The 72,089-nt window shown below is 36.5% G+C and overlaps 1 protein-coding gene and 1 long non-coding RNA gene across 7 annotated transcripts in view; both read left to right on the top strand.

Moving 5' to 3' along the window:
* The window catches only part of LOC5563620 (GTPase-activating protein), a 187,287-nt gene extending 162,127 nt beyond the window's left edge, over nucleotides 1-25,160 (top strand). For all 6 annotated transcript variants that reach the window (XM_021853714.1, XM_021853711.1, XM_021853713.1 and 3 more), the window contains 2 exons: nucleotides 8,557-8,708; nucleotides 22,857-25,160. In XM_021853714.1, coding sequence (XP_021709406.1) covers nucleotides 8,557-8,708; nucleotides 22,857-23,370 — 666 coding nt within the window. In that variant the 3' untranslated portion in view covers nucleotides 23,371-25,160. The remainder of the gene's footprint in view (nucleotides 1-8,556; nucleotides 8,709-22,856) is intronic.
* A 15,452-nt stretch (nucleotides 25,161-40,612) lies between these two features.
* LOC5563629 lies at nucleotides 40,613-67,021 on the top strand. Its single transcript, XR_002501617.1, has 3 exons — nucleotides 40,613-41,386; nucleotides 51,372-51,704; nucleotides 66,262-67,021. It is a non-coding gene; the product is annotated as an uncharacterized LOC5563629 (long non-coding RNA).
* The last annotated feature ends 5,068 nt before the right edge of the window (nucleotides 67,022-72,089 follow it).

Genomic DNA, 72,089 nt, shown 5'->3' with positions numbered 1-72,089 from the left:
ATCCATGAAATTTGGTCGCAACCAATTCAATATAGAGTTCCCAGTTCGTTGAGCGGGGATTCTTAAAACGCAAAGTCTGCGCAGTTACATTTGAATGTTCAAAGAAGATGTAGCGATGATCAGATAATGATTCCTTATCTGATACATGCCAATTCGTCAACTCGTGACTGATTCTATTCGAGCAAAGCGTCATGTCTAACACTTCTTCTCTATTAGAAACCATGAAGGTTGGGCGATTGCCTATGTTAAGTAATCCAAGGTCTGTACTACTTAAGTATTCCATCAGACTGGAGCCTCTCAAATTGATATCTGAGCTGCCCCAGATGATGTGATGAGCATTGGCATCACTGCCCACAATCAGCGGAAGGCCTTTTGTTACGCAGTGTACGACAACTCGTTTGAAGTCATCCGTTGGGGATGGTTCATCATGTGGTAAATATACCGAACAATAGACGTATTTCCTGTTGAGGTCACCAACAGAAACATCGATTGTGACAGCACATACATCTGCGGTAGTTAACTCAGAAATGAGTGTAGCAACGATTGCTTTATTAACGAATACGCATGCGCGGGGCATGGAGCGTGAGTTTACCATTTCAAGTTTGCTGAAAGTAGCAAAAACTGGGTCCACAAGGTTACCTAGATAGAAGTTTCCTCTACGAAAGTAGGGTTCTTGAACTAGCGCCACTTGGGCTGCATCATTTTGCATGAGTCTGCAAAGATTTATCGTTGCTGTTCTTTTATGCTGAAGATTGATCTGAGCTAACCTAACCGTAGCCACTACCCAAACTAGGCAGGATTAAGCTTTTTGCAATCTCAGCACGAAAAAGACTAGCAACAAAAAAACCAGATCGGTATCTATTTAAAGTCACCAAAGGCGTAAGAGCACAGAATACACTGTGTAAAATGCATTATTCGAATCCATATAGGTGATAATTTAAATTAAATGTCAACATATTCATAATCCCACCCTTCTTAAGCCTCACGATAGAGACTGAAGAAGGGCAGCCGATTATCTCGGAAAAACACAAGGTCACCTGCACCACTGTGGAGGGCGCCCTGGTACCCCACAGGCTCCGTTAGCGGTTAGGTTTTATTTAGACCCCCTAACCATTCATTCCTAGGCACGGTACGCATCACACCATAAATTAGGGGTCACCTGTGAGGTGGACTTTTACCACCGGAACAGGCAGTCCGTAGTGTTAATTCTTGGCCAGTTGAAACAACCGCTACCGACACTACGCGGCTATCTAGGCTGCTCGGGAAAAGGAGGTTAATATTGATGATTAACTCCTGACGTGCCCAAGCAGCCGATGATTAAATCCTCTACTCCATTCTGTATAACATGTGACTGCAATGGTATTGCTTATTTGACAATCATTATGTAAAAAATGAAATGATTGAAACCTCAAAAGTATAAAATATTTTAAACGGTGAAAAAATCTTTTGAATTTGAAATCGAATATTTTGAAAGTCAAATCAAATATCAGCACTTAATAACAAAGGTCTAGAAAATATCAAGTCTAAGGATCTTGATGTAGTCCGGTTTGAAATTTACAGACATCCGGGAATTGGAAAACTGATTTTGAATGGACACCCTGCTTTTCGAACTTTGTTTGGTAGGACACCCATGGGCATGTAAAGTCTAAAGCCTGTGATCCATGGATTCTTTGGAGGAACAAGAACATTGGTACAAATCAATAAAACACTTCGTTCGCTCATATGAATGGGTGAGGATCAGTGCCATCTTAAACGAAAACTTTGAAAGTTTACTGACTATGGCAGTAGATAAGAAGGAATTTACGCCAGAAAGTTGAGGTATGAATCAAAGCACCTGTTGCACTCAACAAATCTTGAAGTAACAAATGGTTTTTCTAATGATAACAATCTTCTAAATCACGTAACTCTGCGTGATATTCTTGAAGCTATAAATTGTGAGTAGATCTCCAATAGACAAAATATCGTTTGACGAACCAATTCAATTTAGGTTCCAGGTATCTAAATTGCACAAATCTCATGAATCACCCTCAGAAACCTTTTCCGATGAAGACAATCGTCATTCTTCACACAAATGAAAAAATAGCTTCCATTCATATCTTTTCCCCCAAACAATTTCACCCGATTAGAGAGTTGCGTGTGAGCCGGGGCGATGCGTGGGATACCATCCCACAAGACGGCAGAGTACGGCGCCCACTAAAGGGCAAACAACTCATTTGCTGTCATCTTCGAGGAGGCTTTTGCCAGTAGCAAAGCAGTCGTCAGATAATAACGCCCCAAGTGATTATCGGAGAAGCGTATGCGCTCAATGCTCCAGCCATTGTGTCTTATGACGAAAGCAATCTAAATTGTTGCACACCTCAAAGCCTGTCGTCGTCTACCCCGGGCGTTGAAGGTGGCAATGTTGGGCTGCATCATATGCTGTGTGAAAGTGATGCGCCCTGAAGAATGGTATTGTTTCCAAGTCCCACCAAGCGAACGACGACTTAACTATCTACGCACTTCTGCCAGAGGTACCTCTGGCATAACGATATGTGGAAATTAATGCTAATTAGACGTGGCACGCGTCATCGAGGCCAACACTGCAATACCTAGTTGCATTTTATGCTGCAGCTGCGCACTGAGGGAACTGGCCTACATTCGCCGTCCTTTGACCCAAATTTATCGCCCATGCCTATCGCTACCGCGGTCAACAACCTTGTGCCATTTCTGTACGGAGCTCCTTTTACGTGTGTGCACATAGCTATGACCAGGCGCACGTAGACACAGGATGTGATTGGAATTTTATAGCCGTGCGACCATCATCGAGCATGACAACCATGTTACCGATTCGACGGAACTGTCTTTCCCCGGACGACCGTAGATGAATCATCCCGCAGACGATACGGGGGCGACCGACGACGACGGTCCTTTCTCGGACGACTCGTCTGGGACGAGTGATGGTGAGGTGTGAACTTGGTTGGTTTCTTTGTTGTTTCAGAACTTGCGGTTTAGTTAGGCAAGATTGCCCAAGCGTGCGATTCCGTCCCGTTCCGGTGTATGGATGATTATTAATTTGTCTGGCCGAGTAGCGCAGCCAAACCTGGCGCGCTTCTGAGTCATAGGAGTCTGCTGAAGCGTTGAGGAATGGATAAAAAATGCAAACAATGAAACTGTTCATCATAAGTTTAATATAAGTAGCTTTCGGTAGGGTTTTCAATATTTGATTAGTAATTGTGCTATTATATTGGTTCATTAAATATTTTGAATATCGAAGATTTAAATTACGTTATTTTTCTTATTGACAATACCTCCACACTTGGACAAAATTTGCTTTAAAATGCATTTCCATTGTTATTATCTGAGAGCTATGTTTATGCATATTTTTGCATTCGTACATCGTTTGGCAGACACTATGACAATTTCACAGATCTTGACCTCTACCGAAAATCTAACTCAGGTTTGCGTTACATCCGCGGATGTTAACACAAGGCTAAGCTTCTACGTAGCTTGCATTCATATTGAAAACCTCAATCCCTTTTAACTCGTTTATGACACACTCTAGAATAAGTCTCGACTGACGTACTCATTGGCTTAATCTCAATTTATCCCAGTCTCAATTTCAAGTCATTTCACCTCACTCTTGATTCACTCCCAACGTCTTACCGAATTTTGACTTTCGACTCATTCTCAATTCAATGTCGACTTAGTATTTTTCTTAGAATCCTTCCTGGATTCTTCTTAGCTTTCTCAGGATTCTTTTCAGATTGCTTTTTAAAATCCTCTCACGTTTGTTTACATAATCCTCTCAAAATTTATCTAAATATCATTTCAGGATAATTCTCAGAATTCTCTCAGGATGCTCCTCAAAATCCTCTCAGGTTTCTTTTCCAAATTCCTCTCAGGATTCACCTCATAATCCTCTCAGGATTCACTTCAGAATTCTCTCAGGATTCTCCTCAGAGTCCTCTTACGATTCTCCTCAGAATCCTCTCAGGATTTTCCTTAGAATCCTCGTAGAATTCATATCATAATCCTCTCAAGATTCACATCATAATCCTCACAGGATTTTCCTCAGAATCCACTCAGCATTCTCCTCAGAATCCTCTCAATACTCCTCTCAGAATCCTCTCATCATTCTCCCTAAAATGCTTCCAGTATTCCAATCATAATCCCCTCAGGATTCTCGTCAGAATCCTCTTAGAATTCTTTTCAGAATTCTCTCAGGATTTTCCTCAGAATCGTCTCATGATTCTCCTCTGAATCCTCTCAAGATTTTCCTCAGAATCCTTTCAGGATTTTCCCCAGAATCCTCTCAGGATTTTCCTTAGAATCCTGTCAGGATGCTTCTCACAATCCTCTCAGAATTCTCTCAGGATTCTACTCAGAATCCCCTTCGGATTTTCTTCAGAATCCTCTCTGGATTCTCCTCTGAATCCTCTCTGGATTTTCCTCAGAACGATCTCAGAATTCTCCACAGAATCCTCTCAGGATTCTCCTTAGAATCGTCTAAGGATTCTCCACAGAATACTCTCAGGATTCTCCTTAGAGCCCTCTCAGGATTCTCCTCAAAATCTTCTCATGATTCTCCACAAAATCATTATCCTCTAAGGATTCTCCACACAATTCTCCCACGATACTCCACAGAATCCTAACAGAGTTATCAACAGAATACTCACAGGATTCTCCACAGCATCCTCTCAAGGTTCTCCTCAAAATCCTCTCAGAATGTTCCTCACAGTCATCTCAGGATGCTCCTCAGAATCCTCTCAAGATGCTACTCAGAATCCTCTCTGGATTTTTCTTACAAACCTCTCAGGATTCTTCTCAGAAAACTCTCATGATTTTCGTCTCAGAATTTTCGTTAGAATCCTTTCAGGATTGTCCTCAGAATTTTCCTTAGAACTCTCTCATGATTCTCCTCTGAATCCTTTCAGAATTTTCGTCAGAATCCCTTCAGGATTTTCTTCAGAATCCTCTCAGAATTTTCCTTAGAATCCTTTCTGGATTCTCCCCAGTACTCTGCTCAGAATTCTCTCAAGATTCTCCAGAGAATCCTCCCAGTATTCTCCTCAGAACCTTCTCAGGGTTCTCCTAAGAATCCTCTTAGGATTCTCCTCAGGTTCCTCTCATGATTTTCCTCTGATTACTCTCAGGATTTTCCTCAGAACCCTCTCAGGATTTTCCTCAGAATCCTCTCAGGTTTCTCACTCAAGATTCTCCTCAGAATGCTCCCAGTATTCTCTTCAGAACCCTTTCAGGGTTCTCCTCGGATTCCTCTTAGGATTATCCTCAGAATCCTCTCAGGATTCTCCTCAGAATCCTCTCAGGATTCTCCTCAGAATTCTCTCAGAATTTTCTTCAAAACGGTCTCAGAATTCTCCACAGAATCCTATCAGGATTATCAACAGAATACTCTCAGAATTGTCCACAGAATCCTCTCAAGATTCTCTTCAGAATCCTCTCAGGATGCTCCTCACAGTCTTCTCAGAATGCTTTTCAGAATCCTCTCAAGATGCTCCTCAGAATCCTCTAAGGATGCTCCCCAAAATTTTCTAGGGATGCTCCTCACAATCCTCTCAGGATGCTCCTCAAAATCTTCTAGGGAAGCTCCTCACAATCCTCTCAGGATGCTCCTCAGAATCCTCTCAGGATTCTCTTCAGAATCCTCTCAGGATTCTCTTCAGAATCCTCTCAGGATTCTCTTCAGAATCTTCTCAGGATTCTCCTCAGAATCCTCTCAGGATTCTTCTCACAATCTTCTCAGGATTCTCCTCAAAATCCTCTCAGGATTCTCTTCAGAATCGTCTAAGGATTTTTCTCAGAATCCGCTCAGGATTGTTCTGAAAATCCTGTCAGGATTTTCTTCAGAATCCTCTCAAGATTCTCCTCCGAATCCTCTCAGGATTTTCCTCAGAATCATCTCAGAATTCTCCTCAAAATCTTCTCAGGATTCTCCTCAGAAGCCACTCAGGATTCTCCTCAGAATCCTCTCGGGATTCTCCTCAGAATCTTCTCAGGATTCTCGAAATCCTCTCAGGATTCTCCTCAGAATTCTCTCAGGATTTTCCTCAGAATCCTTTCAGGATTCTCCTCGGAATCCTCTCAGGATTCTCCTCAGAATCCTCTCACGATTTTCCTCAGAATCCCTTCAGGATTTTCCTCAGAATTCTCTCCTTAGAATCCTCTCAGGATTCTTCTCAGAATTCTTTCAGGATTCTCCTTAGAATCCTCTCAGGATTTTCCTAAGAATCCTCTTTGAATTCCCCTCAGAATCCTCTCAGGATTCTCATCAGAATCCTCTCAGGATTTTCCTCAGAATCCTTTAAGGATTCTCCTTAGAATCACCTCAGGATTCTCCTCAGAATCCTCTCGGGATTCTCCTCAGAATACTCTCAGGTTTCTCCTCATAATCTTTTCGAGATTCTCATCTGAATCTTCACAGGATTCTTCTCAGAATTCTCTCAGGATTTTTTTCAGAACCCTCCCAGCATTCTTTTCCAAATTCTTTCCAGGATTCTCCACAGAATCCTCCCAGAATTCTCCTCACAATTCTCTCAAGATTCTTCTCAGAATCCTCTTAGTAATCTCTTAAAAATTATCTCTGGATTCTCCTCAGAATTTTCTCAGGATTCTCCTCAGAATCCTTTTAATATTTTCCTTAAAATTCCTTCAGGATTCTCAACAGAAACCTCGCAGGATTTTCCTCAGTATGCTCTCAGAGTTTCCGTCATAATCGTTTAAGGATTATTTCCAAAATTTTCTCAGGATTATCCTCAGGATCCTCTTCAGAATCCTCTCATGGTTCTTCTCAGAATCCTTTAAGAATTCTCATCAGAATCCTCTCAAGATTCTCCTCAGAATCATCTCAGGATTATTTTCAGAATCCTTTCAGAATTCACCTCAGAATTCTTTTCGGAAACCTTCCTGTATTTTTTTAGAATTCAAAATTGATTATTTTATGGATTTTTTTTTTCAAATTCATTTTGATTATTTTATTAGCGGATTTTATTAGAAAAATGCTGTTATCTCGTCGAAGATGGCTGCTCTGCATCTGCTCTGCATCTGCTCTGCTTAGCACTTAGTGCATTTCTATCCAATAATGGATATTATCTCCATTTTGTCTGTACCTAGATTTGTGAATTGATTCATAAATCTACTTCCAGTATTCTCACATTTTTCATTGCTTGAAATAAATAGTTCAGAAAGTTCTCTGAAATTGCCTGAAAAAATCAAACCACATTAAAGGAAAATCACACACGACTTCCCTCCTTTCAGCACGTACAGCTGGTATTGCACACGTTCAACCCCCATCCAACGCAACGTCTGTCTGTATTGAAGAAATGCGTGGGAAAACAGCTTTTCGTTCAAAGATATCGACATCCCACTCCCCACACACCACCACTATTCCTCCTGCAAAACGTAAAACTACTCAAGGCTGTGCGCGGCGGTTCGGGACGGCGGGGACAGAAGGGACACGGAGTGCTCTAGCACTCTTCACCACTTCCTCGATTGTCACGCTTCGCAACACACCGAGCTAGAGCATCGCTTGTTTTTTTTTTCATTCATAAAGATAGCTAACGCTCAGAAGCAGCTGGAGAGGTCGAGCGCAGACGCAGAAGCAGCCGTGCTGTTGTTCATTCGGTCTTCGGGGGATGCAATTTCATTCATTCGGCATTTAGCACAGCACATGCTCACTAGGTTGGTCACGTTCATTCATTGGGATCGTTAAGAGATGGTGCTTTCGATCCCATGTGTATGATGCGTCAGTATAATGTAATTTACGAATTCATTGACATTACTATGTTCAAATAGCAGCCTAACAAACGACTTAAGGACAATATAAGTATGCATTGGCTGCTCAATGCATTGAAAAGGCAATTAGGCAACTATGAAAGTATATTTACCAAGCTGTGTTTCCACTGAAAGTTACAGAAACTTTGGTTTCAAATGACGAAAAAAGTTTGTTTTATACGGCTATGTATGATAATAGCAACTCCACCACATGCTCCATCCAATAGATCATTACGATAACTAAAAAAGTTTGGATCCAGGTCTCAAATAAGTTTCCGTAAATACTGCTATACGTATGCGCCACTGTGCATTGGTCAGTTTTATTTGTTCTTCAAATGATACAATCATTAATCCCAGAAGCCGTCGTTGTGGTAATGGTGATACATGAATGCATAATTAAGGTCATTTCAAACGCGGTTGTTCTCGACTCGATGTAGCATAGAGCACGACTTATGCTGGAGCTTTGGTCGAATGTTTCCGAACAATGGAACAATTGCGTGCGTCCATTATACCTGCATAGAGTAATTTCCTATGAGCAATAAAAGTAACACAACATAGTTAACGGCAATTTGCGTGCGTTGTTTCTGTGAAATCCACTGACTGGAACGTTCGCGTTTCCGGCTGCGCTGGGAGGGGCAAATGCGGGTCAAATAGTTTTGTTGCAGCATTGTTTCAATGGCTGGTTTGAGGGGCCCCTTCTTTATCGACATCCGTTCCCTGTTCGATCTCTTTTGGATAAGTTTTATCAACATTTTCAGTTTCACTAACGAAACGTTTCTATTTTAGATTGTCCGCAAGGAACGACCGCTATACGTCCAGACGGCCAACTGTGTCGAGGAGAAGGAATGGGTCGACCTGCTGAGTAAGATCTGCCAGAGCAATAAAGCACGGTTGGAGCATTTTCATCCCTGCGCCTACATCAACGGCATGTGGACCTGGTAAGTTTCAAAAATCCATAGCTGGGTGTGGTAGCTTACACATGATTCATTCATTCGAAAGAAATCTTTGATTCAATGGCTAACTCCGAAAAGATTCATTTGGAGCTGTAGAGTGAAACTTTTGACAAAATTGTGTTCTGCAAAATTGTTCGTATTGCAGATCGTCTATCTATTCGGAAATGGCGGGAAAAACTCGGGTACCTTAAAACAGGGTTACTTTGATATTTTTTTTTTCGAAGAAAACTTGAATATTTATGCTTGCTGTTTCAAATAATTATGATTTATATTTTTAAAACAAGTACTGGCATCCTAGCGATCGATTGCAGTTGATAGATTGCCAAAAGATTTATTTTGAATGGATATATAATTTTTAAAATAATCGAAATCCGGTTTTCTGTTTTGGGTTTACTTTGATAATGGAGCATAAATCGAACAAAATTGATTGAATTACGAACATTTATTGGGCATTGCATACCTCTAGGCGTTTATCGTTATATGGAAATTTCTGAATTAGATTACAAAAAAGAGAACCTTGTGAGATGCTCGATAGATCTGGCAGATTCTTGGAGAGATCTTTGCAGAAATTTTAACGAAAATTCAGGGGATTATTGAACATTTACCTGAAAGTTCTTTGAAACATCAATGAAAATTTATTCCATTCTCTTTGATGGAGAAGAAGCTTTTTTTGAATTTATGTAAAATAATTGAACCGGTATAGAAAAAAAAACGATTTTTTTGACAGTATATCGCTTTTATCATAAATTTCTCTTCTTAGATTCAGAAAAAGTTTATCCAGAAATTGCCCATGAGTCATGCCTAACCAAGGCATTCTTATTGTTCATGTTATTAAACGTCACCTTTTTGTGGAACTGTGGTCTAAATTTATTTAACACATACATTTAAATTCAATGCACAGCAGTTCTGTAGTTTCGGCTTCTCGATTGACAATAAGTACTGGAAGGTTATTTTTACCATGCAAAACATTTTCTTCGTTGAATCCGAAAGTTACAAGTGGTGTTTTGACGAAAACTTAAATGATATATTAAAAAAACCTAAAGACCTGATCTTAAATTAACTTAAAAATACTTTCAGTTTAGAACATTCATCAAAGTTTGCTAAAAAAAATATCGTTTAGATATTTCAAATAATTGGTCATGTTTGTATGTTCAAAACTCTTTCGAAATTAAAACTGTTGTAAACCCACAATGTTTGACAAACTTATTAATAATTAACAAGTCCTTCACATTTGACTATTTTATATTGAGGAACGAAAAAAGTTATGCATGGTTGATTCTGTATTATACCTTCTATTAAACGTCTGGAAAATATCAAGCCGCAGAACCATTTTGTTTGTCATCCATTTTCTTTTTTTTTTCATTCGGGAAAATGCGGGAATCGGAATGAACACCCTAATTTTAGTTAAGCCTTCTAATTGGTGTTGTTAGAAATTTGGGTGGTTTACACTTTCATAGAACGAAAATAGTTTACTTTCCTATTTGTAAAAAAATGGCATGCGTTCTTCGGCAAAGTTGTAATTTATTCAACTTCATCAACTCAATCGAAAACAACCTGTTACATTTAAACTTATCGATTTAGAGTTTTTTACTATGTTTACATAGGGTGGTCCATAGAAAACTAATTTCTGGTTCCAGCTGGCTAATAAGCCTATAGAAGGCTAATAGAAGAAGCCTTGTGCTGCTGTTTGGATCTCCAATGTTAGTCATAATCTTAGCTATAGTATTAACTACCTTCTTCGGCTCCTCGCTGGCATAGTTGACGTGACTGTTGAAGTTCAACGGGACATAGACGATCACGCCTTGCTTCAGTGAAGTTGGTTCAGAAAACGCTGATGTGATTGCGTGTAACCTCGAATCGCTGATCCGCTTTACAATTACAATTTACTGTAGTCCTGAACAGAAATCGATTTTTAAACTTCAATTCAAAACTTGGGCCCATAAATGAACCTTGACAATTTTGATCATGTTTGACGTTCGCTTTGTCGACGAAAACACCACAGGGATTATAGTTTTATCACTGGGGTTGTTCCTTTCGGACATTTCGAAAGGGACACGGAAAACAAAATACACCCAAAATTTGAGTTTAAGCCAAGGGATGGGACAAAATCTAAAATAACATAAACAATGTGTTTGTTTTTGGCTCAAACAAACGAAAAACATTAAAAAATTTGAGTTACATGTATTTTTGGCCTAAACTTAAGCGTTTGGCACTATAATTGGAACAGGGCTTTAGGACCCTATTGAAACTTTTTTTAGCGCCTTCGAAAGGCGATGAGTTAATCTTACTTCGTGGGTATTTTGAGTGTTTGTTCCGTTGAATCTGTTGCATGCTCCTTTGAGGGCGAGCGGTGGAATCCGGATCAATTGTGTCCAATTCGCGTTTTTCGGAAGAAAAAAACGAAAACAATGTGTGCGAGTGGAAAAAAAAATCGGCGCGTCAGTAGTGTTTGATCCGTTGAATCTGTTGCATGCTCCTTTGTGGGTGAGCGACGGAATCCGGATCGTGTCCGGTTCGCATAGTAACCGCACTATCGGTATCGATCATTCGTGTATATATTCACGTATTCATTTAAAAATATATCTTTATCGTTTACCAAAACGAATCCTTTCCCATATCTGAACTCCCAGTGTTTTCTTGTGGAAGTACAGAGGACTCCTCGGCTTCCATAAAGCAAGTAACACGTCAACATTTCCCTCCCATTCCCAAATTGACCTGCATTCGGACGCAGCCGGCGCCGGTATTGTTTGTTATAATAATGAGAGCACCAGTACTTACACATTGAAGATGCTACTGATCCTGAGTAGCATCTGTGGGTTCCCTGTGTAAGTACAGCTGTTCTTGCAATAACGGAGTAGCAACTGCGGGTGGTCAATCATGCTTATGCTCATGCTCGTGGGTATTTTCACAAATACATTATTTGAATTTTGTTAACTAAATTTTTACTCAAACTCCCGACATTTTTCGTTAAACACATTTAAAAAATAAGTCTAATTTTCCCAGCATTGGATCGACCAAAATTTCAAATTAGTACGTCATTAGAACCGTAAATCTTTTTTCTTTGAGTACCACTTGCAAAAGTTCGGCGGAAATATCTAAAAACTATTTTTTTATTATTAAAATAGTCATTCAAGTCATCGTGCAAAAGTTTGGGTTCACCCCTCAGTATGATGTATCGTGCAAAAGTGTGTTCACTTGAACATACTTAAAACACGAAAATTCTATGAAATCTCATACCGATCTTGTACTAACCATAATTTAAAGTAAAAAAGACACGGGCAACGTCTTCAGCCATTTAGCTGCACAGACTGTAACTCAACACTAGACAACGGACAAGCATGCTCCAGTGGTACAGCCGAGAAACATTCCTGACGAAAAGTTTCAATGGCTGAAGCGGGAATCGAACCCACACCCAATGACACTACACTCTTAAAAATAATCAATTTTACATGTGATGTAATCATTGTTTTACCTAAATATTTAATGACGTAAATACACTCTTCGAAAAAAACGTGTAAATTTAAGTCCTGTTGGATGCACATAAAAGAAGCGAGCAAATGGACAGAAATTTAAGTCCGTTCTTAAAATTACATGATGAAAAGGACGCAAAAAAAATACACGCCATGACGTAAAAATAAGCTCTTGATAGATTATTTTTACGGCATGACGTGTAATGATTTTTATGTTTTTGTTGTCCTGTATTTCTCGGATCAGACGCATCCAATGAACAATCTCAACCAAATAGTTACTTTCGTAGTAGAGGATGGCATGTACTTACATTGAGCGGAATTTACGGCGATAACATTTACTTAAAGCTTCTAACATCCGTGATCGCTCTTGAGGGGCGACAGTTCCAATCTCCGATTCGTCATCCCACCCATGCATTCTACCGTGTATTTTCTTACACCGATCGTCGCCTGAACTTATTTTGGTGGGTCTTCCTGCTTCACCCGATTTTAGCAATTAAAATTTAATTCCACTCTTGAAGTATAAGAACACGAAATGTTTTTCAGCACTTGATTATCCGAGTTTTCAATTCCTCGCTAATCCAATTGCACATATTCTTCCACTTTCTGCGTCAAGTCACTAGAACTGCATTCAAATTATTTCCCGTGTCCCAGGTTTTGCTCACTTACTCATAGGTCTGGTGGAGTTCAAATGCACCTTATCGATAATTTTCTTCGGTCGGAGACATAATGGCATTAACTTTGAAACTCAAAAGCAATATCCCAACGCCTTTTACGTGATTAACTAAAAAAATCGCGGACGAACATCTGACTGGTAAGCAAGAAACTAAAAACAGTGCATAATGGCTGACTGACACCACCATCGACATCGGCACAAGGGAAAAAACGTGTAAATTTACGTTTCCAAAAACACAAAATTGTTCAACGTCTACATTCTATGGCTTTTATCACCAAAAAAGACATTTATGTCCAATTTTTCATATGTAGTCGAGAAAACATCCAGTGAGATGTGATACTGAGTCTAATTTGTATTTACGTCATTAAATATTTAGGTAAAACAATGATTACATCACATGTAAAATTGATTATTTTTAAGAGTGTACAAATTAGACTCAGTATCACATCTCACTGGATGTTTTCTCGACTACATATGAAAAATTGGACATAAATGTATTTTTAGGTGATAAAAGCCATAGAATGTAGACGTTGAACAATTTTGTGTTTTTGGAAACGTAAATTTACACGTTTTTTCCCTTGTGCCGATGTCGATGGTGGTGTCAGTCAGCCATTATGCAATGTTTTTAGTTTCTTGCTTACCAGTCAGATGTTCGTCCGCTTTTTTTCGGAATATGATGAAGAATTTGATGTACAAGTGATCTAAACATAAGAAAAGTGAATAATTCTAAAATACCAGCCCTTTGCCTAGAAATCGGCCATGCTTCAATGTTGTTGAAATGTGTGTTTTGTTTTATATGTGTAGCTGCAGAAAAAGTTACATCGCACATAGTGTTCCGCTGCTGGCTGATGTAGCATCTGAATTTGGCTGTTTTTGTGTATTTGGTTTGGTGATGATACGTTTTGATGTGGAAATGTGTAGGGCAGCGTTCGCAGGAAAAATTGGTGTTGCGACGGCGGAAACCACTGCTGATCAAAGCTAAGTATTTTCTTTCTGTTTGTGTTTTTTTATTGTTTGTTTGGTCAATCATCAGCAAATGGACGGCGCACTCGATTCGCATTAGTAAAGTGAAAATTCGTAAACAAAAATAACTAACGTCACTAAATTACACCACCTCTGATGGGAGCTGAATTGCTTGGTATTGTGAAACATTTGCATGCACTGTACACGGATGTCACGCACACTTAATGTCTTCTGGTATATATTCCATATATTCTCATTGATAGGTACTGGCACCCTTGTTTTCAGCAGTCGAAAAGGAGAGAACGAGAGCGATTTACTGATGTGGTCACCTGGCAATGTGCAGAGTGGTACCTATTTTGTAGTGTTAGCGAAAGAACGTACATCGTTGTGTGCTCTATTTGAAGCTGAAATCTGAGTCGCACATGGATGTGTTGCTATCGAGCATGGTTTGCAACGGGGGAGCGGCATTTCCCCATCGTTTCTACTAGAAATCCTTTATAAGAGAGATTCGCGGAAGCTGACATTTCTGTCAAATTGTGAGCCAATCGAGCAGCGATAGCTGTCAAAGTGTGAGCCAAACGAACATGCGTTATGTTTGTTTTGAACTTTTCTTGAGGAGTAATGTAATCCGCTTGAAATTATTTCGGTAAAAGTAATTTTGCATGAAGCAAAAAAATGATATGTTTTACTTTTTTGAATTTTTGTCAATGCGATTTTTAGTTTTTGATTTTTTTGATTGTTTATTAGTTTTGATATGTAGCTCAAAGATCTATAACGAAACAAAATACACTTTTTAGCAATGAGGAAGTCATGTCCATGTTACAATATTATTCTCGACGCCGAGCAAAATCAGCACTGCTGGTCTGTTGCCAAATCATTCCATTTTACTTCCGCTTATTTCTCTATAAAGGATCAATAGTTTCTACTCATGTGAGTGTATGCTGGGCCATTTAAATGATTGTGTTATTGAGACTTTTTGACTATTTTAGCTTGAGTAACTAGTTGATAAATATATTTTAAGAATATTTTCAGGAAGAGGATTCCTACAATGCACAGCTCAATTAAATCACTTTCGATTTCAGCACAGTTTCTATTCTGGTTTGCTATGTCCTACTTCAGCGTGTTGTAAATACCAGAATGGTTCGTAACCTTATATAAATCTTTTTCAGCATACATTGTTTACTGAATGGAAAAGATAAAATTTTTTTGTGGCTTTGGTTTTGCTTTTTTGCAGGTATTGTGTTTTTCATGTTTATCATTCCGGTATTTTAATGCGTTGTTATTTAGCTTTTATATGTAATACAAAAGTATCCAGATAATACCTTTCTCCAATAAATTTACTTGAAAATTTTTATTCCTTATAGCTACCAGACCACCTGTGGCGCACATATATTTGGTTTATTGTCCCAATTAATTTGTTTAACTTCCAGAAGCATCATGGAGTCTGCATATCTGAGATACTAACTTAATAACTGCTCTTTATATTTCAGCATATCATTTTACTATATATATTATAATTCATCCTTAGTTTGGAGATTACTTAATGAGGTTGGATTCATTACATTTAAGAATCAAATTAAATTGAACATCTTCATCTATTTCATATACAGCTATCATTCCCATTTTTATGTTTGGGTATTGGGAGGGTACATCAAGGCATCATTGAAGTCGCAGCTGGACAATGGAGTGGACTGCCAGCCGGAGTCTAGGAAAAGAAGGAGCATCAGGGGAAGATTAAAGTTGCAAATTTACAATGAATTGGAATACCTGAATGAGACGCGAACTTCGTTTTTACAAGATTGTTATTTGGAATTATTACTATCAGCCCTATCCAGCGTACACATCTAGCTTTAGTCATTTTCAGGAAACTGGGTTGGCGTATTGTATAATATTATATTATGTTTTATTATAATACATTATGTTTTCTATATCACATTAAATTATTTAGTATTTTAATACTTTATGTCACTTACATATATACTATATTGACAATAACTGGAAAGCGGACGGAGCATCAAAGCATCATTGAAGTTATAACTGGACAATGAAGTGGAGTTACTGTACGTGACACAAATTTCGTTTATACAGGATTGTTATATGGAATTATCACTATTTCCGCATTCTCCGTTTTCAAGATACTTAGTCTGGAGATTATAAATACTATATTATATTACATTATATTATGATTCATTAAATTACATAACATTATATTATATTACATTTTATGCTATATATTATATTACATATTAAACTATATACCATTGACAATATACTGGGAAGGGAGGGAGCATCAGGGCATCATTGAAGTTACAACTGGACAATGAAGTGGAGTGCCAATCGGAGTCAGGAGGAAAAATGTTAATCGCTAGCGATTAATACTTTTCTCTCCAACAGTTGTAATCGATTTGACGCGCCCTTCTTCTAACAAACCATCCCGTGGAAAGCTCGACAAGTACTGCAAATTCCAATACACAATCTGCTGGATCATACTGTTGGAAGGAGATTCTCTACTTCCCGCGGGTTTCGCGTAAGTGTCTCTGCTTACGGGTCCGCCACCCCCCTTTTGGCCCTTCATACAGCAGTATGTTGAAATCAGGTTGGTAGTGAAATTGGACCTTACTGTTGAGTGGAACCGCAAGCAGAGCAAGACTCAAGCAAGGATGGTGGCTACCTACATACATACATACATACCAGTCAGATGTTCGTCCGCGATTTTTTTAGTTAATCACGTAAAAGGCGTTGGGATATTGCTTTTGAGTTTCAAAGTTAATGCCATTATGTCTCCGACCGAAGAAAATTATCGATAAGGTGCATTTGAACTCCACCAGACCTATGAGTAAGTGAGCAAAACCTGGGACACGGGAAATAATTTGAATGCAGTTCTAGTGACTTGACGCAGAAAGTGGAAGAATATGTGCAATTGGATTAGCGAGGAATTGAAAACTCGGATAATCAAGTGCTGAAAAACATTTCGTGTTCTTATACTTCAAGAGTGGAATTAAATTTTAATTGCTAAAATCGGGTGAAGCAGGAAGACCCACCAAAATAAGTTAAGGCGACGATCGGTGTAAGAAAATACACGGTAGAATGCATGGGTGGGATGACGAATCGGAGATTGGAACTGTCGCCCCTCAAGAGCGATCACGGATGTTAGAAGCTTTAAGTAAATGTTATCGCCGTAAATTCCGCTCAATGTAAGTACATGCCATCCTCTACTACGAAAGTAACTATTTGGTTGAGATTGTTCATTGGATGCGTCTGATCCGAGAAATACAGGACAACAAAAACATAAAAATCATTACACGTCATGCCGTAAAAATAATCTATCAAGAGCTTATTTTTACGTCATGGCGTGTATTTTTTTTGCGTCCTTTTCATCATGTAATTTTAAGAACGGACTTAAATTTCTGTCCATTTGCTCGCTTCTTTTATGTGCATCCAACAGGACTTAAATTTACACGTTTTTTTCGAAGAGTGTATGCACTTAAATGCCTGACGACACTAACCGCACGGCCATGAGGCCCACGAAATAAGCTATAAATTATTAAAATCGGTTGAAAAATGGCAGAATTATTGACACAAACGATTTACGTGCGGCTCAGGTGAACACAAACTTTTGCACGGTGATTTGAATTACTGTTTCATTGATTTTGAATAGTTTACAGATTTTTGCGCTATATTTTTGTAAGTGATCTCCAAAGAATATAAGATTACAGTTCTAACATGGTGTCTACTACCTGGAAAAACCTAGAAAACCTGGAATTATCAAGGAATTTGATTCAACCTGGAAAAAACCTGGAATTCTCAGGGAATTTTGATCACAATCAGGGAAATTATTTTGAGGCAGTTTTTCATGATATAATATGTTCACGCCAAAGGATTTGTACGTCATAACCCAGAGCTATCATTAATTGCCAGAAAACTCTTCCATTCGAAAAAAAATCGGCTGCGCCGCTCTCAAAATACTATATAAGTTGTTCAGTGAGGATCCATTCGAGTATGAAATTTCATGAGCTTATCAAAACATGATCTAAATTTATTCGATCAAGGATTAACATATCTAGGGCTGATAGCAGGTTTCTTTTTAGATACCGTAATTTCGGGTGAAATTGATCGATTTTCACGTTTCTTCTAGTCTGTTTTCTATTATGTTAACAAAGCAAAACAACTAAATGCAGTAATAAACATTCTTTAACGCACAAAACTTCACAACACACAATTCGGCAATAGTTACGACAAACAACGTTCACTTACTGCAGCTTACATTGATATTTGTGCTCCATTACGAATAAATAAAATCGTGTGATACGATGATCAATTTCACCCTTCTGATCATTTACACCCGATTTTACGGTACCATTTTTATACAAGTCTCGAAAAAAGTCTCTATTTTTTATAGAAGGTGTCTGAAGTCTCTATTTTAACCAAAATTGTCTCTAAAGTCTCTTTTTTCCTTATCTTGCATGCAGATAACTAAGATGCAAAATTTCTTCTCGTTTTTCTCGAGAACAGCTTCAGGAAATATCCTTGTGGTTTCTCCAGAGATTTTATCAGGAATTCTTCAAGAAATTCTTTCAGCATTTTTTTTTCTTAGGATTCTTACAGGGGATCCTTCATAATTTGCTTCAGGAAATCCTTGAACATTTCAACGTTTCAAATTGTGACATATTACGGGTCAGTGCGCAAAATCAAGAGATTTTCAACTAAATGCATTTGTATTGCATGATTTGGCGAATGTTAACAATGCGTCACATGTTACTGCCAAAAAATAACAGTGTTGGAGCTGGAAATAAGAGTAAAATGCCCTTTTAGGGACAGTAGAAAAAGGAATTAGGAATGGATCAATTAATAAAACCTAAAGGCGCTTTTCAGATAGTTAACACTTTCGAGACACCCTGCACCGATCATTCAACCATGATAATTATGCTGATTTGGAAGCATATTTCATCTCTAAATAAGTTGCTGCTCAAGTTTTATGGTTTTTGGAGTTTTTTTTTCTGATACTACATTGTAGTAACTGAGACATGATACGTTTTCGCTCCACACCAAGTTTTTCACCCATTTGTGTAGGCTAAAAACTGAAATTTACGAACCATGATGTTTCATGAATTTTATCCTTAGTGCTATTGCCTGAAAATGTCTAATCCAATGCTTAAAATGGCAGAAATCTACATTCTTTGGATGTGATCCATAACCGTGGTAAACTATCCTTTCCTGGCTCATATTATGGATCATTAGTTAGAACTGCTAATATACTAAATCTAAGCAAACGAGCATTTTCTATGCTATAACATTTGAATTTTACCACCTGTGGGAACTTATGAATGCTGACGGCATTTCTTACAGAAATCGACAATATACTGTTAAAGTATTAAAAATATTTTTAGAGAAATGTCTGGTCTGATCAAACGATTTTGTCCTGGCTCCTGTTAGGTTTCGTTTTTTAATTACTGTTTTGTCTCTTTTTGGTTATTTTTTAATCTCTTTTTTCCTAGAAAGAGGTTTCTAAATTTCATATTTTCAAGAAACTCATTCTCCATGCACATTTTTTTATATAAATAATGAAGTTATATGAATTAATTATTATAAGAAAAAAAAACGATTTTGGAAAGTAAACAGGAATTCAAACAACTTTAAATTTAAAATTTCGTAACTATCATGATTAATTTAGAATTTTTTCGAATGAAATGCAAACATTTATCATTTTTTTATATTACCACAGTTAAATGTTATACGGTTGAACGCGAGTACCCAGGGGCTAATCCGTGTTTCAACTATAAAAAAATGATCCGGGATCCAAAAGTTTTACGAATTGTTTGTGTTAATTTAGACGGGTATATATCTACTTTAGATGGGTATATATCTACTTAAATATGTTAAATAACACGATCGATTCAATTTGAGATATTTTTAAGAATTTGGCTTTTCCGCAGGTCAGAACTGTATGATAACTTGTTAATACATCGGTAAACTTAGTATTTATTGTAAAATATGCCCACATATCCAAATAAAGTTTAATTTTGCGCCCATGAAGCTGTCTTAGTTATCTGAACGATGGATGGAAATGAATGTTACATAATCTGTACTAAAAATACTTTCAATAAAACACATACTAATGCACTTGAAAGTTCCGTTCAAAAAAACACACAGAGCTTTTACATACGAAATAAAAGATATCATCATTGACAAATACGATTCATTTGAATAGCTTTGGTATTGTTGCCATATTCATATTGTAATACTTTCAGCATGCTTTACATAATGTTTAGAAGTGTATAAATAGCTATTAAATCAGGGTTTCTCAACCGGTGGTTCGCGGAACCCCTAGGGGGCCGTGATGGATTCTCAGGGGGCCGCTAAGACATTTCAAATGTATGAGTTTTTTTTTTCAGTATTGTTGTGTATATTTCTATTTTTACAAGGGGGAAACCTACAACCAGACCCCTGAAAAGGCTACTCTGGGAGTGTGGAGATATCGTATCAAGGAAGACCCACTAAAACCAACCAGAATTACATTACCCTAGGCCTCATACCTTTTTCTCACCGGAACCACCGTAATTATATTTCAATCCTCGAATATTTTTGTAAAATATAATTTTTTAGAGTCAAAATTTACAGAAACTGATAAAATATTTTCAATGTTTCTCTGTGAATTTGATATTTACGTTGTCTTTACTCAAAACATCAATTACTAGTTACATGACAAATGTGTATCTATAGATATACATAAATGTTTCTAGACATTTTAATGAAATTTTTGCAAATATGATTTTTGAGAAAATCTTGAACACGGATTCCTGTGAAAATGATGTAAGAATTGTTGGCAGAATAATATGAGTCTTCCCAAGAATTTCACCTCTAGACTTGTGTATAATTTGATCAAGATCCTCCTGGAATGTTCATTAGCAAAATACTTAGTAGACTCCTGTTTTCATTGTCATTTGATTTCTATAGAGGCAATGATCCTCTGTAGTGATTTCTATCCTGTCAAAGACTGGCTTTCGTAAGTATATTTTTAAAATTCTAGAGAGAACTTAAAACAAAATCTCTATTAATGATGTTTAATATCAAATCCATAAATTATCCATAGTCCCAAAAAGGTTAGGAACCACTGTATTAAATCGAAAACACTTTAAAATTAGTCATTAATTTGTTTTAGACATATAAAATTAGAGTATATCTTGAACCTGGAATAATTTTTATAAAACCTGGAAATATCAGGGAATTTCATTTCGGTAAACGAGTAGACACCCTGTCTAATGACGCATCAATTGTCAATTTTGGTCAATCCAATGCTAAGTAAATTGGCCTTGTTGAATTTGCTTATCGGCATATCGGTCTATTTTGCTCGAAGTAAGAGGGAGCATGGAGAAGAAAGCAATGAATACTAGATGGATAGGTACCGTAAGGGAACGGCGAGAGAAATTGGATTAGATGTTGAAGAGGGCATACCATATGAAACAGTATTACTTGAAACGTCACTTCCTTGTGGCTAACGTCCCCTATGGGAACGGCTTGGGTGTGTTTTGAGAATGACACTACCAAGACAGCCAAAAGGAAGGAGGTTTCAAGCGCCCTAATACTGTTTGGCGATCAAGCAGATTCTATCGATGGATGGCTTATATTATTGGGGAATCATTACACAATCATGGATGGTTTGTCCATATCATGTGTATTTCTCCCCGATAAGCCACACACATGATCATTATTTTAAGAACTGCGTTTTTTCTTTTTTTTTTAGCCGTTTGTTATTTTACATACAAAGGTATCGACCGTAATGATTATATTTTTGAATTTGTTTATCGGCATATCGGTCTATTTTTCTCGAAGTAAGAGGAAGCAAAATCATTACGAATCAAATGATGAAAAGAACACAATTTCCCGTTTCTTGTAAACAAGTTGGGATTGCTATCAAATTTAGAGTGGTTATTCAAATTGGTTTTGTGCAAGGTTTTTATTGTTTTATATCATTAAAACATTTCGTTTCTATAAGAATTAATCTTTGTCGGCTTTGGCCGCAGTGCTGTAAACATTCGGCATTTTTCGCGACGTTCTTTTCGTTTTCATGATCTGCAGTCAAAACATCCGCTACCTCTCACCTCTCACTCATGACATCGACACACGACAATCGAGAAGCACACAGTCTGTGAAATTAATGTCGTCTGACACGATGACATTTTCAGATATGTCCGATCACAAATAACAAGACCAGTTCAATCTTGCTTATGTTATGTTACGCCGAACATGACACACATACAATTAAAACAGCTCTTATTACGAAAAAGGATAGAGATAAACAAAACCGTGCCATTTCCTTGATGACGTAATCGTGGTCAGCTGCATTCAATTGACCTTTTTCTTTCGTATGTTAGTTCGACCGCGCGTTTTTCAAATGCTGAAGGCAAAAGCTGTCAACGAAAACGTGTCGACTATCGTGATTGCTAATAATACCGTTATTCCACGTAGTGGCCGACCTCTATCTGGTGTCCTTCTGGATATTATTTTCGTAATTCTTTCCTCCGACATTTTCCCTAAGTGACCAGCCTACTGAAGTCTGCCGTATTGTATACGCTTATTAATATTCGCATCATTATACACATGATATAACTTGTGACTCATGCGACTGCGCCACTCGCTAGTTTCCTACCGGGTAAATATTGTCCGCAGCATTAACACTCGTAAAAACTGAAGGCTTTCCGGTCTGACTCTCTCAACGTCTACACCTTGTGCCCGTAGGTAACCACCGGAAGAACCAATGTTTTATGCAGGGCGAATTTTGTTTCTGTTTGCAAGTTGCGGTTACGTAATCCGTAAAACGTCGTATTTACGTCGTCTTCGCTGTCTCCTTATTCAGAGCGTACGATGCACTGAATTGCGATCGATTCGATCGAATTCGTATATCATCACAAACGAGGTTGATTTCTCATCTGCAATCCGAATACTTGATTGCGATCCATACTGCGTTGCACGTATCAGTCAAATTAGTTTCGCTGGAAAATCTCACACTTTTTTCCCTCTTAATTGCAGCTGTGCGGAAAACGACCAATACGCAGCGGGCTGCACTGCCGTATCGCCGACACCATTCCAGATGGAGCTGGCAACTGCCCTCGACCCGGCTCGGGAACTCCAGCGGTTGCACTCGCTCATCATGGCCAACTTCCACGGGCTGGAGGAACTGGATTCCACGCTAACGGCCGCCTGTGAGGATCCCGGAGCCGCCCGGAAAACCATCAAGAAGCTGAACGAAATTGCCAACTCTCTCGAGCGGATCCATCGCAAGTACAAGACGATGTTGGCCCGGGAGATGCGCTACGGAAGCCGCCAGGCCCCAATCGGGGACGACAACTATCTGCACACGTCACGTATGATTGCGGCGGCTGCAGCCAGCAGCGGAAACGGAAATCTTGCCGCAACGGCAGCAGCCGCCGTGGCCGCTTCTTCCATGCTTCCGGCTTCGCAGCACTTTGACAAGTCCCCCGGTCTGTTCCACCGTAACCATCCGCTGCGGAGGTCCGACAATGAACGATTCTCTCAGTGTTAAGTTTGTTTTACACCCACCACTCCACCTCAACCCTTCCCTAACCCCCTTTTGTACGTTTCGCTGTATTTAGTAGGAAAAGTTAATTTATTTATGTTCTATAAATTCCCTTTCGTATATTTAACGACATTTTAAGTTTAGAAAATTTGACCGAGTTGCGAGTTGAGTAACAACCAGCGAAAATCCTCACAGCCTCCCATTGTGTATGTATAAGCTCTAACACCAACAAATAATTTTAGAAGGGAAATCCCGAAAATACGTGTAAAGCAACTGAAATATTTAAAGCGTTACGCACATTTAATTTTACGTTCGAACGTATGTGAACAAAGCTAATTGTACAGTAGATTCATATTAATCCCGACTAGCACACCAATCAGCACACAAACACCACCACATGAGCATTAAGTATATTATTTTCGCACCATCATTAATACATCAGCACTGTTTCATTGCGATTAACACTCGTGCACATAAGAATATATACATATATACCATGAATTCGGCAAGCTAGATAAAAACGATGTTTAGTCCATGTACCATACCGGCTAAGATTGCATATCAGGAGGAATGAAAACCTGTGCGGCTTGCTTTTCCGAATGTTCAGTGCAAAACAGACGAGATTTCAAAATGTCGAACTATCGTTTTCAGTTCACGACTTGATCCTTGTATCTATATGACGAAAAGCTATACCTAGTTGGCCACATTCGTAGAATGCAACTGTCTCAGAATACTTTCCTCGGTATGCAGTTGTAACGCCATTGCGCAATCTCAAAACATGATTTGATTCGGCAAGCGTTAAGAATGGAGAAATTCTTTGATATCCTTGATGAGAAGTGTTTCCGACCTGTCCACCCCCGGCTCTCGCTCTCTGTCTTCTGAAGCCAAGAGGTTGTTGTGCACACTTTGAGTTGAGGATGATGTTAGAATTCGTCACCCGGGCGGTTCAATATTTGAACCACGAGGCGAACGAGAGCTTTGACTTTAACGAAAACGGAAGTATGATTTATTTTGGTTTATAGGCCTAAGTTGCTACTATTACTACAGCTAATGCTCGATAACTGGGTGCTATTTAACTGGGCTGCTTTTTAACTGGGTGCTCGCTAACTGGGCTGTAGCCCAGTTAAAAAACAGTTAAACGTCAAAAACTTTCACCATCCCGTAACTGACGAGGGGCGTGCATATGCAAAATAAGGTTTCGGCATTATTTTTTTAATTGTAATTCTTTTCGGTGTTTTAGGAAGCGAGTCACCGAGGAAGATCCTACGCCATATTTTCTGGCGAGCGACTCGTGCGATCCACCTCCTCTTTCGAATTGGCGATAATTTTAACTTTTTCCACCAACGTAAGGGTTTTTTGTTTCCGTTTGCGGTTGGTGCTCGGTGGGATGTCCATTGCAGGAACGAAAACTGTTTAATTCACCTCAAAATTTACAAGACGGTACGATTAAAACGCGAATTCAATGACGGAATGACACGAACACGACGCGATTCCAAAACCGAATGACGCCAACCAAAACTTTGCATCTAAGTCCCCCTCGATTTTTATTTGAATGTGTGTGTGCGTTGGAATGGCAGTCCAGTTATCGAGCACTGCTCGCTAACTGGAAGGTTCTCTCAGCCCAGTTATCGAGCATAAGCTGTACTACCGCTACTTCGGTGGACATACATTAAACTTAAAGATGCAGATTATTATTTTGACGATGAGATAGATTGCTGCTGAGTATCTTATAACTCTAGTTTTTTTTATGCTGGAAATCCATTTATAAATAAACAAAATCAGATTCAAACAAACTATATACGTCGAGGTATTACTGCGTTTGTATGTGATAATATCAACAGCCATGATAAAAGCCAGAAGAAACTTTCGGGAAAATCTGGAAGAAGTCGGAATTTCAACTCCAAACGGGAAATTCTTTTAGTAAAATGTCAGCAGATTTTCAATTCTGTTGAGTAATTTATCATTATTTTTTTCTATGCATTATACAAAAAAAAGTTTGTTTAGAGCTTCTATTAGAAAATGCTACGGCAATTGTAGGATTGCTTAAGAAAATCTAGAGTTTAATGCCTTTATTTGTATCATTTCAAACCTTACATTTACATCCCATATCTAGGTCCATACCCAAACCTTTTTGACACGCATGCTTTGTCCTTTGGCGGAGAGGTCTCTCTCATCTGCAAACAAGGATTTTTGATATCGCTGAAGTAACTCAGGGAAGTTAGTTGTGAAAATATTGTATAATATTGGTCCCAAAATGCAGCCTTGACACTAGGAGCCCCGGACTCAAAAATGTAGTAAGAAGTAGTGCCGAAAAAAGTTATTTTGGTGATAAGATTTAAGAAATAAGTGACTTCGGGTTCGCGAAAAAGTGACTAAAAGTGACTTGAAAATCAAAACTTAATTAGTTTTATTTCAGTTCTAATACACTGTTTTTCGATGAAGAAGGGAATATCCAATATGATCTACTACAGGTAGTAGTTTTATATTTTATATTAAATTTCTAGATATTGCCAACAATTTTAAATAGAAAAGCATTTACGCAAATAATCATTTTTTGTAGATTTCCAACCACGGTTCTCCCCTGACCGTTATTATCAGAAAAAAAAAATCTCTATCAAATCTGTGCTAACCAGTCGATTTCTATAGCTACGCTGCATGTCTGGGCAAAATTTTTAAAAAATCGTAGGGCTCGTTTTTAAGTTACGCCCTTTTGAATGTGTAAGTCCGCTAATTCAAAGGAAATCTAAGATATTTAAACGAGTTTTCATTGGTCGTGATTATCAGAATAGATATAATATTTAACTTTGAATCAAAGTTGGTTTATATATTTATTTGTAACTTCTGGGAGGAGTTTTGAATGAGAAGATGGACGAAATTTGGAGTTACGTCCTTTTGGAAGCGTAACCATTGGAAACACTTGTTTTAAATACATTTTATTTAAATTAGGCATTCTTTTAAGCAGGCATTCCGTTAAGCATGTTCAATTGTTTTCAATGACACATTGCACTTACACGTCGCCAAAGTCTTTCACAATTTATTATTTTTTCAAAGGCTCCAGCGCCGTAAGGTATAACGGAGCAATTTTCGTGTCATTATTATGATATATAAAATATTGTTTTGGCCCAACTAGCTACCTTGGGCCTTCCTTAGCCGAGTGGTTAGAGTCCACGGCTACAAAGCAAAGCCATGCTGGAGGCGATTGGGTTCAATTCCCGGTCGGTCCAGGATCTTTTCATAATGGAAATTTCCTTGACTTCCCTGGGCATAGAGTATGTTTGTACCTGCCACACGATATATGAATGCGAAAATGGCAATTTTGGCAAAGAAAGCTCTCAGTGAATAACTGTGAAAGTGCTCATTGAACACTAAGTAGAGAAGCAGGCTCTGTCTCAGTAGGGACGTAATTTCAATAAGAAGAAGCAGAAGCTACCTGCTATTGCGGCTAATTTTGTACTGCCTCAGAACATGAACTTCAATTGCTGAGTAATGCACAATTGCCCAAACTATAGAACTCTAGACCACTGTCTATAATTTTGTGATCATTTGTAGCATACATTTAAATTTTTCAAAATCTACAATTTTACCTTTGGGTTTCTTGGTCTTTTCACAAATACGTAAGAGCAGTGATGCATTTTGAACTGAACGCGAGCCAAAACTGAACGGAGCAAGTTCAAATTTTGAACGAGAACGCAGTAAATATTGAACTCTCGAGCCATAGCCTGTCGTTGCTCTCGAACGGCCCGTTCAGAGCGCAATGCATTACAACGGTAATCAAATCATGGGTTTAGGTTTATACCTGGAAAATATTTCTTAAATTGATGCTAAGTTTCATTCAATTATAATAAACATAGCATTTCTAGCTTTGAGTACCTTCAAAACAACTTTGGCACGTTCAGATGCCGTGAAATCGGTCAAAACCATCTGCGTTCAATTTTTAGCTCTCTAGCGTTCAAATTTTTGAACTGAACAATGAGCAAGCCTACTTGATCACTCCGTTCAAAAAATTGAACATGAACGCGAACTGAACGCGTTCAAATGCATCACTGCGTAAGAGCTCTGTATAAATACAATAGTGAAAGAATTGTATAAATCGATCAATCCATTCTCATGCTAACTCGTAAAGAGAAAGCCTCAGTACTTGAAATATACCGTAAAACGGGGTGAATAGAAAAAGTGGGGCGAATAGAAACAAAGTGACCTACAGGTAGAAATGCGTCTATTATGTAAAGATAAACTTAAAAAACCTACTAACATATATTTTTTCCATTAGTTTAATAGTAACAGTGTATCGACAGACTATTTTCAAATCATAAATTTTGCTACATTTTGCTTAAACAAAATAAGAAGAAAATATTGAAATCTCAACCATTTTTGATAGCTTGAAACATCCGCCATTTTTGACAATTTGCAACATGATCAAAAATTGAAATTGTTTTTAATATTTTCAATTTTTTTCTTCACTTAGTGAATACGTTACGATATTTCTTTAAGATGCACTCGAACAAGTGTTTATTTTTCCATTTAAATGAAAAAAAAAAAAATATTGATATTTACTGAACAGTGTTTCTATTCGCCCCATTGCGGGGTGAATAGAAACATACAACATTTTCACAAGTATTTGTACGAATTAATTTTTATTTTTTAACGGCAATTGGGGTCTCAGCTAAGGAAGACGAGACCCATATTTGAGAGTAATAAAAATGGTTTTTATCTACACGGTTTAAGTTGTACACATTCAAACATGTCGGAGAGTGTTTCTATTCGCCCCATTTTACGGTACTTAAGAAATGTAAGAAACATTCGTTATTATTTGGTTTCATTGAATTTAAAATCATAACACTTTCAGAGCTTTATGTTACATGTCTATCTTGAAAATCGCACTCTCTTGAGAAAATTCTATACCTTAACTCCGAATTTCATTAACCCGAGTGTCATCACCCTGAACGCACTATTACACTGAATGCTATTGTCCCGAATATATAATTACCATGCACGACATTGTCCCGTGATAATGGAATTCGAAGTAATGCCATTCTAGAAACTGGAACTTGCAGGTATTCGGGGTAATGGAATTCAAAGTCAAGGATTATGATTTTTAAAAGATGTATAAAATAGGGTTAAAACAGAGTTGTTCATGGATTTTACGTAAATTCTAGTATTTATTACCGGAAAATCGTAAATTGTTCTGTGGCCCTGTTGATAACCTACCAGAATATGGTTTCAATCCTTCACAAACTGAAAATTTCCATGTAGACTGTGCTTGTGAAGTAAAGACTCACCAGCTGCAATGACTCATCACAAACGAAAAAAAAATCATACTTTAGGAGCTTCACAAAGTTTTCCAAATTGACAAAGACAAACATTTAAAATTATGCTCTGTAAATGCTACAACTTTGAACTTCATTAAACAAAATAACAACGGATGTTCTAATGTTGTTGTCTTCCATTTTGTATCGCTGCTTGTATGCTGCTACTCATAACCGAAAGCTTAACTCGTAAAGTATTCCTTGACGTATACTTCGCTTCGATGTACAACAGATAACAATCAATTGCATGTAAATAATCTGAATCGTGAGTACATGGGTTCACCAAACTAGCCAGAATATTGTGCCACAGGAACTAATTTGGTTACATGATGAAATTAGCTCCGTAATGCCTTAAAAAACTTGAGCCTATGGAAAATCAGTTGATTGTGAAATACTTTGGCGGCATATAAGTGCAATGTGCCATTGAAAACATTTGAATATGATCAAAGGTACAAGAATGCCTAATTAATCTATTTGAAATTAGTATTTTCAATGGTTACGTTACCAAAAGGACGTAACTCCAAATTTCGTCTATCTTCTTATTTAAAACTCCTCCCAGAAATCACAAATAAACCAACTAAGATTCAAATTTTAATATTATATCTATTCTGATAATCACGGCCAATGAAAACTCGTTTAATTATCTCAGATTTCCTTTGAATTAGTGGACTTACACATTCAGAAGGGCGTAACTTAAAAACGGGCCCTACGATTTTTTTTTTAAATTTTGTCCAAACATGCAGCTTAGCTATAGAAATCGACTGGTGAGCACAGATCTGATGGAGATTTTTTTCTGATAATAACGGTCAGGGGGCACCGTGCCAACCGTTTCAAAGTTTTAGAAAGATGCTTTGAAGAAGATCACCGTTTGTGTCTTTTATATCACCAAAGTAATTTATTTTATAATGTAAATTTTGAAAAGAATTTTGTATAAATGTGAAATTAATTTTTTTCAATTTCCCTAAAAACCACTAAAATTGAATTCATTGTAAAACGTGTAAATCCCAAAATGTTTCCATTACTTCAAGTCGATAAGAATTATTAGCGTATAGATGCAGTTGAATCAAATATAATATTTACAGAAGAATACTTGTAAATGTAATATTTGGCCATCAATCAATATTTCAAATTAAAAATAATAATGAAAGATCGAATATGCTGCTTAAAACCAATGTATCATAGACGCGTCCTTCGAACGCCGACTGAGGGTGAACAAGTACAGTATGGCCCATAAAAAAATGCGAAAAATGTTTGAACATGAATTTAGCATCCACAAGCGTTATTTTCGTTGTTCTTGTAAGTGAATGTAATTTCTGATAACTGTAGTATGTTCTGACGTAGCTTCGCTATCTAGGACCATTATTGTCATATTTTAATTACTATACTTAATTATGTAGTAAAGCAGAGAAGTTTAAAGGCTTTGCCCACTCAATGTTAGAAATAGCGTCTGATTGTTGTATTCTCTGGTGATGAACTTTTCACCTTCAAAAATCACATGTGATTAATGAAAATATTAGTTTGTTTGGTATCAGAGGATGGACGAGTTATTAGAGAGCGTGTTTCTCATGGTCACAATAAAATATTTTTCCAGGGTCAAAGTTTTGAGGGAATTTGCGTCTTATGGGTTTTATATGCCTTTATTTGTTGTTTAAGTTTAATAAGAAATAAATATAGAAGATTGTAACAGTTATTTGAGAAAGAAATTTGTTACTTTGCTTAGAGACAACTTATATCAATACCAGCTCATTGGTTTTGGGCAAAACAGAGCCGCTTATCACACTTATATGAAGGTTCAACCACGGCTCTCCAAAATTAGCCAATTTTTCGAAAATATGTTTATGTCTCCAATGATCCAGATATGGATCCATTCTATCATTTGATATGGGCGTATGCTGGAAACAAGGCCAGTGAAGAATTTCACCCCATCGTTAATGTTTTAGAAGCTTTCATCACAGAGATATTGAACTCGATGACTGCATAATAAAATTTGAAAGTATGTTTCCAATTCCTCTCTAGTAAGGTGAAAGTAACAGATAAAAATCATGTCCAAAGCGATGAGTCTACATAGATTAAACATGTATGTATGTATGTAGGTAGCCACCAATCCTTGCTTGAGTCTTGCTCTGCATGCGGTTCCACTCAACAGTAAGGTCAAATTTTATTACCAATCTGCATTCAACATACCGCTGTATGAAGGGCCAAAAGGGGGGTGGCGGACCCGTAAGCAGAAACACTTACGCGAAACCCGCGGGAAATAGAGAATCTCCTTCCAGCCATATGATCCAACAGATTGAGTATGAGAATTTGCAATACTTGTCGAGCTTTCCACGGAAAGGTTTGTTAGAAGAAGGGTGCGTCAAATCTTTTACAACTGTTGGAGAGAAAAGTACTAGACGCGAACGACTAACACTTTTCCTCCTGACTCCGATTAGCACTCCACTTCATTGTCCAGTTGTAACTTCAATGATGCCCTGATGCTCCCTCCCTCCCCAAAACATGGTAAATTCAATTATAGTGAAATGTTATATACTAGAACAGATTATAATATATATAATAATATGGTAAAAAATATGAAAATAAAATGGTAGTAGCAATAAATTATGACGCAGTAAAACAGAATTTAAGTGCAAGCAGTATTATATCGGCCAACACATATTTTTCTTTTTAATATTTGTCCTACTGATGATATTAGGCTGGTCGAGGGAAGGGTAATTAAAATAACTAATAATTTGAATAAAATAAAAACTCTTCGATTTGTTAATAAAGCTCCGGATACATCGAAAACAAAATTTCAGCTTCCATATGTTTAGAGTCGAAATCAAATTTGAATCAGCCTAAAAATAAAATAAAATCACAACCAGTATTCAATAATAATTTAAAAACTGGGTTAAAAATTGTTACTGAGTCTACATAGATAAACCCTCTAATACCCAACCCCGCCTTTAAACGGGGTACACTTTGGAATTTTGTGTATTTTTTCGTAGCTCGGAAATCAAAATAATTTTATTTTTGGCTTAAACCTTGACTCATGACACGCATATGAGAAAAGTTTTTTATGACGTTTGAAATTTTTTTATATTTTTGAAAATTGTTTGAAAAATTGTATTCTTATATAACCTACAAATGCCTGGGGCTTAATTAACGTGTAATATTAAAAATCGTACCTTTTATATTTTTCTACTATTAACCTACAACAGAAGAAGAGCTTGGTGGTATCAAAATAATTTCAAACCTGTTTTTCCGTTAATTACACGGAAAATAAAAATATTTACAGAAAAATATTTAAAATTAATTATTTTTAAAAGTACCGAAAAACTTTGAATTTTTATTATTGCCAAAAATTAGTGACTAGAAGAGGTTTCAAGAAAAAATGAAAAAGGATAGGGTTGTTCAAAAATAAAAATTATAAAAATCAAAAACCAAAATTCATAGATTTGCGAATAAAAATAAATCATTGCCCAAAACGTGTTTCGAACGATTTTAGATAACTAAAAATGATATTTTGATCGAAAATAAAAATTTGGGTATTAGAGGGTTAAACAATACAAATCTCGATTACTTTTTCAAATCGACGTAAGTAACTTTCATACGGTTTTGAGAAAGTTAATTAAGAAGAATCACAACCTTTCTTCTAAAACTGTTTTAAAATTAATCCCATTTTTAACATTTTTTTACAGTGTACATCGCTCGAATTTTGCATGCAATCAGCTCGCGTTAAAACACTAGGTAGTTTCTATCATTTCCCACAAAAATTGTATGAGAAAATGATAAGCCGTTTCAATCAGTTACTTACGACGTTTTTGTATTAGTGTAAAATCGACTCAAGTAGTGTTTTGTTTTGATTCGTGGTTAAGTCACTTTGTCTCCCATACAACGGAGCGGCGAAAGTAGCGGTTAGGTTGCGAAAGTGGAGAATCTTACTTTCGTCGTTTTGTAAATTCGGAAATTAAACGTTCTAAAAGTGAAAAATCAAGTTGATTTAGAGCGGAATGTGTAGAATTTCGTCTTCGAAACACATATAATCGATAAAGCAAGTTTATATACTTTTTTGACTTGAGTCTGTTTGAATACGTCTTCGAGAAATAATACATTTATGTTTCGTCCACATTTGCCTCATAAAAACTACCATAAAACATGATATGAAGATTTTCGCTTTTTTTTATGGGCCATACTGTAGTTGAATCAAGCCTGAGTAAAATTGAAATTTTCCATCAGCAAGTTAAATGGGAGGTACGTTTGGCCGAATAGGCATTTAGCATACACGCAGAAGAATTTCTTTATGTTGAGATTAATATCATGTTAATTACTTTTACTTACGCATAAATAGCTGTTAAGAAGTAAAATAAACTTACGCCAACACTAAATCAACGTCAAATTAAAAACACACACTTAATCGATTCAGGTATCCACTTGTACTTTATCAATTATAATTTGGATAACTACTCTCTAGACTTCAAGTCATGCTCACAAATCTACTAACTTTTAACTTTCAAAGAATAGTGTAGGTGCTAAGATGTCCACCTCTCACGCAGGAGGCCACATATCAAGTTAGACGACGCGTACTTCGTTTTGATTTTTGCAATGGTTTTTTTTAGATCGATAAAGCAGCAGCAAATCTTTTCAGATATGTTGATAAAGCAGAACAAAATGCTGAGTAAACATTGCAAATTATTGTAAACTCAATTCTCGAAAACTTATTCATTCAGACTCAAGTCAAAAAAGTATACAAACTTACTTTATCGATCCTACGTGTTAAGCAGGCGGAATTCTACACGTACCGCTCTGTACCAACTCAACTTTTCACTTTTAGAACGTTTAATTTCCGGATTTACAAAACGACGAAAGTAAGATTTTCAACTTTCGCAACCTAACCGCTACTTTCGCCGCCCCGCTGTATGGCGAGACAAACTTAATCACGACTTAATCACGAATCAAAACAAAACACTACTTGAGCCGATTTTACACTGGTAGAAAAACGTCGAAAGTAACTGAATGAAACGACTTATCATTTTCTTATAATTATTTTTGAGGGAAATAATAGAAACTACCTTGTTTTTGAACGTGAGCTGAGTGTATGCAAAATTTGAGCGAAGTACACGGCAAAAAAATGTTAAAAAGGTGATTCATTTTAAAACAGTTTTAGAAGACAGATTGTGATTTTTCCTAATTAATTCTCTAAAAACCGTATAAAAGTTACTTACGTCGATTCCACCCTAAAGAAAAATATTGTTTATACATAAATCAAACGACCTTTGGTTAATAATACATTAAACGAAAGCTTTCAATCCATGCTCAGCAGGGAAAATATAAAAACTAATCAGAAACTTTGTTTTTGTATTAAAAATAAGGGTGGTGAATACTGGACCACAGTATTCGCCATGATTTTAATTTCGGTTCCTTAATTCGTCACCTACGTTGATTTCTTATGAAGCGTGGCGATTCAGGAACACCATAGCGAAAAATTTTGTTCTGTTATTCTATTATTCTGAGAAAATTTTGCGGTTTCCAAGATTGTTTCTATATCATCTTAAAGCAATTTAGCGAACACTAAACAAATGGCAACCATTTATGTCGTAAAACGGTATATAATCTGATGGCGATGGTACATGGCGTACAACCTCCCTTAGTTATTTTTAACAATATACTGTCAAATCAACTATATTTATAGTTATCTCCAAATTAACCTTAAAATATAGTTAGCTTGACCGGAAAAATGATTACGAACACTATATTTTGTTCTCCGTGTAAAGACGATAGGCTTGATAGGCCGTTCATCTGAGTTATGCTTTTAAAGTAATTATTAGCACAAAGGTTCTAATATTTTAATCAAAATTACTATGATACTTTCATGATTCACTTGGTAGTCAGTCGAATTGTCATAAACTATGTAATTAAAAATGCTTTAATACGGCGCATATTCTTGTCAAATATAAACTCCGTGGCTTTCTAAAAACCTCCAGCTGAAGTGAATTAAAAGTGCCAAGAAGAGGATTCGACTCCCCAAATTTTATTTTTTCTTGAAGAAACCATGCATGATTAAATGAGCGATACAACGAAAATGATAAATTCTATGAAGCATTTCTGTATTACGTATTAATCCATGACTATATGTTTTGGAAGCATTCTCAAAAAACTTCGAAAGAGATTCTTACAAAATTTATTCCTAGAAACATTTGATAATATACATTCCTCAAAGATGGTTAAATACATGCAAAAGAAAAAAAGGAAGTAGACTCTACCCAAGGTCTATTCGGCCATTTATAAAGGTTTGGTTTGCGAATAAAGACTGACCTAAGAAGTAAGATAAATTTGTATTCTCAAAGAGAACATTAAATAATTATTCTTGAATTTGCGTTTTAGTGTAACTACCTATTTTATAGGATTTTGTAAAATTTTAAAGAGATAATGTGCTTCACAGCAATGAACTTACAACCTTATAATAATTTGGATACTTTTACAAGTTAAGTGGAACTCTATGAAAGATCAACTTTTTTTTTACAAAAAAAACGAAAACCAAAGTTTTGATACTGCCATTAAGTTAAATTTAAACTTACCCTAAATTAAAAGAAGGTCAATTCGTAATTTTCTTTCGAAAATTTAGCTGAAAATAGTTGAAAAAAGTGACTTTTTGAAGAAAAAAGTGACTTTTTGACGAAAAAAGTGACTTTAGTTGAAATGGCTTCAAAAAAGAGACTTTAAAGTGACTGGCTTGAAAAAAGTGACTCGCTACCAGCCTTGAAATTATCCACTATATCGCAGCGATGGCTGTAGGTACCTCATGTCCATAATCTTGAGTTTTGTACCGTTTGAAAAAAAAATATACCTAGGGTTGTTCAAATTCCTAGAGCTTCAAAATCATTAAGGTGCCGCGGGGCAAGTGGGTAAATGGGGTAAGTGAAAATAATTGGTAGGTACACTCAAAATAATCCAAACGTCATTGTTACGCGAAAACATACGTGGTTTTTTTCCATCGCACTTTTCACGTAGCTCTTACGTTAATCATAGGTAGCCCAGAATGAACGCATGAACTTTTGAACTTCGTCCATTCCACCGGCGCTACACGTAAGAGCTACGTGGATTTTCCGGTAGCCTTTACGAAGCGTTCCAATGGGACCTAGATGGTTTTGCATTAAATTAACTAGAATATAGACCAACCTTATCTCTAATAGGCTTTGGAAGAAAGCTAATTCCCAATTGGAAAATATAAACAAATCTAAAAGATTGTGATATTTTTATATTCAATATGAGCATTGTGATTCTTGTTTCCCAAATGTTGTAAGTTTGTTCTGTTTTGTTGCAGCCTTCGCGTGTTATAATTAATAGAGGTTATAAATCAGGTGTAAAATATGAAGTAATGCAGGGATTCTTCGGTATTAAAAGCATATTTACCTTAAAATCAATCTAACACAGGTTTTAAAGTTCAGCAGCGCTCAACATGCGCTCAACATCGAATGTACGTACAATATGCAGATGTCAAAATGAACTTAGGCACCTACGTGAATTTCACGTAAGTGCGATAGGTAACCTCAGTAACAATAATCGATTCACTATTTGATGGTTATGAATGGCTTAGTGATCTTTATCTTAGTCAGGTGAAGTGGAGGCAAAATGAATTTGGAATGATCTACGTTACTTTTCACGTAGCATTGACGTTTGGATTTTTTTGAGTGTATATTTAACTGAATATGTGAATTAACATTTTAAACTCATGCGTAAACCTTTGAGGCCATTGAGAACATTACGATAGATAAGAGATTTCTGAGATTATTTAGCCATTATTGGATAATAGAGCGAAAGATTGTTAACCTGTCAGCTATCACTCCGTAACAAGTTGGCGGCGTGAAATCTTATTTTAATATTTTCAACGGAAAAAAAAGTTGCGGAAAATACTTTTCTGTACCACTTCTATTTGTCCCCTCTGACAGTTTTAAATTACAATAAAAAAAGTTTTAGAATTAATTCGACATAACCTAAAAATAACTAAATTGAAACACCGTCAACTGGGTCCTAAAATTTTTAATGAAATCTTGTTTTTATTTAATAACACGAAAAAGCATGTTACTGCAACTACTTTAGCAATTTTTCCCGCTCAAATAAGGACTATATCATGTTTAAACTTTAATTTAAAAATATGGTCCATGAATGAACCTTGACACTTTTGACGTGCGCTTAGTCGTCAAAAACACCACAGGGCTTTTAGTTTTAACACTGGGGTTGTTCCTATCTGACATTTCGGAAGGGACATGGAAAACAAAATACACCCAAAATTTCGAGTTTAAGCCAAGGGATGTAACAAAATCTAAAAAAAACATAAAAAAGTGGTTTTCGGGTTTAAACCAACGGAGAACATTAAAAAATTGAGTAAACATGTGTTTTTGGCCTAATCTTAAGCGTTTATCACTAAAATTGAGACAGGGCTTTAGGACCCTATTTTCTAATTACGTGGGGCAAGTGAAAAGTTTCTCTTAAGAGATTGAATTTATATTTTCTTTTTAGGTAGCTATAAGTATACAAGGTTCGCAATCATCATAGAACAACAGAATGTGCTGATAATTAAAAAAAACGCAATACTCAAAGCGCTAAAAGCTATTATCATGGCCAAATCATGGAATTTCTCTGAAAAAGAAGGTTGCCAAATATGATAATATGAATATGTTTACTTCAGACTGCCGATTAAAAGGAAGATGTTGATTGAAAAGTTCCAATATAAGATAACGCATGTAGCTAGTTCAAAACATAAAAAATGGAGTATAGGTGTATCCACATAAAAAAGTTTCTAAATACTTTATTGGAGAATTTGATTGATTTGATGGATTCGAAGAGTGTCGTGAAATCCGTTTTTCTTAACAAATAATGAGCGGTGTAAGAGCAGAAATGCAATTGCGGTCCCATGATGTAAGAACTAACATTGGAAATGTTACAGTTATAATGTAGTCGAAGCATGTCAACAAACATAACTGAACAGAAGAAAATTCAAGTATCAAGAAAAAAATTTACTTTGTTTTTTATGTTACTTATGTTATTGTTCATTGGGACGCCTTAACAAATGTTAAAGGTAATACAAATCGTGAATATAACTGTTAGTTTTTGAATTTATTGTTCAAAACGATAAACTTTCCACTTGCCCCACTCATCGGGAATTTGCTCCATGGATTTCGGGAATATCCTTCAGGAATTCCTCTAGATATTTCCATCAGGAATTTCTCCGGCGTTTTCCTTCAGGATTTTCTCATGGGATTTTTAACAGGAAATCTTCCGCGGATTTCCTCCAGAAATTTCTGCACGGATTCTTTACAGTACTTCCTCCGGGATATCCTTCAGGAATTCCTCCGAAGATTCGCTCCATATATTTCTCCGGGATTTCTTCATGGAATTCCACCGGGCATTTGCTCCCGGAATTCATCCGGAGTCGTTCCTCAATGATTTTTTTCAGAGTCTCTCCAGGAACTTTTTCGCAGCTCCCTCACAAATTCTTTCAGATTTTTTCCGGGAATTCCTTTTGAGCCCACCAGGAATTTCTCCAGAATTCCTCCGAGAATTTTACCGTAGTTACTATGGGAAACCCTTCGGAGGTACACCGGGAATTCCTTCATGGATTCTCCAGGACTTCTTTCATAGTTCCTCCAGCAATTCTTCGGATTTTCTTCAGGAATTTATCGGAGCTCCTCCAGGAATTTCTCTGGAGATCCTCTCGGATTTCATTCATAGTTCCTCCGGGATTCCTTTCATAGTTCCATCAGGAATTTTTCCGGAATTTTTTCTAAGAAATATTCCTCCGGCAAATCCTTCGGAGTCCCTGAAGGAATTTCTTCAGATTTCCTTCAGGGTTCCTTATGGATTTTTTTCAGGAATTTCTCCAAAAATTCATCAGAGTTCTAGTAATACCTCGGAAATCCTCCGGATTTCCACAAGGAATTATTCACGAGTTACTTCGAAAAAAAATCCTATATTTCCTATTGAGTTCCTCAAAGAATTTTTCAAGAGTTTCTCCGGGAATTTTCTCTAGACTTCCTCCAGGAAATCCTCCTAGAATTTCCTAGAATTTCTCTAGAATTTTCCTTATGTTCTTCATGGTTTCTTCCGGCAATTCCTCTGGATTTTATCCAGAAATTCCTATGAACTTCTTCTGGATTTCCACCAGAAATTCCTCTGGAGTTCCTCAAGCGGTTGCTCTGGATTTCATCCAGTAATTCCTGGAAAGTTCTTCCGGAGTTTCATCGAGAATTCCTTCGAATATCCACTATAGTTTCTCCAAAAAATTCTCCGGAGTCCCTCAAGCAATAACCCCGGAGTTCTTCCAGAAATGCCTCCGGAGTATTTTTGAAATGCAATCTCTTCAGAGTTACCTCGAGCATCCTTCCAAGAATATTTTCAGAGTTCCTCCAGCAATTCCTTAAGAGTACATCCAGGATTTTTTTCCAGACTCCCTCTGGGAAATCCTCAAGAGCTCTGCCGGGATTTTTTCCAGAGTTCCTGCAAGAATTTCCTCAGAGTTACTTCGGGCATTCCTCCAAGAATTTCTTCGGAATCCCTTCAAGATTTGCTACGGAAATTCTTCAGGAATTACCTCGGAGTTCCTCCAGGAATTCTTTCGTAGTTTTTTCAGTAATTCTTTCAGATTTCCTCTACAAATTCCTCCAGGAATTCTTTCAAAACTTTTGCCGGAGGCCCGCCGCTAATTCTTTCGGATTTCCTCCATAGATACTGAGGGCATTCCTTTTGACATTTCCGCAGAGTTCCTCTGGGCTGTCCTCCAAAGTTTCTGCAGGACTTTTTCCGGACTTTAGCTGAAAATAATTTAGCAGTTTCTCCATCAAAACCTTTGGAGTTCCCCCAAGATTTCTTAGAGGTCCTACAGTGGGGGACCGAAATCCGTACACTTCATACAAATAGTAGGCATTTTGTATGAAGTGGACGGATTTAGAATCATTATTTAGGTGTATGGATTTCGATCCCACACGGTATAAGATTTTTTTCAGAGTGCCACATTCTTTGGAGTTCCTTTAGATTTCCTCTGAAATTTGGAGTTTCACCGAGATTTCCTTGAAATTTTTGCCATGGTTTCTGCAGGAATTTTATCGGAGTGTCTCCAGAAATTCTTCAGAGTTCCTCTAGTAATTCATCAGAAATACACCTGAGTTTCCTAGGAATACTTCTTAAGTTAATCCGAGAATTTTATGGATCACGGTTGCTTAGTGTCCTTTGATTAGTTTGTGTTACCGCATTTAGAACGCATTTGAACAAGATTTGCACGTCAAACGCAAACAGCAATACATTATCTTATCCTAAAAAAAAACATTTGTATCGGCCTTACTAACATTCACAAATGAGGATTCTTGTAAAATTGGGTGTGGAACATGGAGAACAGATATACACATACTTCTCGTTTGAAGATAAATTGAGTTGACTCTATTTTACACCATAAGTTGCATGATGAACAATTTCTGCAATCAAACGTTATGTGATTTTTTTGGGAGGTTTATAGGCAGCATTGCTATGTTTGAACCCAGTCGAAATGACAGACAACGTAGAAAGTCACAGAAATATGAGTGAGGGATAAAAATAGTCAAAAAGTGGATAAAAATTATTATTTCGATGACTAGTTTTATTTTTGAGTGTACACAATACCCGCTAAACGGGCGAAAATTCAATCAAGACAACCACTCACAAATGGACGAAACATAGCCTGCAAAACGGGCGAAGTTGCCAACGAACGATTATTAGGCACTTCACGGCGAAATTCTCTCTCGTTCGCTCTTCAACAAAATCTGAAAACAATGGTGCCAGTACCTGCCAACTTTGACAGGTACTGGCACCGTTGTTTTCAGATTTCCCGAAGGAGGGAAAGAGAGCGATTATCTGATGACGTCACCGTGCAATGGACAATTGAAAAGGAAACAAAAACAACAACAAAGCGGAACGAGAGACGTCAGCATGTGCAAATACAAACAGAACGATACGAGACTTCGACGATGGCGGTCGGAAAGCAAGTCGTCCGAACTTTTTTTTTATCAAATTCCTAGACGGTAGCCAAATTCAACCGGTTAACATTTGTAATGAAGTTGTTCTCGACTTGACATCGATTCAGTGTTGTTCGTGGCAGGAAAAGAAGTTTTAAACGGCTGCTCGTAGAAGCAAACGAAGAAACCAAGTCTTGTTGAATCCATGATGGCTCCTTATTTAAGCCTACTAAGAGTGAAATTTCTGCAAAGTGGTAGTGCTGTGAGTGATCTGAAAGAATTTCATAATAGAAAATAAGTACACGATAGGTGATTATGCAATGATTAGTGCACAACTGAGAAATGAGTAAATTGCATAAAATGTTGGTTCTATCAGTGAAAGCGACGACGTACGACGAACGTGCGTGCTCGACATTTCAAAATGGCTGAATGATTTATTTTGCGTTGTAATTCGTCGGCGTACGACTGGAGATTCGACAGCTGTGCTGAAAAAATGTCTAGACGAAATATGTTGAAAATAAAGAAGTGATATGCTGGGGATTAAAGTAGCCCACAAAAGCCGATAAGTGAAATCGAATTTTTCCATTCGATGAGACCAATCTTATGGCTTTAAATATTGTATTGTGTCTCTGAAATATTCCATGACGATCAGGACGACCTCACGCTGCTTTACGAGGTCTTAGCCACACAACTCAGAGGCATCACACTGGAATGATAATTTGGATTAGTTTCGAAAATTTGCAGAGTTGCCTTCAGGTAAGACATTTACGCATAAGGTTCTATTTTTATCCACGCATTCGGAAATCTTTCTGTGCAGTTGATTTTGTTTTGGCCGTGCACTTTCGTGTTTCAACTTGAAATCGTCTCCACATTTCAATAGGTGATTCAAACACTAGCATGATCAACATCATATAGTCTTATGTAGACAATAAGCATGTTTGAGTTGGGTAGGGTGATAAAAGTATTTTGGGCAGACCGTTACGCGCATATAATTTGATAATTTGCGGCTAAATCAAATAGAAGTGGCCAAATTATATACACGTAATGCTCTGTCCAAAATACATAAAACATCCTAATGCGTGATCTTGTCAGTCAACACTCTTTTGCCAAAATTTGGAATAAACTGGTGCTCCAAACGGGCAGCTATTCAGTAAGACCAAGCTGAGGGTCGTAGGTTCGAATCCCACCGGTCGAGGTTCTTTTTGGGTTGGAAATTTTCTCGACTTCCTAGTGCATAGAGTATCTTCGTACCTGCCATACGATATACGCATGCAGAAATGGTCATTAGCATAGTAAGCTCTCAGTTAATAACTGTGGAAGTGCTCTTAAGAACACTAAGCTGAGAAGCAGGCTCTGTCCCAGTGGGAACGTAACGCCAGAAAGAAGATGGTGCCCCAATAATCCCATACAATCTCATTGTGCGTATGAGTTCTTCATGTTCATACAGTGAGATTCCGTTTTTGGCATGCTCCGTTTTTGGCATGCTCCATTTTTGGCACCCCCCGATTTTGACAACAAAATGGATCCGTTTTTGGCAACATTTTTGAAAACCATTGAAATTTGTTAACTTTTGCAATATCTGTGTGTAGTTTGTGTTAGTCATTTGAAAACCAAGTCAGCTTCACGCTTATCGCATTCCAGAGTTCAATTTTCGTTGATATTCCCCCAAATTGCACCAACTGCTAGACTAAACGTACGCGCCTGTTTACTTCTAAAAGGTCGTATATTTGACACATTTCATAAATTTATTAATATCTTTGAATATCTCAACTATAGTTTTAATATCCCTTTTCAGGCATTATCGCTGTATGACCAGCCCAGTTCAGTATGGCGGTAGGTGATACACATTCTTCTTCGAGTTTGGAAAAGCTCTTTTTAACAAAGCACAAGCATCGACACAAGAGCAACAAAAGTCTATGAGTTTTCATCATTTTATTCTCGCCTCTTCAGCTCACTTTTCCTTTTTTTGAGGAATTGAATGCATAGCGTATGTAAAAGCATCCATAACAATATAAGTGAACCTAGCAAAAAGTCGGGTCTCTTAGCTTTTACAGAATTTCTTTGACAATACCAGGATTGATAAATGACCCACCAGCTGCTTCTATACGCTGTTTTGCCATCATGACACATGCAAACACAGTTTATTTTCAATAAGGTACTTAAAGCGTGCGATGAATACGCTAGAGACTCTGTATAATGTTAGACATTTGAAGAAATGATCCAATGTTGCTCAGGATGGAGTATAATGCGTGCCATATCAAGATTTCAGTTAGGCATGGATCAAAATGTTCCTACTGCTAGGTCTAGGAGTTTTCTAACTGTATCCTGGAGAATTCTTACTTCTTAGAATTTTCAACGAAATCTTGAAAATACTGAGCGAAATCTGGGTATTCCTATTGGGCATTAAAGGTTTCTTGTGGGATCCTTAAGAGATATAATTAGTTGCTTGAGACGCTGTGCAAAATCTCTCGATTCCTTGTAAATTCCTAAGGCCTCAAACGTCCTGTAAGTTTCTAGCGGAATGCTGTGATATTTTAGTTATATTCAGAACATTTCTAGCAAAATCTTGAGGATTCTGAATATGTTTCCATCGGAATATGGAGATTGCTGTTGGTAGTCGTAGAAGCAATATCGCAGCGGAATCTTAAAATTCTGAGCAATGTACTTAAAAATCCTAGCTAGCTCTTGGGTAGACTTCAATTCCTATATGACTTCTAGGCAAGATCCTGTCGGTTTCAAGCGAGTAGAGTGTTAACGGATTCCTGTGGATTCTTAATGGACACCTGAAGATTCTTATCGGGATTTAACGTTCAACGCTCCCTCATCGTAATCATCGTCATCATTGAAACTTCAAAAGCAGTTTTTCTGTTCAAAACTAAAAATTATTAGATGAAAATGTGTTCACTGTGTTTCGGTTGGAGAAAAGAATGCAGTGAACAAATTTTCTTAATTTTGAACGAAAAAACTGCTTTTGAAAATTTTGAATTCAATGACGGATCCTGCCCCCTTAAGGGTTTCATAGCGGGATCCTGCGAATATCTGTTGGATTCATATGGTTAATTTATAATAACTTCTAAAACTCATTTCAAATTAAAGTGATGAGAAGCTTATTTGTGTATTCTACGAAATTGTTGGCCACAGTTAAGGATCTTGGGGTGCTCAAGTGACTTGTGTGCCGCATGTTGAGCATCACTGTCCTATATTATTTTTCAATTATTTCTAGGGGAATTTTCCATCCATGTTTCTTTGGAAAATACAAATGAATTCTTAGTCAATACTATGTCTCGATAAATATTATAGTGTTTGTATATTCCGATTGATTTCAGCTGTTTCTGTGTGCCCTTTTGATTGTAATAAATGATTTTATATTAGATACCATACTATTAAAAGAACATAATTTTGAAGAGCCATTTTCAATTGATCGAATGTTGTCAAATTTGGCAGCAGAAGCGATAGCCATTAGACCACCAAACCCGTCATTGTAAACTTTGACGCTTGGGCTTAAAAGACAAACTGTTATGTTCATTGAATTAGAAAAATCATTATGTTTTGTAACACCTAGAACTTTTTTGTAAATACGTTTCTAATGAAAAGTATTGTATTTCAGTATTCTTTCACTATTTTATGGAATTTTCCAATTATAGAATAAAAGACACCTATGCAATTATTGGTTTTACACGGCCTATGTATACAAATAGTATACCGTCGATGGGGGTGACAATGGGTCTAGGGGGTGAGATTGGGTCAAAACGGAAAAATATGTTTTGTGAATTATTTCAGCTAATAACGCTGATATTACTAAAATTAATCATTACAATGTTAGAGAACATATTTTTGCACATAATTCAAAACAATATACATTTTTAGAAATAGTAGTTTTTGTTTAGTACATCAAAAAACTTGCATGTTGAAACTAGATAAAATTTACAACATTAAATTTCTCCTGTACAAAGTATCACGCATGTACTCTAGCCTCTATCGTTGTATTAGTAGAATGTTAAAAGTCTTTTCATTACACATCACAGGTATTTTCCGGAATCTGTTTGATTTTCCCACAAAAAATCATTTTTTTCGGTATGATGTCTAAAACATTGAAAATGGGGGTGAGATTGGGTCAAGCAAGAACGATAGTAAATGAAATTCCAAGTCCACTTTTTTGACATTTTACGGTGCCGGATGTTCTCTTTTTTCACATCTTAGTTTATTCTTTCCAAATACAGCATCTCTGAAACATCAAACAAGTCTACTTGAGTATTCCGTGCATTGAATAACAATATAACGCATTTTGACAACTTCTCAAACCTGCAACTGTGTTTCGTGCGCAGCAACATCGTAATTTTTTATCAAAAGGCTGTTTTTTTTCCTAAATTTGATTATTTATCAGCGTTTTCATACTATAGAAACATCTCACGAAAGTACAAATGAGTTGGATCGCTGAAATACTGGAGTTATGACGTCAACTTCTGCCTGAAATTTATTGATCGTGGAATGTCGCACCGAAATTTAACTATTTGCGAAGGTTTTAAATAATCACTGTTTCAGTACACCTTTGGGGAAACTGAATGGGCTTTATAGCAATTGGGATGAGACTTTGAGGACAATCTGAGGGAAAAACCAATAAAATTTATGTAAACTTGACGATAAATGTTGGGTTCACATATTTTTTCTCATAGCTCTTAAATTTTCAGTATTATCTTTCTTTTAAGTGGGTTTATCATACTTGTGAAACATCTTAGATATCTTTTTGTCTTGTTTGCATCGTTTTTTGTCAATATTTTTCAGTTGTGATTGGTTTTGAAATCATATTCTCAAAAACAAGTTATTTCAATTACAGTGACCCAATGTCACCCCCTCTATGGGGTGAGATTGGGTCATTTTTCATTCACTTGTGGTGCCGCTGTGAATAAATAATTGTCTTTAATTTTTTGAACAGTTCTTAATGTACCATCAAAGTACATACACACCAAATTTGAAGTTTATTGGAGTTAAATTGCGATAGTTATTCAAAAAATAAATCGCACATATCCCTTTTTGACCCATTGTCAACCCCCCGGTACATAAAGCTTATAGAACATCATTGGAGATGCTTTAACAATTGAAAGTGTGTGGAGAGTCTGTCACAATCAGGGGGGGTATACGCAACGGGGTTCGCCTACCGTTCATGTTTTGTGGGTGTATTCGTTTGGCTCACAACGCTGCTAAGCATCCCGCTGTTTGAGTGTTGAAATGCATCAGCATTTGCTGTCTGGCATGGCCCGCGTTTCGACCTGTGCTGTTTGGGTCGACCCGCGTGAGAAATGATGCTGTTTGGGACGGCCCGCCCGAGAGATGATTGTTAGGCGAGCTTTGTTTGTAGTTGACAGCCGTACACCCACCCTGGTCACAATTAACATGACAGCACAGATATTTATGTGATGACAGCTCAATATATTTATAGCATAGCCCTCTCCTACGGAAATCCGCTTCGAAATGGACTATTTGAAAGTCTGGCCATCATTTGGATCCATAATGATGATGTATTAACGACCAAATAATATTCTTGAAATTCAAAAAATGGGTTCCGATTTTGGCACGGTTCCGTTTTTGGCAACTTAAAATTTCGATTTTGTTGCCAGAAACGGAATCTCACTGTATTTTGATAATCTTAATTCTCATAAAAAATATTAAAGCAATGTAGGTGTTGTCAGTTAAAAACTGTACAAGTGCTCAATGAACACTAGGCTGAGAAGTAGACTCTGTCTCAGTGGGGACGTAGTGCCTAAAAAAGATGAAGTGTTTCCATATGCTTATTAACGTATTTCTTCCGTACAGTAGCATTGTTGGATAAATTAGCAATCCAGTCGTCCAGTTGCTTATGTGTGTCGATGAATGAATGCTGCTCAGCACTTGTGTTAACTCCAGTTTCTGAATGTCTGATAACTGTGCGGTTAGACGAGTTTAATCCATCGCAAAACTCTTGTCTAGTGCTGCAGGTACATTGGAGAAAACAAGTCCAGAAAGGATGATGTTGATATATCGGAAAAATCATTGATGCTTCTTCAATGAAACATTAGATTTAACACGGATTTCACGCCAACTCGACACGCGATTGGCAGCACCCCTTCAGAATTCAATGAAACTTTCTGGATGGCAAAAGTATGTGAAACTAAGATACTTTGCATATTTTGTTTTATCAAAATCGATCTAGACTAACATTTGGATAGGGTCAAAGTTTTTTTTCCTTTTTTTTATAAACCCGTATAATTCAAAAACGGTAAGACCTACAAAAAAGTGTTGTATGGGGGACTGTCGTGAAATTTCCTGACGTTTTAGAAAAAAAAATGAAAAAATAAAAAAACATTTTCTACACTGAAAAATAAAAATGATTCAAAACTTTAAAGTCGATTTAAAGAAACGGCCACTTCAGATTTTGATCATCCTTAAGCAAAAAGTTTCGTAATTAAATTTACTAAAAGTCGTCCATACATTGCAAATTGGGCATATTTTAGAGAAAAAAGTTTTTCTAACATCGATTTTTTTAAGTCCAAAATGATTTTTTTATATTATTTTTATTTCGCTTTAAATAGTCTAGTATGATCATATTTTCAAGTGATAAATGAGTTTTAATCACAAAATAGATTATATTTGTTTTATTGGGAGTAGTTAAAAGAAATAATACGGAATTATACAGAGTTTTTTTTAAATTAAATTCAATTGATCTCGCACCAAACCGCTTATGAGAAAATCAACTCCGTCTAACAATCCGATGGATTTTTTAAGGTTGGAAAGATATCACAATAATACTTAATTTCTTATTTGGTCAAAGCCAATCATAACAGGTGTCTGGAAAGGGTCAATATTATGCTTATGAAACAAGTTGTGGTTTGTTTTTATTTTTATTATTGCTATATATCCTAAAACGTAGTATCTGCACATGAATATTTACATTATTTTTGGGCTTAATTGAATAAATTGAATATTTTTGGTTCATCCTCTGAATTGGTATACCGTTTGGCTGCAATTTGTGTATCACTAATAGGCATAAAACAATGATATTTTTGGGTACCAGGGACAGTTTTAACCTTATCAAACAATTCCACCAATTCCTCTGACATTTAAACATATTGTTCATTAGATATATAACAGACATTTTATTTGGTGATACATGTATCAGTTTGTTCCACTGCCCAGTCGAATAGTTCTCGCGGAGTTGCGATTGTGTTTCCATAGTATTTTGCAAGACTTGCTCTTTTTGCCATTCGCTTGAGAGTGCCACCAATAGCGTCACAGGGGCTTTTGCCGTGGGATGTGGCAAAAAAGTGCCACTCTGCTTTCAATCCATGTATTGAAATTACATAAGCTGACAATTTTTTTTTATTTTTATAATGAGCTGCAGCTCTATCTGACTTAAAAATTACTTTCGATTTGTTTAACAAAATTTATCAATTTTGAAATAAATAGCTGAACTGCTACTGTGTCATGGGTCTGATATTGTAATAAAACTAACATTTTCCAATTTATTATCTTTTTTATGGTAAATCTAGAATTGGTGTATCGTTGCTTGGGAATTATTCCAGTGATATCCTTGAGCAGCGTTATAATTTTCAGAAAAGTCGCTAATTACCAGTATTTAACCTTGTTTTAAGGAGTCTTTTTTGTTTCGTAGAAACACAGACTGTTATTTGCAAATAAAATCATGAGTTATGAGCTTATCAACTCTTTTAGGTAGATAACAATGCAAACATATTCATTATTATTTATTCATCTGGCGTTCAACGCAGGTACGTTTAGTAAGTTTTTTTTTCACAAAACTTTTTCTAGAAGAGAATTTAATGGGGTATGGATAAGGTTGTTACTTTTCAATGTTTGCAATACTGTTGTGATACGTTTCAAACCATAAAAATCCGTCGGATTGTTAGACGGAGTTGATTTTCTCATAGGCAGAGGCGAAGTCCATTGATTGCCTGCATTTAAAAAACATAATCACTGTATAATTCCGTTTTTAAACTATTCTCAATAAAAAATACAATCTATTTTCTGATTCAAACTCATTTATCACTTGAAAACACAATCATATTTGACGGTTTAAAACAAAATCTTTGAAAAAATAAATTTCAGTTTGGGACTTAAAAATTTTGAAGTTAGAAAAACTTTTTTCCCTAAAATATGCCCAATTTGCAATGTATGGACGACTTTCAGTAAATTTAATTACGAAACTTTTTGCTTAGGGATGATCAAAATCTGAAATGGCCGTTTTTTTTAAATCGACTATAAAGTTTTGAATATTTTTTTTGTGTAGAAAATGTGTTTTTATTATTTCAATTTTTTTTTCTATAACGTCAGGAAATTTCACGACAGTCTCCCATACAACATTTTTTGTAGGTCTTATCGTTTTCGAGTTATACGGTTTTATAAAAAAAGTAAAAAAAAACTTTGACCCTGTCCAAATGTTAGTCTAGATCGGTTTTGAAAAAACAAAGTATGTAAAGTATCTTAGTTTCACATAGTCTTCACACCCAGAAAGTTTAATTGAATTCTGAAGGGGTACTGCCAATCCCTTTGTCGAGTTGGCGTGAAATCCGTCCTAATCAAATTTGATTCTTTTCGTGAAACAGTTTGTAGTGGCTAAGTTCATTTGATTAGCACAGGATTCAGATAATCTAGACAGCAGGTTAGCAGGTTGAATGGCGCCCTTACGGTAAATATTTTTTTTTTGCAGTGAGAAACCGATGCTCCTTGTAGAGGGGTTAACATTACTTTTAAACTCGATTCGGATTTTAAATGTTTGGGAATATGGCCCTAAAGCCCTGTTTCAAGTTTCGCACCAAACGCTTGAGCGTACGTCAGAAATACAGGTTTACCTAATTTTCTAATGTTTTGTATTGGTTTAGTTCGAACAAACATTTTTTTTTCTGAGTTGTTACAACCCTAGATTTGAGTAACTTGTGCAAGCTGAAAACTTGCCTATTTTACTAGGACCTAGTAGAGTAAGGTGGGGCAAAAGTTCGACCTTAGTGGTACAATCAAAGTTTCCAGGAAAACAATAGCAATTAAAACTCAACAAATACCATACAGTGAACGTTCAACATATTGGCTATAATTTTGCTGAACAAACTTGTGTCAAAATATTTACTCATTTTTAGTTATACCAGTTTCAAAATTGATTGTCTTATTCGAACTTTTGCCCTACCGGTGGGGCAAGAGTTCGAATCTAGTGTGGGGCAAGAGTTCGCTGGCTAAAACACAAAATATCGATCCTTTTATGACAGGCATACCTTACACCAGCCGTAAACTTAAGTTTAACGAAAAATACACACTAAATTTTCATCAAAAAAATTCCCAAAATAACCCGGTTTTGGTAATATACTCAAAATAGCAGTTATTCGCAAAACTAAGTGAAAATGCAAAATTTTGGTGACAGTTTTCACACGATCAGACAAATTTAACAAAATTTGATGATAATATGTTGATTTCAGGCAATTTGCAAATTTTTCCGTGATTTTATACATAGGTTGAACTTTTGCCCCGCTGATTCGAACTTTTGCCGCACTATGGGCCAAAATTTGTTTTCAAGCATTTATGCAAAAACTAAAACACCTCAAAGCAACATTATAATAGGCCTAGAAACGCCCTTACATAAAATATTGAAATAGATTTTATCTTCAATTGGTTCCATGCAACGAAAGTTTGAACAAAAATTACAATATTCACATCGAAAAACAATAAATAGCCATAACTTTTCCAAATCTCAATCGATTTTCATGAAATTTGGAGTGAAAGTCTCTTACTTGAATAGCATTCGAACCAGCATGACATTTATAAGATTTGTTTTGAAATGAGCTAGAAATCTTAAAAAGAAACTCTTACCCCATTCGAACTTTTACCCCACTTTACTCTTTATTACGAAAACATACATATTAATCTACCTATCATGTGAAATAATCAGATGCTAAACACACGACAAGCCCATACCTTGCTGTGAGCTCAGGCAAAAACAATTTTATTTTCATCCAAAACAATATCAATAAACAATAAAAATATGAAATAAAATATTTTTTTGGTGTTTTTTTTTTCTTGAAATCCATACGGTTCGCTACAACTTCTTCATAGAACATTTTTTTCAAAATCATCAGTTTCGGAGTTAGAATTTTTCAAATAAATTGCATGCAAAATCTTATAGGCCATTTTCAAAAGTTATTCCTGAGTCAAAATGATCGATTTTTCTATGGAAAATACTTATTCTACCATACCAAAAACATGTGAAAAATTTACTGCAAATCGAAGATTATCAAGCACGATTTTTTTCGACTCATTCTGGATGGAATTTGTTTTCAGTGGTCGCGTTGCTGTATTCTGTACAACACTTTCGAAAAAATACTCGCTTCTTGTACACAGCATCAGCGTGGTGCTTTTGACGGAGGTCAATCGCGCGACGACTGAAAGGCTAAACGAAAAAAAAAATGTAATAATTTATTTAATATAATCTAATAGCTATGAGCATATCTGTAGTCCTATTGATCTTCGGAGTTCCTTCGAAGGTTTTTTATCCACTGGAACTTCATCTCACTTTACTACTTCTAATTCAGTACAACTCCCTCTTAAAAATTTTATCCTAATCTAATAACCAATACATGATGTCCACTACCAGGGGACTGTGAAGATTTTTTTTTTTATTTGGCGGTAGTAGGAAGATAGCCCAACAACTCATAGCATTCGAAGAGCAGCGAAACTAATATGCCTCTATTTTCTTTTTTTTTTTCAGAACGTTTACGCCGTTTGTAGTAAATAACGCTTAAGTTCAATAACAAGCACCTAGAAGAAAATAGGGCAATACAGACGACTCATGGATAAAAGTGACACCGAATAGGAGTATTCTTGAAATCATCATGATGGATCATGATGAGTATGAGTATGAACATGACGAAACACAATTATATTCAGCATGTTAATAATGAAACCCACATACCAACCGAACCACAACATTTTGAACAAGGCTCCTCACTGGATTCAACTGTACCATGGAAGTTTTAACGAAGAGTGGCTGATGAAGCAGCATCATAATTGCTATCATATCGCCGGTGTAATGAGTAAGCAGGTAAGTGTCCATACCGTAAACACAGGCAAACAGCCGTAACACTAACGAAATAGGGTCCTAAAGCGTTTTTAGTTATTAACACGATAGAGCGTGTTCTTGCAACTACTTTAGCAATTTTCCCCGCTCAAATAATGGCAAAACCATGTTTAAACTTCAATTTAGAAATTGGGTCCATAAATGAACCTTGACACTTTTGATCATGTTTGACGTTCGCTTAGTCCACAAAAATACCCCAGGAGTTTTAGTTTTACCACTGGGATTGTTCCTATCTGACATTTCGGAAGGGACACGGAAAACAAAATTCACCCAAAATTTGAGTTTAAACCCAGGGGTGTGGATAAATAAAAAAAAAAACCTAAAAAAATGTTTTTGGACTTAAACCAACGGAAAACATTAGAAAATTGAGTAAACATGTGTTTTTGACCTTAAACTTAAGCGTTCGGCACTAAAATTGGGACAGGGCGTTAGGACCCTATTCTAAAAATCGGTTCAAATTAGATCATGTATGACGTAAATTTTTTAATGAAATCTTGTTTTTATTTTATAACACGAAAAAGCATGTTACTGCAACTACCTTAGCAATTTTCCCCGCTCAAATAATGGCAATATCATGTTTAAACTCGAAAAAAAAACGCCACAGGGGTTATTCTTATATGATTTCTTAATAGGTCTCACACAAGACGTTCACAAGACGTTTCAAATCAGCTGATCGGGAGGCCCGTTGATAGTTCTTCTATCAACGTGGTTCATCTATGCAAATGACAGCCTCGTGTTTGCACCGGTCCTCCACCGATGTAAACAAATGCATAGACGGACCTGTCACTGTGGTTGTTCTTATCTGATATTTCGGAACGGACACGGAAAACAGAATTTGATTTTAGACCAAGGTGTTTGATAAAATCGCAAAAATCGGATTTTTTTTTGACTTGAGCAAACGGAAAACATTTGAAAATTATGTAAATGAAAAATCATTTCAAATTTACTATGTTTCGAACCTCAAAGTGGCGCACACGTGTATTGCCCTCGTTTTTGCTTTTTTTACTTTATTAGTAACATTCCAAACATAACATTAATTTCTTATATCTAGGTGTTCTGTCTTAGCCAACACTATCGTCCTTATTTGTTAAAACTAAATTAGGCATTTATTACACTGTTAACTACATACTACATTTCATTTACCGTAGCAGAATTTTTACAGGTGTGTTGGTTGTACCTGCTTATAAGAAATAAAAAAAAGCTTCCAATCAACTTTACCTAACTTAACTTAGAAATATAACGCATTTACCGTAGCAATAGAAAATCGCAAAGATTTTTTTCTAATATTATTAATAATTTTATTTAACATTAATTCCAATGTTTCAACATTGGATATTCTATGTAACTCATTAGAACTATACCAGGGAGGGAACTTCAGAATCATTTTCAAAATTTTATTCTGAATCCTCTGTTGATCTTTCTTCCTGGTATTACAACAGCTAGTCCATATTGGTACAGCATACAACATGGTTGTCCTGGAAATTTATTTGAAGATCAAAAGTCAATAAGTGATTATTAGACTGAGTAGATTGATTCTTCTGGACATATTTTTGAGATTCTTGCAAGAAAACCTCCGTGGTTTTTGCGTGTATCTCCTTGGGATTTCTTTTGAAATCCTGGAATTCAAATTTTTTGAATTTTTTTCTTCTTCTACTAAGGGGGTGAAAACTTACGCCAACTACCAAGGGTCTAAGAAAAAGTTGGAAGTGCAACTTTGACGATACATATCTCTGTCGTTTTCGAAGCGATTTTCTTTTTTTTCAGCGATGGAATCGGACACTATTTAAGATTGATGTTCATTTTTGGGTTTTTGAAATAGATGCGTCTACCCAAAGTTATTAAGCAAAAGACACTTCCTAGTCTTTTGAAAACGCTTTTTTCACAAACTCAACAATTAAATAAAATTTAAAGCGATGACATGTACTGCCCATGAACGCATAATTGTCCCATGAGAATAGGAAACCAAGCAAACATGTTTTTTCGATTTTTTCATATGCTTGTTTGAGTGTAGTGAACACGTTTGAGCAGAAATTGGAATGTTTGATTACACTCAAAATATTACGAAAAACCCTATTTTTGGACCCTTTTGCCTGTAACTCAAAATTCAATGCGTTGATATATAGTTTTTTCAACATGAAATTGATTGTTAAAGTCAAGTGAACATGTTGGAGTAAAAAATGGATTTCCGATTAACAAAACACTCAAAATTAATTTTACAGAGAAAACCACACAATAAACGTAATTCCTGAGCTTTTTTGTCTGTAAATCAAAACTGAAGGCAATGATATGTAGTTTATTATAAAATGGGTTCAGAAAATAGAATTTTTCGTAATGTTTTAGGTAAAAACACGGTGTCTTTGTGGAGCAACTTTATTACAAAAAAATAGGTAAGTCTGAAATTTCGTACTAAAAACAATTAGTCTTTCATTTGCGACCAAAATTAAAATAATCGGTCGGGGGTTCCAGAACATTTTTTTTTTATTTTGTGTGAAGTATTTATGGATACCGTAATTTCGGGTGAAATTGATGATTTTTCACGTTTTTTTCTAGTCTGTTTTCTTTAATGTTAACAAAGCAAAACAACTAAATGCAGGAAAACAAGTACAAAGGTGAGCCTCATCGACTTATGTACCGAAATTTTCTAGCAAATGTCATTTTAGTGTTAACAAATAAATCTAAAATAAAAAAATCAGGGGATCTCATTTCGGGGTTAAAATTGATCACTGGTCAATGCCATTATTGTTAGTTTTCAAAACAACTCTTCATGATAAATTTGAGCTCCCTGAATCCGAATATGCTTGTCAAATTCTTAACAATGCAATATTTATATAAATAACGAATAGTTAATTTTCAAGAATTACGCCAAAAACACCTAAATGTATGCAATTTCCTGAGAAATTAAATGATATCTAACAGAAATTTAATTATTTCAACCATATGAGCCAATTGGTACGAGTTTTGGTGATGAAATCTGGTTTGGGGATATATCTCAAGCATCCTCACAAACTTTCAGCTTTATACCATGTTCAAATCCTTGCTTAGAAATAGAAGTTCATAGGTGTTTGTCAATACTTCACCTCGCATGATTTGTAAATTTTACATTATTTTCATAGTAATAAACATTCTTGAACGCAAAAAACTTCACAACACACAGTTCGACAATAGTTACGACAAACAACGTTCACTTACTGCAGCTTACATTGATATTTGTGCTCTATTACGAATAAATAAAATCGTGTGATACGATGATCAATTTCACCCTTCTGATCAATTACACCCGATTTTACGGTATGTGTTTTTGTACCTACGCACATTGCGTTGAACGTATCGTACTGCATTTGAACACCTTGGCATGGAAGATAAAGTTGTTCTTGGTCAAAAGAGCTGTAATAAGCATAAATGACACATGATATACGCATAATCGCAAAACTGTCTCAAGCGTCATTTTAATATTTTTTACGTAAAACCTAGAAAATCGTCATAATGATGTAAGAAGTTCTTAGAAAATTTTTCTCGCAAAACTTATGATCTCGTCCTAAGGTGAAGATGCATCGAAGTCAAACCTCGAATTTTCAAGAGCACAAATCTAGAGAACCTGACAACCTTTTGCGTTGAACATTTTATTGATTGGTCGTCACCAGCGAATGACCAGTGAGTTATCGGTTGTTTGCTTCTCTAAACATGTGCTTTTGAACATTCGAGGTTTGGCTTCTATGTATCTTCACCCTATAAACCATTGGTAACCGAGTGTTTAGCTCGTTGTTATTAAGCAGATAAACGGACCAACAGAAAAACTATCACCGCTGGGAGACAGAGGAGGATCTTCTCTTCATCGTAGCATTGTGAAATAAATGATAAATCCATACGTTTGCTCAGTAATAACAAGCTACACACTTGGTCACCTATGACTTTTAGGACGAGATCATAAATTACACTGCGGAACACGTTTTTGTCTCCAGCACCAAAATACCGCTATTGACTTAATAAAGGGTTGCTGAATCCATTTCCGTTTTCAAAAATATCATAGCACGTCTAGTTTTTGAGATATCGACTGTTGAAAATGCAAAAAATGACTATTTCAGCCAACTTGCATGCAAGTTTGCCAGCTTGTAAGGTAATATATTGGCTTAATTTGCCACAGAATTCAAACTTTATGTGTATAACAATACTTATCATTAAAGTTTGTAATAATTTCGATACGGAAAAGTTATTTTTTGATGGTTTAGAGAATTGTTGTATTTTGCCATATAGAAGAAACGAAGAATTTTGTATGGAGACTGCAAGCATGTTGAAAAAATCGATTTAATCGAAATTTAATCGCGCAATTTCTATCAAATTATGTCTGAAATGAAAGTTCAAGATCTATTTTGCATGTTTGGTGGATTAGATTAGAAAAAAGTTTGATAAATTGTACTTTAAATTTCATGTAAACATTAATAAAACCAGTGTTTTATACAACTTTGTCGACCTGTAGCTAAAAATTGTGACGTGCTGGAACATTTCTGAGAATGGCACCAGATTCAGCAACCCCAAATCTACTAGAGACACATAATTTGATCCTTGAGACACGCAAAAATGTCATTTTTGTTACGCTGTGTTATTCGAGATTTTCTCTTTTTAATCGTAGATACATAAGTAACATATCCGCCTTTCAAACAACACAATTTTTTCTTATTCGAATTGACAAGTAGAGGGCTTCGTATGTGATAAATCTTGTTATAAGGTATGTAACATACTTGCCCCATGGCGCTGATTTTGGATGGTATTTGAGAAGTTTCAAATCTTATATATTTTTATGTTATTTTCTTAATGGCACAGTGCTTATGAAAAGATTAGAAACTAACATCATGAGGCTAAAATGGGTTTGGGATTTTTGTACATGTTTGCAGGGCTATAATCCCATATTAAGCTCTATAATAGCAAACAAACTCATGAATATGTCTTCTGCTATCCGTCGGATTGAATTTCACTCTTCAGAAAATTTCTTTATTATGATTTGAAGAATGAGTTTTTACAATGGGATAATAAGTTTGTACTCACATTACAGCACAAGAGTGTTTGGAACATATCTAAAAATTTCTTCATATTAATTTCCATATAAACCTACATTGTGTTTGGGCCACCTGTAAATCACCACCTAGAAAGCTGAAAATTGCACAGAACACTATTTTTATAGTAAGGATGGTGGTAAAGAATATATGGGAGATTGGATTCACAAACATTTTTAAATTTTGAACCGCCCTAACGTACATGAACACATAGATACGCAAATACAAACATATGTGCAAGTCTCTCGAAATCAAACAAAAAAAAAGTTACTCTAGAGCCCCCGACCGATTATTTTGGTTTTTGCAGCAAATGAACGCGAGGGACCTAGACTTTATTGTGGCAAAGTTTCAGACTTACCTATTTTTTTGTAATAAAGTTGTTCTACGAAACACACCGTGAAAAGAAATTTTGAGTGTTATCGAAAATTTCTATTTTCTACTCAAACATGTTCCCAAACATTAGTCTTGAGTTTTTATTTACAGACGAACACTCCGTAAAAACAATTTTGAGTGTACTTAAACAAATATTTTTCGACTGTACAATATTCACTTGACCTGCGAATAAATTCATGCCGAAAAAACTACATATCATACCCTTCAATTTTGATTTACAGACCAAAAAGGTCAGGAAATACGTTTATTTGTTTGGTTTTCTGGGTAAAATCAATTTTGAGTGTTATCGAAAATTCATTTTTTTACTTAATTATGTTCACTTAACTTCCACAATCAATTTCATGTTGAAAAAACTATATGTCAACGCATTGAATTTGGAGTTACAGGCAAAGGGGTCCAAAAAATAGGGTTTTTCGTAATATTTTGAGTGAAAGAAATTTTGAGTGTAAACAAACAATCTCTGCTCAAACGTGTTCACTACACTCAAATAAGCAAATTAATGTCGAATAAACTATATGTAATCGCTTTAAATTAGAATGAACAATCATTTTGAATAGTGTCCAATTTCATCGCTGAAAGAAAATTGAAAATCGCTTCGAAAACGACAGAGATATGCATGGTCAAAGTTGCACTTCCAACTCTCTGAGGGGGGTTGGGTGTACAGGTGTTACCAAAGTTTCAACCAAAAATCCTGATGCAATTCTACCGGATATTTTTAGAGGATTCTCCCAAAGATTTCCTAGGGCTCTAATGGAAATTCTTCTGGAATTTCTCCCTACTCTAACGAAAAGCCTTCTGGAATTCTTCGAAAATGCCTCTGTAATTTTTTCGTCAATATCCTTATAATACTTCTGGGACTTTCCAGGAAATCGTATTGGAATCCTTCCGGATTTGGAAGAATCTTTCGGTAAACCTTATGGGATTCTTTCGAAAATCTTTCTTGGGATGCGCTGAAAACTTCCCACTAGAGTTTTTTTTTCTCGAAGATTCTTTCATAAGTTCTTGCGGAATTACTTCTTGGATGGTTCTGGGCATTCCTCCTGAATTTTCATGAAATCTCCGTGTGATTGTTCTTTCAAGTTTCTCCCAAGGATTTATTTTTCGGAAATTCTTCTGGAATACTCCTGGTTTTTTTTTCGGAAATCCTGCTGCGAATTTCTTTTAAATATTCTTACGGATCTTTTTCTGGAGTTATTCCTATTCTTCCGTAAAACCTTTTGAGATTCATCCGGAAATATCGCATCATTCAAAAAAATACCATTGGAATTCTTCAGACAACAATTCTAGGACTTTTCCGAATATTTCTCTGGAATCCTTCTGGGAATTTCTTTGGAATTGTAGAAAAATTTCCGGGAAAATCCTGGGATAATTTGCGAAAGATTCAAGAGGTTTCTGAATGAATTCCGGGGAGATTTCTGGAATAATTACTTAAGGTTTCCGTAAAATTTTTCATAGTGATGTACAAAAGAATCCCAGAGGTTATTTCGAAAAAATCCCTGTGAGATTACCAATTAGAATAGAATTCTTGAGAATTTGACGGAATGATTCCAGAGCAATTTCCCGAAGAAGTCCAGTATAGGAAGAACTTCTAACGGATTTTCCGGAACTATTTCAGAGTTACTTTTATAAGAGTATTAGAAAAATGTCCGTAAAATCTTCGTGGTATTTTTTAAGAGTCCCAGAGGGCTATCCGGAAGTTTTTTAAGGGATTTCTATTTGAATTCAAGGAAATTAAGGCCAGATAGCCGTAGCGGTAAACGCGCAGCTATTCAGCATGACCATGCTGAGGGTCGTGGGTTCGAATCCCGCTGGTCGAGGATCTTTTCGTAAAGGAAATTTTCTCGATTCTTAGGGCATAGAGTATCTCCGTACCTGCCACATGATATACACATGCAAAAATGGTTATTCGGCAAAGAAAGCTCTCAGTTAATAACTGTGGAAGTGCTCATAAGAACACTAATCTGAGAAGCAGGCTTTGTCCCAGTTGGGACGTAACGCCAAACAGAAGAAGGAAATTAACTAATAAATCACAAAAGATCAAGAACATTTCCCGAAGAATTACAGAGAGATTGTATCAGAATATTCCAAACGGATATTCGAAATTTTCCCAGAGAGATTTGTGGATAAACTAAAGCAGGATTTCCGTTAGAATTGAACAAGTATTTCTATAAAAAGGCCAGAAAGATTTCCAACCAATCTCTGAGGAGTTTTCGGAAGAATTTCTGAGAAAATTCTTGAATAATTTCTGATGGATTTCCATAAAAATAGATTGTAAAATAATGCCGAAGAGATATCTGGAAGAATTTCAACAGGATTTCCGGAAGTATTCCATGGGGATTTCCGGAAGAATCCCAATAATTTGAACGGCATAATCTGACAGTGAAAGAAAAGAGTTTTTACTATAGTTTCAGATGGATTTCCGGGAGAATTCCAGAAGAATCGGATTGCAATTTTACGGAAGAAACGCGGAAGGATTTCCATAAAAATCCAAGAGTAATTTCCGGGATAATCCAAGAGAAAGTCTCAGGAAGATTTTTGGAAGAATCACAGAGCGACCAAAGATATATGCTTCGGACAAAGTAAGAGAATAATTTCCTTAACCCCTCTACCGGCAGCTTCATTTTTTACCCCAAAATTCAAATTTAAATCGTTATAACTGTTTTGTTTTTCAATATTTTAGCACCATTTTTTCACAAGCTCTCAAAAAACTCTTCTAGTTTTAGGATCTGTATCGATATTGATCATTGGTCATCTGGTTTTGTAGATATTCCAAAATTCCTTGGGGGACCGACCCGTAACAAGAACCTCCCGTTAATTTCTCAGACTACAGAATTTTAATCTTATTCGGATATTCACTTTTCGGAACAATACATTAATGAGAGTATGTTGTGAAAATATGAAGCAATTTGGTGCAGCCGTCTTTAAGTAATGGCCATTTAGGTTTCTGGAACCACGCTGGCCAAATAAAGATCTTAAAAACTTCAAAAAACATCATATCGTAATTTTCAGATATCTCCAAGAATACTGAACCGATTTGTATGATTTTTTCAGAGAAGCTCCTTATTACCTGGCATTATATAGCCTACATTTTATTTTTTTGATAAATTGATCAAAAACAAAATGGCCGCCAGAGACATTTTGTATGGAAAATGTCGGTCCCCCAAGGAACATTGGAATATCTTTAAAACCAGATGACCAATAATTAATATCGACACGGATTTCGAAACTAGAAGAGTTTTTTTGAGAACTTGTGAAAAAATGGTGCTAAAATATTGAAAAACAAAAAAGTGATAACGAATTGAATTTGAATTTTGCGGTAAAAAATGAAACTGCCGGTAGAGGGGTTAAGTATGGTTGGTGAAAAATCTCAATTAATCGATTAGTTGAAAATCCATAAGGAAATGTTGGATAAATTTCTAGAATTGAATCCTTTAAGAATAAAAGGGAGCAATATTTTTGGAAAACTTTAGTAGAATTTATCGTAGAATTCTTGGAGTAAGACCTGTCTATTTCCCCCTTTTCCTCAAGAAACCTGGATAATTTGTTTGATGGTCTTTTGTTAAGGTTATGTATTATATAAAAATTTCACATCATGCATTGAGGGCGAAAATGGTCAATTACTTTGAAACAATTGCACCAGGAATTCTACCAGGGACTCTTTTAGGAATTCCGCCAGGGATGCTACCGACAGGAATTATATTAGGAATTTCTCCCATAATTTTACCATCATTCATGCTTCCAAAGATTCCTCCTAAACATATTTTAAAATTATTTCAAGATTGCTTTCAGAGATTCCTCCATGCATTCCACAAGGATTTATTCCAGATATTTCTTCAAGGATTCGTCAGGAGTTTTCTCCCAGGCTCCTTCAGAATTTTTTACACAGATTTCTCCCAGAACTTCTCTTAAGATTCCTCACGGAATTCCTTTGAAAAAATTCTCACAAGAGTACCTTTAGGGAGATCTCTAGAAATTCTCATGGGGAATCTCAACTTCCAAGGAGTCCTCATGAAACCCCTCCAAACCCCAGCCTTAATGAATTCTTTAAGAAATTTCTTTGGGAAATATTCCAGGAATTTCTCCAGATATCATTCCAGATTTTGCTCTAGATATCATTCCAGAAATTCTCAGGAGATTTTTTCAGTTATTACCTTAGCATTTTTTTTTTTTTTTCAAAAAGTCTGCCATAGATTTCTCTATGCATTTCGTGTCAGAGGTTTCTTAAGAATTATGCTTGAAATTATTCGAGTAGTTTTTTATGCTACAGATTTTCTTCTTCAGATTTTACTATGAATTTCTTTTAGGATTCCGCTAAAAATACCTGCAAATATGCATATATTTCATTTAAGGATTCTTTTATAAATTGCTCCAGTAGAACTTTTAGGGATTACTTATGGGCATCCTTCTAAAATTTCTTCAAAGATGGCTGCAATTATTTTGTTTTAAATTCTTCTGAGAATTCCTTCAAAACTTCTGTAAGAAATTTGTTTAGGTATTTCTCCGAACATTGCTTCACAAATATCACTTGGGTCCTCCAAAACATTTTCCTGTGATTCTTTCAAGAGGTCCTCCAGGAATTTCTTCAGGAGTTTCCAAAAGAAAAAGTTTCAAGTTTCGTTCAGAGATTTTTTCTACACCTTATTCTAGGAATTTTTCCTGGAAATATTTAAGGAACTTTTTTTTACTGTCATTTTTCTAAAAATCGGACAGAATTTGTATTTGTGTACGGATTCATGAGGGTTTTCTTGTAAAGTTTTCCATAGGAATCCTTAAAGGAAGTGATAGAGAAATATTTTGGGATTTTTTTTGGGAATCGCTGGAGATTTATGCGTCAGTATTTTTTTCCTTTTTGAAAAATGTCTGGAGGAGTCGTCTTGAAAATAATGCCTGGAGGAGTCTTGAAATAATTTATAAAAGCGGTATTACTGTAGGAACTCCTGGAGGAATCTCTACGAAAATTTCTGATTGATTGCCTGAAATGATATTCGGGGAATTATAATTTGGGAAGGAATCCATGAAAGAATTTCTGAAGCAATCCCTGAAAAAAATGAAGGAATTTCATATTTGAGCTTCATATTGAATTCCTAGAGGCATCTATAGGGACTACACAGCTACAAATATTCATGGAGATCTCTATGGAAAAAAATTCGCAGTATGATTCCTGTAGCAGTTTTTGGATTTATCTATGGAGAAATCCATATAAGAAGCATATTAATCCAGGAATTCCTGGATAAATTTCCGGGAGATTCAATCTGGAAATTTTTCATGCGATATTGGTTAAAAATTCTGGAGAAATTTCTGTAGCCGTATCTTTACCGATTCCATGAACCTAGTTATTGGTCGCAAATTTGACTTTTATTTACTTTTGAATAAAAAATATAAATTTCGTTCTATCTTTGTGTGTTGTTATAAAAAACCTTTATTTTATAACCTATAACAATTATATAACCTAACGGATATAACCTATTTAATACTTGCTCTATGGTATGACGTTTTTCTGAATGTGGATACAAATCCTAAATTTTGAGCTGTCGAATGGTGGTACAACATGATGTTTATAAAATGTCCACACAAAAATCTACCAGAACCATGATTTGATGCTCTTGTGGATAAGAATAAAAATATGAGCTATACATGTTTATGAAATTCTGATCACTTCCTTGTGTACAGCATGACCAATTTTACAAAAACTGTTCATAACTCTATTCTAGGGTCTCATACCTTTTCAGAAGAAAAATAAAAACAAAATTCGGTTCAAAAATGGATTTTTGAGATCGTTTAAAAGTATTGTGGCGCTGCTCCCCGAGGTCACTGAAAGATTTTTGCAGCATGAATATGTTCGATTTCTTTTTGATGAATTTTTCTAAAGTTAGTTTTCTAAAGTAAGAACTATCTCTCTTCAATGTCAATGGCCAAAAATAACTTTACATAGAAAGCAAACAAAAATCTATGAGGATTTTTGATAAATTCATTGTAACATTATTTTAAAAATGTGGGAGAATCTCAAGGGATACTTTGGGAAGACCAAGGAAACGCTGAAAGTGGAGGTAGGATTTTTTCCAAAAGTGAATGAAGGAAATTCAGCAGAACATTTTACGCTTCCCGCTGTATAGTATAAAACGTGGAAACGGTAGTAAAAAATGTAGCGTAGGCAATGACATAATAGACAATTCACGGTTGTATGTGAATCAGGGTTGTTAACGTTAATCAACGATTAACGCCGTTAACGTTGATTTTGTCGCGGATCAACGTTAACGCCGTTGCGTTGATTTTTGTGGCTGTTAGCGTCAACGATAACGATATGCGTTGAATCAACGTCAACGGACATCGCTAACCAAATCGTTGATCACGCTGTTCACGTAGCTGCATGAAAATTTTTCTTTTCATCGATAAATAGATCGTTTCCATGCTGATTCCGTTTCCAAGGAGCGCCGAAAGGAAAACAATATTTAACCAGCTCTAAAGCAAAATCTTTCCAGTCATCATTCTGATTCCACCAGTCGTCTTGTTTGGGCATAAGTACCTACATTTCGAATTATTTTATCGGAGTCCTTCAAATAACACAGCGTAACAAAAATGACATTTTTGCGTGTCTCAAGGATCAAATTATGTGTCTCTAGTAGATTTGGGGTTGCTGAATCTGGTGCCATTTTCAGAAATGTTCCAGCACGTCACAATTTTTAGCTACAGGTCGCCAAAGTTGTATAAAACACTGATTTTATTCATGTTTACATGAAATTTAAAGTACAATTTATCAAATTTTTTTGTAATCTAATCCACCAAACATGCAAAATAGAACTTGAACTTTCATTTCAGACATATTTGATTGAAATTGCGCGATTAAATTTCGATTAAACCGATTTTTTCAACATGCTTGCAGTCTCCATACAAAATTCTTCGTTTCTTCTATATGGCAAAATACAAAAATTCTTTAAACCGTTCAATAATAACATTTCCGCATCGAAAGTATTACAAACTTTGATAATAAGTATTGTTATACACATAAAGTTTGAGTTCTGTGGCAAATTAAGCCAATATATTACCTTACAAGTTGGCAAACTTGCATGCAAGTTGGCTGAAATAGTCATTTTTTGCATTTTAAACAGTCAATATCTCAAAAACTAGACGTGCTATGATATTTCTGAAAACGGCAATGGATTCAGCAACCCTTAATTAAGTGAATAGCAGTATTTTGGTGCTGGAGACAAAAACGTGTTCCGCAGTGTAATCTGTGTCTGACGAAAATTGTTACTGCAGAAGCTAGTCGCCAATTGCCAACAATCCATGAAAACCCCTGCTAAGGATTGCAAACGGAAGCCTCCACTCAGCACGCCATCCACCACTACCGGATTGCAGTTGTTCCAAGCCCTTCGCCGACTCGTCGGATTCCATGCGAAACTATTACCATATTTCAACCATTCTGGAGAACACGGTGATCATGAAGCAGGTTTTCCAGTCTCAAATCTATTAGAACAGCGACGAAGAACGTCTTCACTGATGCAAGGTTGGCAAGGATCTTTATAAGAGGCACTTCTTCGAGGCCTGTTAGTATTCATCCTGGAGGTGCTTTTTAATGAAATGCCGAAAGCTAAGCCTTAATCAAGAGTGTTCTTTTCTGAAAATAAATATTATACCTTATTTGGTAATTTTCACTTTCTTCCCTGTTTTCTTCTTTTTCTCTTGAGTCGTAAACTCCCCTTGGGCGAACCGACACCGACAATTCTCACCTCACGCCAGTCGTAGAATAACCCCAAATAGCAAGTAATGGCAATGGACCAATGCATGAGATAACAAATTTGACGTTTGAGGGGTGCCGAATTCACTGGTTTCCATTGTATAAATATAAAATAATTTAAAGACATCCCTGGTAACATTTTTTGACATCACACTCAAAACTTCGCGTTCAATCTTTCACCATCCGTGTCAACTTGCTCCGGTGGTAATGATAAATTTAAGACTTTTTAAATCCTTCCCCAAACGAGAAATTTTATATTCTATCAATATTGAGTATCACACATTTCCAGTCATTAACGCAAGAAACAACGCAAGTCGTTGACGTTAAATCAACGGAAATCGTTAACGTTAACGTTAATCAACGGCTCGGAAAAATAACGGAAAATTCGCTAATCGTTACAATTAACGTTTACAAATTAACGAAACGGCGTTAATCGTTGATTAACGTTAACAACCCTGATGTGAATCGCAAACGAGTCCTATAGGACTGTGTGTATAAAAAAAAATCTCGCACATATGATGTTGGAAAACGACAGGTTGGGGTTAATGCTGAATGCTGGATTTATAAGCATATTCGTGGTTTTATGAATGTCTGTTTGATAAATTTTTGTACACAACTACACAACATAGTTTTTAACAAGAAAACATCACCGTAGTTTGAATTTGACATTTTTTTTGGCGAAAATCGACAAATAATCGTCGTCAGTTAATCGATTATCTCGATTATTGAGTGAGCCAGGAATCGAAGAAAAATTAATCGATTAGTGAGTCGATTAATTTTCGACAACCCTATGCTTAAGGCGGCATACTTGCCCAATTTCCATTTTGAGGAAAGATGCGTTCAGACCTTTGAAATGAAAATTTAAACATTAATCGTGTTCTACTTTTTTTTGGGGCCTTCTTTAGCCATGTGGTTAGAGTCCGCGGCTACAAAGCAAAGTCATGCTGAAGGTGTCTTGGTTCGATTCCCGGTCGGTCCAGGATCTTTTCATAATGGAAATTTCCTTGACTTCCCTGGGCATAGAGTATAATCGTACTCAGTTAATAACTGTGGAAGTGCTCATAAGAACACTAAGCTGAGAAGCAGGTTCTGTCCCAGTGGGGACGTAATGCCACGAAGAAGACTAAGAAGAAGATAATTGTTTGTACAAGCTACGGACTTCGTTTATTGTTTTATGTTGTTCGAAATGAGGATGTTCCACATTTTCATAGAATAAAGAGAACCAACTTTCTGATTTGTGGAATTTATGGCAGACATGCTTCGGCTGAGTTGCAACTCATAGTAGTAGTATCTCTTCACCTCAAACTAAGTACTAAAAGTGTTTTATATACTGTTTTATTTTCAGATTGTAAGCCGAAACAAAGGATGAGCATAATTTGACTACAAATGGCAGTACAAGTCGGTGAAAAACGCGATCAACCATCAATCCGTGCTGCAGATGAGGCAACTTCGCAGATTTTGGCACTATTCAACAAACAACAGGTAGTGGAGAATGCATGGTCAGCATAGCTGCAAGATTAGGAGATAAGGTAGGAAATCGGAAACAGTTCCTGTGTCAAACCATGTTCTTGACCCAGCAGATAGATTTGGATTTAGTTCTAAGGTCGTTCAGGTGTAGCAAAAAATAGGTGGCTCGGTAAAAACTGTTTGCAGTATCGAAATTGTGTAAGGAAACCTACAATCGCTATGTTTTAGGCATTTTGTACCACATGTTAAAATGATGTTCGTCATTTTTCATTTTGTTGGGAAATTTTCTTAGGAATTTCGTTTCAAATCGATGAAAGGGCTACTTAATTTTCTCTGAAAGTTTCTTTACTTGCTACTTTTTCGGCATCAGTAACGGCTTATGAATTAGAGTTCGCGTTTTTGGTATCCTCTTTGGAGCCACCATATGTAACGGTCCGCGCCTAAACGGGTTGGAACTGACACCTGACTGTATTTCTTATTATTGCGATGACCCAGGATGATTGTTCCACAAAGCTGGAAGTATAAGGCTGATGAAGCCACTCGAGTATTTGAGAAGTTGAAGTAAACTTTGTATTGAGGAAATTGGTTCTAACATAGCGTTTCTTACGTCTTGATTCGGTTTAAGATTAATTCACAGACTTAAGTCTTCACACTGTTTGATATGGATGCACCCTAGTTCTAGACATTGGATTCTAAATTCTCAGTGAGGCTATCTCGTAATATATCACATATTACTTCGAGATGTAGTTTGTCTGGATTGTTGTTTGTTTGTCTGGTGCTATATCGAACTGAAACCATCAGATTGGTGATTTCACGAGAAGTAGTGCATCATAAGGTTCGAATAGCAACCGAAAATTGTTTAACGGTTTGCCTTTGTACCGGAATTGTGACTAGAAGACGTTGTAACGTCCTTGATAAGCCTGGAAAAATAAGTCTTTCCACTCGTTGGAAGCATACAGTTGTAGCACTGGTTTTCGGATCTTTCATTTGATACTCAACCCTTAATTCTTCCTTATTAGATTTATTTTGCCACTTTGGGGCGTTCAGTCAGCGCTGTCGGGTGACACACAAAAAATTAAAACAAAAACATTCTCCGGCATTGGAGCACGTTAACCAGCAACAAGCAGTAAGGTTCTTCTCTTCTGCTTACATCGGTTGTTTCTAGTTAACCTAGTGAAAACCCACATCTGATGTAATCCACTAACTTGCGTGGAACGTCATCGGAAAATAAAAGGGTTCTTTCTTAGATCAATGGTGATCATTGATCTTTCGAATTATTCAATACGGGGAGGGGAATGCTTCTTTCGGTCGGCAGGACCGCTACACAGTCTTTCAGGTCTTTGATGAAGGGTGCTGACCCATGCTGTCGACGGTTCGCTCTAACTATCTACTTGACTTTCCCTAGCTGTTGACTAGTTGCTCCCATTCAACAATGATGTTGAAGAGCGCTCTCACCTTCATCAGGCCCGCCATGGTGATGGATCCCTTCTTCAGGTGGGCCAGATAGAGGTTGTCCCGATGTCTTCCTCCTTGCACTCGTCGGATGGGGAGCACATTCGTTGGTTTCAGTCCGGCCACTATTATACTATTATTATCATAATAGAACTATTATTGCGTAACTTGGCGCATACTGGATCATTTTCAGCCTCGTTTTTCGTAGTCAGCTGGAATGTTCACATTTCCGAAGTTAGCTGGGGTATTTGCACTTTTGTAACAATTAACTTTTCTTAGCGTATTTTACACATGCTGTAACTGTGCTACTCTTCGCGCTGCCTTAAGCGCTTGCTTACGCGACTGTTTTTTCCATAACAAGTAGCATGTGATTAAAAATTGAAACACTACTGCTACAAGTATCACTGTCAGTTTCAGTTCATGAGATGCATGCCATTCCGTGTGTTCTTCCAACTGATTGATTATTATAGTTTGGGGGTCACCACTATTGTTAACTGTCTCTGAATTTGGTTTCCCCATTTCCACTTAAATTATTTCGCTGTTTTCTGCTAATGAATAACTTTAACACTTGTAACTAGCTGTTTCACGGTCAGCCAAAATGCACCCCCATCCGATCATGGAAATCATGATAAAATGAGTCCAGATCACTACAGAAACGAGATGCCGACACGACTCCAATATCTTCACTAATCTAAAAAGAGCGGGTTAAAATAATGTACAAGTCGAGTGAAGAACAGTTGACCTATGACATCTGCAATCTATTAGTTTAATCAATATAAGCAGGATGAATATACATGGCCAATAGACAACCAAGTAATCCAAGAGTTGAAGATAGTTGGAAATTTTCGGCCAGTTAGAGCCTTGGGTTAGAGCAGCATTTAATGGGATGTCAAGAGTGTCTGCCAATCTCAGGTTAGATAAAGCGGCCCTCTGCATTCTCTGATGGAACTCTGGGTCCTTAACAGAGTATTTGGGAATACTTATTGTAGGACTCCACTGCCTTAAGTCTTCCAAGGAAGGGGAGAAGGAAGGAGCTAGAGACCCAGTGCACAGATCTATCCCCCCATGCTTAATAAGAGGCATATAGCAACTGACGGCATCCTCTATTTTTTCGGGGCAAGAGTCTAATATGATCCCTGATCCGCAAAGGAGACACCCTTTCAAATAAGTCTTGTCGTCTAGTGAATATTCTACTTCTATCCATCCATCTATTGGACCTGAGTGGTTGAATACTAAAACTTTAACCGGAAGGGCCAACTTGTAGTAGAGGACCCCTTTCTTCTGGGTTGAAGCAAAGAGCTGATGTCCTAAGTATTGTATTAAATATGGTCTTTCATTAATGGGAATAAAAAATCTAGAAAGCTGCAACAAGTGTTGTCTTTCCCAACAAGTTTCCAATTCTAATGATATAAGTTCCTTAAGTGTCACATCTTTAAAATCATTAATATTTCCTAGAAGCTCAGAGGTCGTCCATGAAGCTTGTTCTGCCAGGAGTAACAACTTCAGCTCTCCAGGAAAGTCATACATTGATCGAAATGTAAGAGTAGAGACATTCCTCTAGGGTCTGGAATGGTAAGGGGACAACACACGGATTTTCGGGGGATTCCAAGCATTTTTCTGCCAAAGGACCTGCCTCACTACAGGGAAGACCTTGGGACTAAATATAGATCTCTTTGATCTCTTGGAAAACACCCCACAAGTCCAAGATGTAATTGGAACTCCGTCAATCATCACAAAAGATGGTGAATGGGTGGAGGTTTGAAGAGCTTGTCAGTAGCGAGCCAAATTATAAAGGAACAATCTTGTGATTGGAAATTGCTTGAAGATGATAATTTTGATTAGGAATTATTTTGTCCTTAATAATTTCCTCCTCTAAATCATCCTTCTTACGATGGAGACTTTTAATCGATTTAGAAATTACGCACATAATCAAAATGAGAAAAATATCCCAAAAATCGCGAAAGAGTTGAAAATACTCAAGCGTACTCAAACCCTTCGTAGCGGGAATTTCATTGTCTGTCTTAGTAACATTAGTCATCATCTTGGACTGCTTCTGTCACAGTTCTGGTTTTGATCGTTGAAACAATCATGTATCGAAATTGCTTGGATTCAATATCAAAATCGGAGACAAATATGTGAGCAGCATCTAGCGGATTGTCCCTCGGTGACGAGGAGGATTTGTAATTGTGTGTACCCGCAGCAACATTGGTAAGTACCATTCGAGTTGTCAAAATTTGATCAGTTACTTATCCCAGTATCTGTAGTCTTGAAGCTTCCGTCAGTTTCTGGAGAGTAAAATGCAATTAGACGATCAACAGGAACGTTGTTATACCATGATGATCCTGCTCCACTGTAGTCTCTATTACCAGGAAACCTTGAAAATGTTCAGATCTTTTTCGATTTGTAGTTTGTTCTCGGAACATTTTCTTCACACGGAGACCCCTTCCATCTTGGCGGGTCGGTTTTAAAGGGTTGATTCCACTCCCTGGCGAGGAACTCACTCTCTTAATTGGTAGAACTTGTCGTCTTGTTCTAACGATCCGTGAGCGATGAGCGTAACAAAATCTGCATGTGAGTCACCGTTCTTCGCGGTTTGTGGTGTGGCTGAAAGGAAAAACTTAAGCAAAACAATACGATTACCCGCCGCCTATAGGGCTAAGCAAACCGGAAAGCTGCGTAAGTAGAAAGTTCTCGCGCACGTTTGTTTGCATTACTCCATAGCGGTAAAATTATGTTACTTTAAATTTGGCACTGTCGGATTCCTGGCCAAGGTAAAACAAACAAAACCAAATTGACTTCTGGTTTTGCAGTTACGCAACAAACCATTGCAACGAGGAAGCACCCGTTACTTTGCTTCGTCAGGCTATGTGCAAGAAAACCATCATTTCCCGGATACGTAGAAAGTACCGTATCATGATGCTAGGCTGGTACACGTGTAAACTTGTTAAATTATCGATGGCAACTTTATTTATTTTAAAAAAAATGTTCCATTTTTATTATCCTTAACCTCAAGGTTGTGATATTTCATACAACAACACTTCTGATCTTTCCATGATCAATGAAAACTGATAATTGATTTAGTGTGTGGATAATATTTTATTTTTGATCACTTATTTGCCGTATAATAATCATTTATTTTGAGATTTTACGAATTCGAGGAATTTGTCAATTAGATCCCAGATTTTTTGTGTTATTGGATCTTCTATTGTAATCATTGAAGTTGGATTTAAATTATAAAATTTTGTTCACTTTGACAAGAAATTTAAAATAGATAGATATTTAAGAGTTTGTACTCATCCTTTTCTCGATGATGATGTCACGCCGTAGATTCATCTGCATCCACACTTAACTGTCTGCGTCGTTGCTTATCGTTACGATCTTCTGATTATCGACACACGTTTTGCGCCGTTTCCACTGTTACTGTTGCTGCCGGTTGCTGCTGCTGATGGTAGCTGTTATTCGCTGGATGGTTAGGGCTCCTGCCGTTCTGCTGCAGTTGAAATTCCTTTATTTTTTCGTTTGTTAGGGTTTATGCAATTCAATCACGATGTTTGTTCTTATGTATTCGATGCGGTCACGCACTGAAGTCGGACTTCACGTTGTGTAGCCATCCCAATTTTGTATTTCGAGAAACTGTTGAACACTTTAAACACTAAGACTAATATTATGGCCAATGCAATAATGCACAAAGCACCTGCAGTGAATTTTTCTTCAATTTCACTACTTGCGGCGGCGGTGTATGTTATCATCTCGTCACTACTAAACCAACCCATTGCGCCGAATCTATGACATTTGGTCGAAAGACATTTGGTCGAATGACATTTAGTCGAACGACGTTTGGTCGAATGTACATTTGGTCGAACGGACATTTCGTCGAATGGACATTTGGTCGAAAAAGTTAAATTTTGGCAGCATTTTGTCGCTCATACGCAGGGTGATTGAATAATGTAAAACAAGTATCAACCATCTATATGCGGTTAGCAACATTTTGTTATTCAATTTGATGGATCTTACTCTCTCAACATATTGATCAACCTCTTGCGTTTTAGACATTTCATGTTTCTTTTTCATCCAGGCATGTTTTGCGAGATTAACTGATTTTTGTCACCACAGTTAACTCGTCTTCCTTTACCCGATACATAGCAAGCACAACTTCTCGTTTAATTATTCAAAGCTCGAGGTCGCCAACACCGTCAGCAAAGCCGTATGTTTGCGTGACGAATGTTATTAAGCTGGAAGTCAAAATAAGCCAAT

The sequence above is a fragment of the Aedes aegypti genome, chromosome 3 (assembly GCF_002204515.2).
Source record: "Aedes aegypti strain LVP_AGWG chromosome 3, AaegL5.0 Primary Assembly, whole genome shotgun sequence".
Lineage (NCBI taxonomy): Eukaryota > Metazoa > Arthropoda > Insecta > Diptera > Culicidae > Aedes > Aedes aegypti.
Note: the sequence above shows the minus strand (reverse complement) of the source record. Positions and strands in the feature narration are given on the sequence as shown.